The sequence below is a fragment of the Pristiophorus japonicus genome, chromosome 4 (assembly GCF_044704955.1).
Source record: "Pristiophorus japonicus isolate sPriJap1 chromosome 4, sPriJap1.hap1, whole genome shotgun sequence".
NCBI classification, from domain to species: Eukaryota; Metazoa; Chordata; class Chondrichthyes; family Pristiophoridae; genus Pristiophorus; species Pristiophorus japonicus.
Window position 1 is genome coordinate 73,155,600 of NC_091980.1, and position 72,089 is coordinate 73,227,688.

The 72,089-nt window shown below is 42.5% G+C and overlaps 1 protein-coding gene across 1 annotated transcript; it reads left to right on the plus strand.

Moving 5' to 3' along the window:
• Window positions 1–11,850: 11,850 nt before the first annotated feature.
• emx3 (empty spiracles homeobox 3) lies at window positions 11,851–39,790 on the plus strand. Its single transcript, XM_070877243.1, has 3 exons — window positions 11,851–12,202; window positions 29,838–30,022; window positions 39,623–39,790. Exons 1-3 carry the CDS (start codon window positions 11,851–11,853, stop codon window positions 39,788–39,790), a joined length of 705 nt encoding a protein of 234 aa, XP_070733344.1.
• The last annotated feature ends 32,299 nt before the right edge of the window (window positions 39,791–72,089 follow it).

The following is a 72,089-nucleotide window of genomic DNA, read 5'->3' on the forward strand; positions in this document are numbered from 1 at the left end:
TTTGTTTGCTGTACAGTTGAATTGTTTGGATGGGTAACTTTCTTCCTCACCTCCTTTTCTCACCAGTTTTCGTCCTATCCCTATTCCACCATGGGCCCTGACTCCTTGCTGGGGTAGGGCTCCAGGATGGGCCCAAGTGGATGTGTGAGTCTTGACTCGGAATGTCAGCTCAGCAGATCATTTGACCAATGTGGACGTCACAGTCAAGCCTGGTTCTGTGCTCGCCTGCTAACCAAAACAGTCCTACTTCAAGCATTAGAGGTTACTAGAATACAATAGGGAGCGGCCGAATTTCCATGTTTTTGACCCAGTTTAAACATAAAGAAATATGTACAGTTATATCGCACTTTTCCAGAACTCAGGAAGTCCCAAAGTGCTTTATAGGCAATGGAGTACTTTTTGAAATGTAGTCACAGTTATAATGTAGTAAAACACGGCACCCAATCAACTCACAGCAAGATCCCACAAACAGCAATGCGATAATGACCAGATAATCTGGTTTAATGATTTTGGTTGAGGGATAAATATTGATCCTCCTCTTGAAATAGTTTCCTGTGATCTTTACCTAAGTTTAACGTCCAATCTCCGTGCAGCAGTCCCTCAGTACTGCACTGAAGTGTCGGGTTAGATTATGTAATCCCTGGTTGGGATTTGAACCACAACCTTTTGACTCAGAGGCGAGTGTGCTACCACTGAGGTAAGGCTGACATCTAAGCACTTATTTTTCTTCCAGGGCTGAGGTCAGCTAACCCAGCTCAGATCATTGGCCGAGATTGGGTCCTTTTTGGTTTGAGCTGCATGGTTCTGCTACTCGCTGATTGAATGAGTAACGTTAAGAGCCAATGGCACATTTATGCTGCATTTATACGACAATTACTGGTGGCAGACTGATAGCCCTAAGTGGAGGAAGAGCATCCGGGAGGGCGCTGAGCACCTCGAGTCGCAGAGAGCATACAGAAACCAAGAGCAGACAGCGGAAGGAGAGTGCGGCAAACCAGGCTCACCACCCACCCTTTCCTTCAACCACTGTCTGTCCCACCTCTGACAGAGACTGCAATTCCCGTACTGGACTGGACAACCACTTGAAAACTCATTTTTAGAGTGGAAACAAGTCTTCCTCGATTTCGAGGGACTGCCTATGATGATGATGATAGTTACAATACGGATTCCAGCCAGATCGTAGCTCATTTAGACTTGTTAGACAGGAGTTCTAACGAAGGGCCATCGACCTGAAACGTTAACTCTGTTTATCTCTCCACAGATGCTGCTTGACCTGTTGAGTATTTCCAGCATTTTCTGTTTTTATTATAGCCCATTTAGGCTGCCTGGTTGGAACTCCTTCACTTTTCCCAGCAGAGAACTCTCCCATTGTTTAAAATATCATTTTTGTAGGGTGTACTTGTGGGAGAGTCAGCAATCTATAAAGACTTAAATTAACTATGGGAATTCCAAAGAACCCCTAAACATTTTTTGAAACCAGTTTGACACTAGGGTAGCACTCCATACCATGTCAAAGTGAAGCATGGGAAGTTGGGCTAACTCTGATCTCATGTTGTAAATATTAAACAGAAACCACTTTATGGCAAAATTAAAGTTGTAAACGCTCACTGCCACTTCGGCAACCGTACTGGATGGGACTGAGCGTACACATTCTATTGCATGAATTCCACTGGTGCCTGTAGCACTGAAATAGTATCTAAAATAGAAATTGTAGCAAAGTGTACCTTCTGGGGAGTCGGCGAGAGACGAGAGCAGTGTCGAGAGGCAGCGGCCTATAAAGGCTTAGCAGTCGGGTAGTCCGGGGAGTTCGCGAGAGGCGGGAGCAGTGTGAGAGGCAGCGGCCTATAAAGGCTCAGCAGTCGGGCAGTCCGGGGTCGGCGAGAGGCGGGAGCAGTGTGAGAGACAGCGGCCTATAAAGGCTCAGCAGTCGGGCAGTCCGGGGAGTCGGCGAGAGGCGGGAGCAGTGTCGAGAGGCAGCGGCCTATAAAGGCTCAGCAGTCGGGCAGTCCGGGGAGTCGGCGAGAGGCGGGAGCAATGTCGAGAGGCCGGAGCAGGGTCGAGAGGCGGGAGCAGTGTCGAGAGGCAGCGGCCTATAAAGGCTCAGCAGTCGGGCAGTCCGGGGAGTCGGCGAGAGGCGGGAGCAATGTCGAGAGGCCGGAGCAGGGTCGAGAGGCGGGAGCAGTGTCGAGAGGCAGCGGCCTATAAAGGCTCAGCGGTCGGGCAGTCCGGGGAGTCGGCGAGAGGCGGGAGCAGTGTCGAGAGGCCGGAGCAGGGTCGAGAGGCGGGAGCAGTGTCGAGAGGCAGCGGCCTATAAAGGCTCAGCAGTCGGGTAGTCCGGGGTCTGCGAGAGGCGGGAGCAGTGTCGAGAGACAGCGGCCTATAAAGGCTCAGCAGTCGGGCAGTCCGGGGTCGGCGAGAGGCGGGAGCAGTGTCGAGAGGCAGCGGCCTATAAAGGCTCAGCAGTCGGGCAGTCCGGGGTCGGCGAGAGGCGGGAGCAGTGTCGAGAGGCAGCGGCCTATAAAGGCTCAGCAGTCGGGCAGTCCGGGGTCGGCGAGAGACCAGCCGGTGCAGCTGCAGGAAGAGAAAGCAAAAAAGAAGTAGAAAGAAATCGAAAGGTGACGTCACAGCCAAGGGGGTAAGTGATTGGCTGGTGATTGGTAAATAGTTTTTCTTTTTCTTTTCTATATCAGTAAGTAACTTTTTAGCATTGTTGTTGCCAATTTAAGTGCATCTAAGAGTTAAGTCATGGCAGGAGAGCTCGGATACGTGTTATGCTCCTCCTGTACTATGTGGGAACTCAGGGACGCTTTTGGTGTCCCTGACAACTACGTGTGCGGGAAGTGTATTCGCCTGCAGCTCCTAACGGACTGCATTGCGGCACTGGTGCTGCGGGTGGATTCACTTTGGAGCACCCATGATGCTGAGAATGACGTGAATAGCACGTTTAGTGAGTTGGTCTTACCGCAGGTAAAGGGTCCACAGCCAGATAGTGAATGGAAGACCAACAGGAAGAGCAGTGCAAGGAAGGTAGTGCAGGGGTCCCCTGCGGTCATCCCCCTGCAAAACAGATCCACCGCTTTGAGTACTGTTGAGGGGGATGACTCATCAGGGGAGGGCAGCAGCAGCCAAGTTCATGGCACCGTGGCTGGCTCTGCTGCACATGAGGGCAGGAAAAAGAGTGGGAGAGCGATAGTGATAGGGGATTCAATTGTAAGTGGAATAGATAGGCGTTTCTGCGGCCGTAACCAAGACTCCAGCATGGTATGCTGCCTCCCTGGTGCAAGGGTCAAGGATGTCTCGGAGTGGGTGCAGGACATTCTGAAAAGGGAGGGTGAACAGCCAGTTGTCGTGCTGCATATAGGTACCAACAATATAGGTAAAAAACGGGATGAGGTCCTACGAGACGAATTTAGGGAGCTAGGAGTTAAATTAAAAAGTAGGACCTCAAAAGTAGTAATCTCAGGATTGCTACCAGTGCCACATGCTAGTCAGAGTAGGAATTGCAGGATAGCTCAGATGAATACGTGGCTTGAGGAGTGGTGCAGAAGGGAGGGATTCAAATTCCTGGGGCATTGGAACCGGTTCAGGGGGAGGTGGGACCAGTACAAACCGGACGGTCTGCACCTGGGCAGGACCGGAACCAATGTCCTAGGGGGAGTGTTTGCTAGTGCTGTTTGGGAGGAGTTAAACTAATACGGCAGGGGGATGGGAACCTATGCAGGGAGACAGAGGGAAATAAAATGGAGTCAGAAGCAAAAGATAGAAAGGAGAATAGTAATAGTGGAGGGCAGAGAAACCCAAGGCAAAAAACAAAAAGGGCCACATTACAGCAAAATTCTAAAGGAGCAAAGTGTGTTAAAAAGACAAGCCTGAAGGCTCTGTGCCTCAATGCGAGGAGTATTCGGAATAAGGTGGATGAATTAACTGCGCAGATAGCAGTTAACGTATACGATGTGATTGGCATCATGAAGACATGGCTCCAGGGTGACCAAGGCTGGGAACTCAACATCCAAGGGTATTCAGCATTTAGGAAGGATAGACAGAAAGGAAAAGGAGGTGGGGTGGCGGTGCTGGTTAAAGAGGAAATCAATGCAATTGTAAGGAAGGACATTAGCCTGGATGATGTGGAATTGGTATGGGTGGAGCTGCGGAATTCCAAAGGGCAGAAAACGCTAGGGGGACTTGTGTACAGACCACCAAATAGTAGCAGTGAGGTTGGGGACAGCATCAAACAAGAAATAAGGAAAGTGTGCAATAAAGGTACAGCAGTAATCATGGGCGACTTTAATCTACATTTGATTGGGCTAACCTAACTGGTAGCAATGTGGTGGAGGAGGATTTCCTGGAGTGTATTAGGGATGGTTTTCTAGACCAATATGTCAAGGAACCAACCAGAGAGCTGGCCATCCTAGACTGGGTGATGTGTAATGAGAAGGGCCTCCAAGTTGTGTGAGGCCCCTAGGGGAAGAGTGACTATAATATGGTAGAATTCCTTATTAAGATGGAGAGTGACACAGTTAATTCGGAAACTAGGGTCCTGAACTTAAGGAAAGGTAACTTCGACGGTATGAGGCGTGAATTGGCTAGAATAGACTGGCAAAGGATACTTAAAGGGTTGACGGTGGATAAGCAATGGGAAACATTTAAAGATCACATGGATGAACTTCAGCAATTGTACATCCCTGTCTGGAGTAAAAATAAAACTGGGAAGGTGGCTCAACTATGGCTAACAAGGGAAATTAAGGATAGTGTTAAAGCCAAGGAAGAGGCATATAAATTGGCTAGAAAAAGCAACAAACCTGAGGACTGGCAGAAATTTAGAATTCAACAGAGGAGGACTAAGGGTTTAATTAAAAGGGGAAAAATAGAGTACGAGAGAAAGCTTGCAGGGAACATAAAAAGTGACTTCAAAAGCTTCTATAAATATGTGAAGAGAAAAAGATTAGTAAAGACAAACGTAAGTCCCTTGCAGTCGGATTAAGGTGAATTTATAATGGGGAACAAAGAAATGGCAGACCAATTGAAGCAATACTTCGGTTCTATTTTCACGAAGGAAGATAAAAATAACCTTCCGAATGTATTAGGGAATAGTGGGTCTAGTGAGAAGGAGGAACTGAAGGATATCCTTATTAGGCGGGAAATTGTGTTCGGGAAATTCATGGGATTGAAGGCCGATAAATTCCCGGGGCCTGATAGTCTGCATCCCAGAGTACTTAAGGAAGTGACCCTAGAAATAGTGGATGCATAAGTGATCATTTTCCAACAGTCTATCGACTCTGGATCAGTTCCTATGAACTGGAGGGTAGCTAATGTAACACCACTTTTTAAAAAAGGAAGGAGAGAGAAAACGGCTAATTATAGACCGGTTAGTCTGACATCAGTAGTCGGAAAATGTTGGAATCAATCATTAAGGATGAAATAGCAGCGTATTTGGAAAGCAGTGACAGGATCGGACCAAGTCAGCATGGATTTATGAAAGGGATATCATGCTTGACGAATCTTCTGGAATTTTTTGAGGATGTAACTAGCAGAGTGGTCAAGGGAGAACCAGTGGATGTGGTGTATTTGGACTTTCAAAAGGCTTTTGACAAGGTCCCACATAAGAGATTGGTGTGCAAAATCAAAGCGCATGGTATTGGGGGTAATGTACTGGTGTGGATAGAGAACTAGTTGGCAGATAGGAAGCAGAGAGTCGGGATAAACGGGTCCTTTTCAGAATGGCAGGCAGTGACTAGTGGAGTGCCGCAGGGCTCAGTGCTGGGACCCCAGCTCTTTACAATATACATTAACGATTTAGATGAAGGAATAGAGTGTAATATCTCCAAGTTTGCAGATGACACTAAACTGGGTGGTGGTGTGAGCTGTGAGGAGGATGCTTAGAGGCTGCAGGGTGACTTGGACAGGTTAGGTGAGTGGGCAAATGCATGGCAGATGCAGTATAATGTGGATAAATATGAGGTTATCCATTTTGGGGGCAAAAATACGAAGGCAGAATATTATCTGAATGGCAGCAGATTAGGAAAAGGGGACCTGGGTGTCATGGTTCATCAGTCACTGAAAGTGGGCACGCAGGTACAGCAGGCGGTAAAGAAGGCAAATGGTATGTTGGCCTTCATAGCTAGGGGATTTGATTATAGGAGCAGGGAGGTCTTAATGCAGTTGTACAGTGCCTTAGTGAGACCTCACCTGGAATATTGTTTTCAGTTTTGGTTTCCTAGTCTGAGGAAGGACGTTCTTGCTATTGAGGGAGTGCAGCGAAGGTTCACCAGACTGATTCCCGGGATGGCGGGATTGACCTATCAAGAAAGACTGGATCAACTGGGCTTGTATTCACTGGAGTTCAGAAGAATGAGAGGGGACCTCATAGAAACGTTTAAAATTCTGACGGGTTTAGACAGGTTAGATGCAGGAAGAATGTTCCCAATGTTGGGGAAGTCCAGAACCAGGGGACACAGTCTAAGGATAAGGGGTAAGCAATTTAGTACTGAGATGAGGAGAAACTTCTTCATTCAGAGAGTTGTTAACCTGTGGAATTCCCTGCCGCAGAGAGTTGTTGATGCTAGTTCGTTGGATATATTCAAGAGCGGGTTAGATATGACCCTTACGGTTAAGGGGATCAAGCGGTATGGAGAGAAGGCGGGAAATGGATCCTGAAGGAATGATCAGCCATGATCTTATTGACTGGCGGTGCAGGCTCGAATGGCCGAATGGCCTACTCCTGCTCCTATTTTCTATGTTTCTATGTTTCTGTTATATTGTTAAGAGGATTAACAATATAGAATCCCCAACAGGATTCCTTTTAAAGACAGAATCAGCCTGAGGATCCTTTGCGAGGTAAACCAGTTGCAGAATTACATGAACCTGTTTAACTATTTAAATTAATTGCATTATTCAGTTTAAATAGTGAGGATATTGACATCGTACGATAAGTAGTTATTGAACGAATAGTGCCTAAGAAGTAGAATCACAAATCTACGATCATTTTACCCCTTTATGTCAATTTTACTCCTAACAGTTAAAGATTGGGCTTTATATATGACCTCATCAAGCCTTTCACAAACGTTTCAAAGCTCTTCATCTACAATGACTTACTTTGAAGTGCTCTGCCTATTGTTATGTAGCCAAACAGGCCCAATGCTCCCAGTTGCTAACCTATTACACCACCGACTACTTAAATCATTAGAAATACAATTGGAATAAAGATCTTAAACTTAATCAGAATTCAATGTAACAATTTAATTTTAAGATTGACTTTCCTTCAGTTTGAGGTGTTTAGTTCAAAAGGTTTAGATTTATGTGATCTTAAACTTATGTATAAAAATGTTAATCTAAGATGTCCACGCGTATCATCTTGGATTATAACAAGTTATCGGCACAGTTAAGATCGGATAAGAGCGAATTTGCTGTCGTTTGGAATGTGGTTACCCACTCGCAGTGTCGGGGTTATGGTATCAATCAGATGTATTTGTGGAACATTAAATTATACAATCGCGATACTAAACACAGCATGGTGAAAATCTAACATTAAGATATAATTTTATTTTTATTATTGCAAATAACACGATCTGTGTGATGATTGTATACATTTGCAAATAATAGTGCCAACAATTATAATATTTTTCCTACATTACAACAGTGACTACACTCCAAAAGTAATTCATTGGCTGCAAAGCACACTGATACGTCCAGTGGTTGTGAAAGGCACTATATAAATGTAAGTCTTTATTTTATACACTGCAATTAGATAAGATCGACATAGCACCTTCTCACATCATTCTGTGTCACAGTCAATGAATTACTTTTAAGACAATGGGGGGGGGGGGGAATTGCGCATAGCAAGATCCAACAAACAACAAATCGCAAACACAGTTTTCTAAATGTTATTTATCCATTAAATAGAAATTCTTGTATTTCATGTGTGATTTTAAAATTAACCTTTTGAAATTATCTATTTGTTAATTTAATGACACGACACTGGACCCCTGAATCACAGAGAAGCCTTCCAAAGAAAATAATGCTGAGCAAAGCCAGATTAATTATGCGTCACATCATTTTGATTGTGCGTGTGTTGATCCACAAGGGTAAGCCTAACCAGTAACATTAGTACAGTAACCAGCTGCTACCTAAAACTAAACTTCTATTGGCGTCAACATTTCAAATAGTCTGTAGCCCGAGTTAGCCTTTTCTGGCTGCGAAGAATATAATGCTGTTAGGGAGTATCAGCAGTTAAAAGCACATCATCGCACGGTTGATAATGCTGTAGCTGGCAGTTTCTCTTCTGTTATGTCCTTTCAGGATCTGCGAGTGGTGTTTCAGCGACTTGTTGAATCGCTAATTAATCACCGCTCGAAGTGCCCAGCGCCTGTTTTTAACAGCACGCTATGCATTGAAAAGTTGATATACAGTGAGAATATATGTGCGTGTACACTGCACATTGTACTTGACTGTCTGTTTACAGAACACTCCCTAAATAACAAACGGCCTGGTCTTCACTCAGTTCTGTCTGCCCTATGTTAGTGCCTTGTCAATAACTGAACTTTCTGGAGTGTTAAGTCGGTTCCGGATGCCCAGTTTCTGATCGCATTAAACCAAAGACACAAGTTTCCGCGAAAGCAGGCGCACCCGATGCCAGATTTTATTACAATTCTGGTCCCATCATTGGATTATATACTTTTCTCCTGCCGTTGCAGTTTCGAAAACACGTCCTATCTGTTCTTAGAAACGGCTTAAGATCGTGACCTGGGGCGACGGTTGACCCAAAGTGGCAATGATAAAGTAACACTTCAATTTGTTAAAGAACAAAACAAAGAAAGTCACGGACCGCGGTCCAATGCCGAGTTTTGTGAATATTGCTACAAGTCAATAATATGGTAACCTGAACCCAGAGCGTATCATTGAAATGTGCAGTGTCCTAACATGCGGCCTTTACATTTAAACCATCCATTTTCAACCTGACAAACAAAAACACAAGCTACAGTCGACTTCCATTCGAAGTGTAAGCGACGTGACCTTTATGCAAGGACTTTCAGATCGGATACAAATCAAACATGCCGTAATCTCCAGTATGAGTGAATGTAATGCTCAGCGCAAATTCAGATGAGAAATATTCCCTTATCAAGAACCCGTGCAGAGCTCTTTCCACGCACGTGGTGAATTTGGCGATCTATTTATAATCCAATACCTATTCTTACAATCGACTTATTTATATATCACTTTATTACTTTGTTGGACAAACAGTAAACACTACAGTGGACGTTTAGCGCGCAGCACAGGAGAGTACGTACAATTTCAATGGGACAAAGGGTGGAACCTGAGATAAAATGGATTCGCTAAAAAAGGGAGTGCAGTTACCTTTAGTATTTTATTGAGAGGGAAAGTGAAGTTACCTGTAGTAATGTTTCTTTGAGAGGGAAAGTGAAGTTACCTGTAATAATGTTTCACTGTGGGGAAAGTGAAGTTACCTGTAATAATGTTTCACCGTGGGGAAAGTGAAGTTACCTGTAATAATGTTTCACTGTGGGGAAAGTGAAGTTACCTGTAATAATGTTTCACTGTGGGGAAAGCGAAGTTACCTGTAATAATGTTTCACTGTGGGGAAAGTGCAGTTACCTGTAATAATGTTTCACTGTGGGGAAAATGAAGTTACCAGTAATAATGTTTCACTGTGGGGAAAGTAAAGTTACCTGTAATAATGTTTCACTGTGGGGAAAATGAAGTTACCAGTAATAATGTTTCACTGTGGGGAAAGTGAAGTTACCTGTAATAATGTTTCACTGTGGGGAAAGTGAAGTTACCTGTAGTAATGTTTCACTGAGAGGGAACCTGTAGCGGCGTTCCATGGAAAGAAATGGATTCCAGAATTTGCTGTGTATATACATGTCCACAACAAATCAGTCTCCCCACGCCCGTATTCACACTATTGGATTGCACTTTCATCTGAGAGCGAAAAATGACAACAATAACGGATATTGAAAGAATTACTCCTTGTTATTTAATATCTATATTTTCGAATAGAGTTTTAATGAACGCCGTGGGGTTTTTAGGGTGAAAATATCATGATCGAAATGAGACAAGGAAGGGCTTTCAACCTGTCTCTGGTGAGGTGAACAGACGGGCGCCCAACTATGTCTCCGACGATGCTTCGCGTCTGTACAAATACCAGTAAATGCTCCCCCCAGTGTGGGAGCATTGCATATCAAACATCATAATATTTGCTAGGGATTGCAGGCGATAACGAAACCGTCCGCAGGTACTTGCAGTCTCAGGCACGATCCTGTGTGTAAGTGATGACAAGATTAAGAAATGTCTCGTATTAACGATTACAACAACGGATTAAGATCATTAATAGGACATCAATCAGTCAATATTTTTTTTGAAAAGTAAAACGCGATCAGCAAAGCATAATTTTTCGACCAAAACTTATATGAATATGGGAACAGTATAGTTGCACATCACCGAAGCAGTTTGTTAAACTGATCAAGACTGCAGTTGTCCTGTGGTAACGTTAAAATTACAGTATTTAAATTAGGGAGTGACGTGCGCTAACAGGGAAGATTTTCTTGATCTGAATCGCTCTTAATTTCGTTTTGAATCTGCCCAGTGCGGCCTGTCTTTCTCCAGCAGGAGGTGGCAAAGGGTTAATTGAAGTATATATGGCTGGTTTCAATGGCCTTGAAGTACTCGGATCAGCGCTGCTTCACCTGCAGAACAGTTTCCAGCCGAGTAAGATGCTTCGACTCTTTCGGTCTGTCTGTGACTTCGTCTGCGGATACCCTAGTACCTCTCTCTCTCTCGGTTCCCAACAGTTCTATCAAAGTGAGAGTTTCCAAAGGGCTCAAGTTCACGGCACGGCACTGTCCTGGCCTTCAAACCCGAAGCGTACTAATATTATTGGGCAATCTGACTCGGGGAAGCCGCCGGCTGCTGAATACAACGGGCGGGAATAAAGTGCAGTCGGGAGTATTCTCATGATCAGGGGTTCGGGTACATCGGGGCAAGACAGTGAGTCAGCATCCTGGTACCGCTCATAGATAGAAAGATAGATATAAAGAGCTAGCTAGATTAGTAGATAGATATAGATAAACACACATTGGTAGATATGGAGATAGATAGATTGATAGAGAGGTAAGTAGACTGATTCGTAGATAGATATAAAGGTAAATATAGAGATAAGTAATATATATATATCGGAAAGATAAATCGATATAGACGCTGACAGATTAATAGATATAGAGTTGGCAAATATCTAGACGGATTTCAGAGTGCTAGATCTCGTGCGATTCCCGTTTCTTCGTCACATTAGTGACATGTAGAAGTGTCTTGTTGTATAAGTTTTTTTATCATCCTTATTATAAAGCCCCGATGAGACTGGTGAATTCGGTTGGGACTGCAGGAGTTGGTAGTTTTCCAGCGACATTTCATCAGCCTCTGTGTAATGATTCCACACACAGCCAGACCTGCATGTTTTGGCTTCTCGGTCAGTATTCGATTGGAATAGGTTAGACTTATTCTCTTTTCGTATTCTGCGCATGTCCACCACGCCTGTAACCGAGACGAGCAGTAGGGCAGGTAATGGAGCCAATCGGTGAGAAACTGCTGGCAATCAATGGACTGTTTAGTGTCAGCCCCCTTTTAATTAGATCATACGGCTCCAAATCGTTCACACACGTTTTCTAAACCGAATCACACATTGCCAGATACGCATATGGATTGTTTTATGGATTGGAGTCCACATTGGATCTAAGGAATTGTGCCGATTGGGGGAAAAAAGAACCTTATTTCGACCCTGTTTTGGACTTTATCAAACCTTCTTGATCTTTGTCATCAGAGCCAACGCATTTGGCGAAAGCCATGTTCCAGCCTACGGCCAAGAGATGCTTCACCATCGAGGCTCTGGTAGGCAAAGACAACTCGTCCACACTCGGCGATGAACCCCTTCGACCCACAGCTCTGAGATACGCCGATTCGGTGCACGCTTCTCCGTTTGGAAGCGGTTTTCAGAACGCCGGCAGGACTCTGTACAGCAGCCCCGAACTTCTGTTTCCCGAGCCGGTGACCCACACGGCCAGCCCCGCTCTCTCAATGCACCCGGGCAATCCGCATCATCTCCCCGCACAGTCTTTCTTTGCTCCACAGCAGAGGGAAGCGCTGAGTTTTTACCCATGGGTGTTAAGGAACAGATACCTGGGTCACAGGTTTCAAGGTAAATGCGTACAATTCTAAGTAATAACAATTTGTAAATAGCGTGCTGCAGGGCAAAGAAAGGTGTAAAATGTTAAATTGTATCTGATCAAAGCTCTGATAAACTCTGGAATTGGATCCAGTTGCCCCAGCTGCCAGTAAAATCCATCTTGAAAAATTCAAGTTTCATTTTATTTTCAATGTTTTTCTCGTGTTATCACTATTATTTTTACATTGTCTATTAAAACTGTTTGCCATTGTTCTCTCTCCACTGCTTTGTTCTCCCTCATCACTTGCTTCTGGAGTGGTTTCTGCAATCTGTAGTTACATTTTATGTATATTCGGTATGAACAGAATGAGTAGACAAACTCCTAATCTCAGTTACTTACATCCTATAGCTTGTGTGTAGAAGTTATATTTCAAATACTAGTCAAAGATCAGTCTAATAAAATCTACCACTTTTACCAAACGCAAGACTTCCGACATATTTTGTGCATGTTGCTTTTTTGATTATTGTTTCACAAAACATGAATGAGCAGTTAAGTAAGTAAACGATTTAAAGTGAATGACGGAGCATTAGGATATGGAATGTATATTACACGTTCAGTTTGGCTGGAACAGTAAGTGAAACTACGGGTCGGTTCGGATGGATGTTTAGTTAAAAAATAAACACTGAGCGAAAGAGTAAGGAGACAGTTTGAACGGAGATCAGGAGATCGTTTGAAATATATATTAAATTACTCTTTAAGAACCAGAATTTAGCAAGAATTCTAGAAAATTCTAGATTGTTGGGAGAGCTTCCCGGAGAGTTTCTGAACTTTCGGCCGCGTTAAAATGGTCTCAGGGACACAGTGCCGTGTGGCCACAGTCACCGCTCTACCGCCCCCATTCTGGATTCAAACCTAAGTTTGTAAAGATAGCTGTGAAAGTTCTGGTGTTTTCCTCAGAGCTCCGAACCTAGTTTGAAAGTTGCTGGTTTGATCTAAAAGTAACAAAACTCCATACGGCGATCAGCAACATTTAACCTTGAGTGAAAATACAGACCAGGCAGAAAATACAGAAACCAGGCAGGTTTGCAGTGTTGTTTTGTGTAGGGTGCACTTTTTGAAAACTGGCTACATTACAAGCTCTGCATACTGAATTTGTAGAGAAAGTTGTATTTATTTTTAAAACACCATTTGCAGCAAAGTTTATTTTTTAAAATATAAATCGATTTATTTGCCGTAAATTGTAATATGGATGGCGTTAAGTGGTTGGGGAGTAGTAACACTGCTAGCTTAAGGTGCGTTATTACTCCAGGAAAAGGCGCATCCAGTTTGTAGCTTCGAGTCTCTGTAAGTTGTGGGACGCTGTAATTATCTCTTATAACCAATGTACAGCAGTCAGGAGAGGGGAGACATGTTAAATTGTGCCACTGATATTTGTTCCTTTTTGCACTTGAATACAAAGCAGCGCGGCTATAAAACGCTATCATTTAAAAAAGAATCAGACGTGGGTTTAATTGCCCAGTGCCGACTATTGATAGCCTCAATATCTTTACAACCTGCTAAAACAAATCTTAACAACGTTCACTATGGAAGTGTTTCCGGTATAATATTCTGTGTTGCAAATGTTCGCCGTCTTTTTTATCTAATCCCTGTCTAGAATTAAAAACGACTTGGCGCAAAGCACAGTTTTAAAAAACAAGTACATCTCTCCTGGAATATCTGACGAAGCGCATTGCAAAGGCCTTCCCGTAAATGCAGAATATCTGCGCAATGTGCAAACAGCCTATATTTTTCCACCAGCCTGTCAGATTAATTCAATAATTTTTAAAATGACAATACACTGGATTCACGAAATTTGCACACACACATCTGAGCTGCATGATTGTAGCAATGACGTTCAACACAGAAATATTTAATTCCTGGGTAACATGCGCAGTCGTTTAAAAGATTGTCTTGTGATGTTTATATAACAGAATAATTTAAGTTATATTAGAAGTGATACAACATGATCTATGTACTTCACTGGAGCTGTTCTTTTACACTCAGATAATTAACATAAAAAGTATCACGCTTTCAGGACGTGAAAGGCGCTTTATAACTCCAAGTTCTTAATATAATTTACATCCAGATTAAATGGAGTCGAATATAAACAGATTTAAGGGGGAAATTACAGTTAAATCAATGCTACGAACGTAAACGATTCCTTTATATGTGAATAAAGGCAACATTCCAATTAATCATTCTTTGAACTTAAAAAAAGTTTCCCGGAACGATGGTTGTAGTCCAAATTAACACTGCATCGAGGCAATGGTTGTGTCTCAGAGGGAGATAGCGGGACAGGATAAAATTGGACCTTGCAGCTGAATTAGAGATGGGTGGGGGTGAAGGGAGAACGCAGCCGCTTTAGAAAAGGCAAAGATTCATTAACACTTCGTTCGAATAACTACAAATTAATTGTTTAGAGAAGCTCGATTTTGAGATAATTTGAAGAAAGTTTCTTTATGGATCATCCCCCACAAGATACAGTTTATAAGTTTAAAGCGAGGAATACAACTGAACAGAAATAGACGCCGAAATAAAGTATCACTGCTCTAGAGTACTTCAATTGTGCCTTCAACTGCAAATATAAACTCGCGTTAAAACGCTAACTTTATCACAATCACCATACAAAACAACAAAATAACTACTTGTAGGGCCCATACACTGTACAGCAGGGAGACCGTGCACAGCTTATGTGTATCTTGCAGAGCATGTTACAGGCCGTGCAGAGCGTATTATAGAGTGTGCTAACCATAGAGACATGCTATAGATTGTCTATTGCAGATAGTTAATCCGCGAAGCTTGTTATGCATAGCACAAATGTACTCTGCATAATACATTTTAGACTGTGCATAGTAGATAGCTCATGCGGAATACATTACATATTATGCAGAGCGTGTTATGTTTCTAGAATATGTTACATACATCACGTTAGAAATATGTAGAGCTTGCGTAAAGAGCCGGCTATTTGTATATCGCGCACATTACTGACCGGGCACAGCATGATAGATTCATGGAGAGCTTACTCACAACTCAGAGCATGTTAAATACATGCAAAGTACATTACACGTGTGCAGAGAATGTTACAGCGTATGCAGATACTTCGCTAATCGCATCGATCTGTGACATGAGTTATAAACATCATCTATCATGTGTGATCATAGGTGTAGTGCGTGTACTCCACTTACTATGTAAAAGTTAAATGCAGTTTCTTTAACGTATACATCCATTTGAAGTATAATATTAGCCTTATAGTTTCAGAAGTACTTAGGTATTTATGAGATGGAAATAAAAATATGTGCCATCAAAATGTTAATGCTCAGATCCATGACTCTTTCTCACTCGCACACATAATAGGAACAATGCGATGATGCAAAAACATGGATTTAAGTATTTTTTTATTTGATAAGGGGCTGCAGTAATGATGCTCCAAAGCTGAAGGCCCGACAGTACTTGAAGTGAGAAATGTTTATCATTCTGCTGTTTATGATATAACCTGGACCCATTAATTAAATTAGTGCCGTAGCCTCAATACTGCTAATTATTTTTATATACATATTATTTATAGGTAACATTTAGATGCACAAATTATTCTCCAATATCAAACATTATTGCCCGAAACTACATTTTCTAGATACTATATTGAATGTGTTTTAAATGTGTTCTTAATAGTTGCTCCATACTTGCCAATCTAAGGCGTAAGCAAATTAATCAGAAAGCTACAGCTTGGAGGTCATTCTGAGTAATCCTTTAATATGGGTGGTGTAGTCTTGTTTTAAGTAATTAACCCCTATCATTTATACAATTGTTTCACATTTGCAACATATGTACATTGCAGACAATTTATTGAAGGAGAAATGTTCTTAAATTGCCAATGTTTCTTGTACAATAGCTGGTTTAAACAGACTGTTAGAAGTTCCCTCTAGCATCAAAGTTGGACCATACATGGCAGTGTATGTGTCTTGCACAGGTCTCATACCTCCAGGCCACACATGACAGTGCATGGTAACTCTTGCAGGCTTTCTGTCACTAGTAGGCCACAAGTGACAATGCATGGTAACTCTGACTGGCTTTCTGATACTGATAGGGCATGTGTGACCATATAATGTAACCTCTACAGGCTTTCTGCCACTGGTAGGCCGCATATGTCAGCATATGTTAACTCTGTAGAAATCTTTGCAATATTAAACACTGTGCAGAGATGCTATGGTTTAGGTAATTTAAAAACACAATTATAAAGTCATGTTTTCCTACAAATTATGCTTTTCTACAATTTCCTTAAATGTCTATTCTATAGCCCTTTGATTATATGTTTTTTTACTATAAGGTCTGAAAACATGAAAGTCTTTCATAGAAAGATGCTGCAATTGACAATAACATTCACAGAACATTTTATTTTTCTAAAGCCTCACCAATAGCTTTGGACAATTACCTCCACTGTTGCTCCTGTCTGGATCTTTCAAGTTAAAGAAACAGAGTCCAAATCTTGATGATTTAAACAAGTCTAACCTCTTAAAATGAAATTGTGTAATATACTCATCAGCTGAAGATTCAACTTTGTGAATCACATTAGATAACTTTACAGTGTTAATATATTTAATGGAAAACAATAAATGTAGCATTATTTATAACAATTTAAACATATTAGACCATTACACACTTATTCACATTTTTGGGTTTTACAAATAAGGACATAGAATACAAAAACAAAGAGTAATTGATAAATTTGTAGAAGGCAATGGTTAGGTATAGTTAGAGGATTGTGTGCAATTTTGGGTGTTCCTTTATAGAAAGGACATAAAATCATTGAGAGCATACAGCATAGATTCACCAGCGATGACATTGGGACTATTTCTACTGGAGCAGAGAAGGCTATGAGGAAATTTAATAGGGGCTTTTAAAATCATGAAGGGTTTTGATAGAGCGAAGGACTATTTTCTCCAGTTGTGTAGTCAGAGATGAGGGATTATCAATTTAAAATGGCCATAAGAGATTGAGGTGAGAAGTTAGCAAACATTTCTTTATCCAGAGAGTTATTAGACCTTTGTCATATGAAACAGTTGAAGTGGAGACTATTGCATATCTTAACGGGTGAGTAGATACACTTATAAAGCAGAAGAAGACATCCACCATCATCATAGGCAGTCCCTCGGAATCGAGGAAGACTTGCTTCCACTCTTAAAATAAGTTCTTAGGTGGCTGAACAGTCCAATACGAGAACCACAGTCTCTGTCGCAGATGGGACAGATAGTCGTTGAGGGAAGGGGTGGGTGGGACTGGTTTGCCGTACGCTCTTTCCGCTGCCTGCGCTTGATTTCTGCTTGCTCTCAGCGATGAGGCTCGAGGTGCTCAGCACCCTCCCGAATTCACTTCCTCTATTTAGGGCGGTCTTTGGCCAGGGATTCCCAGGTGTCAGTGGGGATGTTGCACTTTATCAGGGAGGCTTTGAGGGTGTCCTTGTAACGTTTCCTCTGCTCATCTTTGGCTCGTTTGTTGTGAAGGAGTTCTGAGTTGAGTGCTTGCTTTGGGAGTCTCGTGTTTGGCATGTGAACAATGTGGCCTGCCCAGTGGAGCTGATCAAGTGTGGTCAGCGCTTCAATGTTGGGGAGGTTGGCTTGGTCGAGGATGCTAATATTGGTGCGTCTGTCCTCCCAGGGGATTTGTAGGATCTTGCGGAGACATTGTTGGTGGTATTTCTCCAGCGACTTGAGGTTTCTACTGTACATGGTCCATGTCTCTGAGCCATACAAGAGGGCGGATATTACTACAGCCCTGTAGATCATGAGCTTGGTGGCAGTTTTGAGGGTCTGGTCTTTAAACACTCTTTTCCTCAGGCAGCCGAAGGTTGCACTGGTGCACTGGAGGCGGTGTTGAATCTCGTCATCAATGTCTGCTCTTGTTGATAAGAGGCTCCTGAGGTATGGGAAATGGTCCATGTTGTCCAGGGCTATGTCATGAATCTTGATGACTGGGGGGGCAGTGCTGTGCGGTGAGGACAGACTGGTGGAGGATTTTTGTGTTACGGATGTTTAGTGTAAGGTCCATGCTTTCGTACGCCTCAGTAAATACGTCGACTATGTCCTGGAGTTCAGCCTCTGAATGTGCGCAGACGCAGGCGTCATCCGCATACTGAAGCTTGACAACAGAAGTTGGGGTGGCCTTGGACCTGGCCTGGAGACAGCGATGGTTGAGGAGGTTCTCACTGGTTCTGTAGATTAGTTCCACTCCAGCGGGGAGCTTGTTGACTGTGAGGTGGAGCATGGCAGCGAGGAAGATTGAGAAGAGGGTTGGGGCAATGACGCAGCCCCGTTTGACCCCGGTCTGGATGTGGATTAGGTCTCTAATGGATCCGTTGGTAAGGATCGCGGCCTGCATGTCATCGTGGAGCAGAGGAAGACACAGAGCTATAGGAAAAGAGCAGGACAGTGGGATTGCTCTGGTATTGAGCCAGCATCGACACAGGTAGCTGAATGGTCTCCTTCTGATATATAAACTTCTATGTTTCCGAGTAAAGGCAATGAAATATTTTATAATAGAATGTGGTTCAGTTAGATGTTTAGCGTTTCCGCCTTTATAATTCTCTTGAAACTAGTTTTTTTTAATAGAAAATGTGCCAGACACTGCCCCCAGGATCCAGAATTTATTTAAGGAATAGTCTTGGGATTGATAGTCCATTTAAGGCATAAGCACTGCTCTCATGATTATTGGTTCAATTAAGGAATAGCCACTCTCCCTGGGATTGAGGGCCCATTTAAAGAATAGCCATTCTTCCTGTGATTGAGGGTCCATTTAAGGAATAGTCCTATCCCCTGAATTAAAAAAGGCACTGTCTGAATTATGGGGAATGTAAGGTAACATTATTGGAGGGAAGGTAATGAGTCTGCTTGTGATGTGTAGTGCTGGTTAACCATACAGTTATGCATTCTGTCTGTAAATAGGAATTACCATGTCAGTTATGTTGCAACAGATTCACTTGATTACCTTAATTGAACAGTCAACTCTCTTAAACAGCAATTTCCTCTGTAATCTATTTAAGTAAGGCACCTGCCTGAATAAAACAGTAGTCACTTTATATAAACTTGAGTATAGTACCGCACCATAATTGCGAATGACCCTAGCATCTGGATTCAACGCAAGCTCATTCCAAAGAACCAGCTTGATAGCCCTAAGCATAGATCTTGTTTTGTCATCCCATCAGGCACACCTTAATGCAAATCAAGAATAAACATTTCAATTTCAAAATATCGGCTTCAAGATCACCTGAGACACTTCTAAATATGCACACTCAAACAAAAAATAAATCCAAGGGAGATTTGTGAAATTTACAGCAAAGAAGGAGGCCATTCTGGCCTATCGTGTCCGCGCCGGCCGATAAAGAGCCGCACAGCCCTTGGTCAACAGCCCTGAAGGTTACATATAAACCCATGAACAATGACGGAAAGACAAAGCGCACCCATCCCAACCAGTCCAACTCACACAACTGTGACACCCCTTATACTGAAACATTCTGCACTCCACCCCAACCAGAGCCATGTGATCTCCTGGGAGAGGCGAAAACCAGATAAAAACCCAGGCCAATTTAGGGAGAAATAAATCTGTGAAAATTTCTCTCCGACCCATCCAAGCGATCGAAACTAGTCCAGGAGATCACCCTGGCCAAATTCAATTCCCTGCAGTACTTATCAGTAATACTGCTTCGGCCAACAAAAGGTCAACCAGTTTAATCCCAATTACCAGCTCTCGGTCCGTAATCCTGCAGGTTACGGCACTTTTAAGTGCCCATCCAACCATCTCTTAAAAGTGGTGAGGGTTTTTGCATCCACCACTCTTCCAGGTAGTGAGTTCCAGATCCCCATCACCCTCTGCGTAAAGAAGTACCCCCTCAAATCCCCTCTAAACCTTCCACCACCCACCTCAAAAAACTATGCCCCCTCATAATAGACCCCTCCACCAATGGAAATAGGCCCTTACTATCCACTATGTCCAGGCCCTTCAATATTTTGTACACCTCAATGAGGTCTCCTCTCAACCTCCTCTGTTCCAATGAGAATAAACCCAACCTATCCAATCTGTCCTCATAACTAAGATTCTCCATTCCAGGCAGCATCCTAGTAAATCTCCTTTGCACCCTCTCTAGTGCAATCACGTCCTTCCTATAATACGGCGATCAGAACTGCACGCAGTACTCCAGCTGTGGCTTAACGAAAGTATTATACAATTTAAGCATAACCTCCCTGCTCTTATATTCTATGCCTCGGCCAATAAAGGCAAGCATTCCGTATGCCTTCTAAACCACCTTTTCTACCTGGCCTGCTACTTTCAGGGATCTGTGGACAAGCACTCCAAGGTCCCTTTGTTCATCTACACTATTAAGTGGCCTACCACTTAATGGGTATACCCTTTCCTTATTAGCCCTCCCAAAGTGCATCACCTCACACATCTCTGAATTAAATTCCATTTGCCATTGCTCTGCCCACCTGACCAGTAGATTGATATCCTCCTGCAGCCCATGACTTTCTTCTTCATTATCAACCACACAGCCAATTTTAGTGTCATCTGCAAACTTCTTAATCATACTCCCTATATTCAAATCTAAATCATTGATATATACCACAAAAAGCAAAGGACCCTGCAGAACCACACTGGAAACATCCTTCCCGTCACAAAAACATCCATCAACCATTACCCTTTGCTTCCTATCTCCAAGCCAATTTTGGATACAACTTGCCACTTTGCCCTGGATCCCATGGGCTTTAACCTTCTTGACCAGTCTACCATGTGGGACCTTATCAAAAACTTTGCTAAAGTCTATATACACTACATCGTATGCACTACCATCATCAACCCTCTTGGTTACCTCCTCGAAAAATTCAATCAGGTTTGTCAAACACGATCTTCCCTTAACAAATCCGCGCTGACTGTCCCTAATTAATCCCTGCCTTTCCAAATGTAGATTTATCCTGTCTTTCAGGATTTTTTCCAATAATTTTCCCACCACTGAGGTTAGGTTGACAGGCCTGTAATTACTCGACCTATCCCTTTCTCCTTTCTTAAACAAGGGTACTACATTAGCAGTCCTCCAATCCTCCGGCACCATGCCCAAATCCAAAGAGGACTGAAAAATGATAGTCAAGGCCTCTGCTATTTCCTCTTTTACTTCGCTTAACAGCTTGGGATTCATTTCATGCATGCAAAATGTAAACTTGGTTTAAATGGCTGCAGAGGCTTTCAGATCCTACTTTTCAATTGGTCATTTATTATTATTAGTGCCTTCAGTGAAACACGCTATTTCTACGCCAATATTTATAAATATATATATATATATTACAGATGAATAGAATAAAGCATTTATTGTTGCAAGAATGTCTGGTGGGTTTTAACAGAGGGATAATTTTCAGAGTATAACATAACAATGAGAAACCTCACTCATCACCAATGCATATTGAAAATGAGGGCACATGCCCTGGATTTTTCAATATGCACTAATGACGGGCGAGGCTCCCTGTCATCCCTGTACATTTGTAAAATTACCACCAGTAAATAATAGTGCCCTCCAAATCAGGAAGATCCCAGGTTCAGTCTGGCTGTTACCTGAACTTAACCAGGTGTTTGTAAAGGCACTAAATACGTTAAGGAAATGAAAAGTATCCAGAGTTTACACTCATGAAGTCTGTGTGATTGGATAGTGGGTGACAACAGAATTGGGTTTGGCTATAATGTCTTCTGTAGTTGAATAGCTTGCAGACTCTTGCTGCCAAAAATCACACTTGAGTAATGACTACTTGGGTGAGGTACTGAAGGGAATGGTATCTTAACAAGGAGTTAACATCTTCAGGAGTGGAGGGAAAAGAAGGGCAGAAAACTGGTGAGAAAAAGAATGATGCACAGCTAACAGGCATGGCATGACAACTGCTGGTTTAGGGTTGGTCCTTCAGTAGATATTTAGATTAAGTCTTCTGGCTTAGTTAGAATTTTAAGAAGACATTTCATCCATTTATATTCAGTAGAAAATAATAATATAGCCCAAGGTTCTGTCACTATCTACGATAGTTGGACTGGACACTAAAGGCCATGTGCTCCTCTCTTCATTAACTTCAGCAAAATTGTAGTAGTGAGTAAAAAGTGTATAATGTAAGTAAAAAGCACTTGTTGGCTATTTGTCTCTTTAGTGTTGCTCTTATCGTTCTGCTGCTCCAAAGTAATATTAACAAATAGTGGAAAATAATTGAGAGAAAATGCTGATTTTTATATGTTAAAGCTTTGATAGTTCCACTAGTAATGAATGCATACAGGGTTCTGCAGTTGTACAGTCAAATTGAGAAATAAGTATTTTACTCAGACTTAGAGTCAGTGAGCTTACTGAAGGGGGAAATGTCAAAGTATCAACAAACAATGGCAGAAGTGAAAGGTAAACAGAGTGTTTTTTTGTCAGACAGCAAAGCTGCATTTGCCATTGGCAGCTGTATTGCGACGGAACAAAATTAAAAAGAGGAGCACAAATAGTATAAGAGACAGGATTCACAGTGAGTACCAACCATTGGAGTGAGCCTATAGCAGTTAGGTGACCACTACGTAAAGAGGCTCAAGCTCATGGGGGAGCCAATGATTGAGATGTGCTACCTGGTCCACAAAGACGTGAGGAACAATCAGCTATCTGAAATTTTCTACTAACACCAGTGAAGGTCATCATGCCCCTCAACAAGCATTCTCAGGAGTCAGCCACTCTGTCTTTTGGACAACTGATGTTTTTTTTTCTATTTCTTTACTGAACCGTTATAGAGTTGTAGACTGCAAGATAAAGTAAAACTGAATTCATTTTATTTAAGTATGCAATGGTATAGTTTATGTGTGCTTGTATTTTATGTATTGTGAACTTCTTCACGCTGGTTGCGCAAATGTCCTAATTTTAAGTAGCTGAAGGGGAAGCACTGGTGTGTGAGGACATAGCCAATGATGAGATATAAGGGATGCAGAGGGCCTTCTATCTGTAATTATCACCAATCCTGAAACACCACCATCAGTGATGGGGCTCTTCTTTGCTGAAGTCGCTGTGATCTCAGTGCTTTCAGAGGCAGTACCTACCATTACTTGTGCAGGACCATATGTTGTGTTTGATATGAGTACCAACAAGTCATTTTAAACTGCTCCTCACATGCATCTCCTGAAGTGCATCTCCTCATGAAGTTTACCACCATGTCTGAAATAGAATAATGGGCATCTATGATATCTTGATATTCCGCTCTATTTGTTGTCTGAAACCTTTCTTCAAAGAAATACTTAAATCCAGCCATTACTTTGTCTTGTACTTTTAACTCCTAAGCCTCTAAAGCAACAGTGGGAACATCCATGAGAGATGCTTTTACTGTGCTTATGGCCTGTATAACTGAGGTCTGTGCATATGTCACATGCTCAGTGACAGTCTGTAGTGCAGCCAATTGTTGTTCCATGACATCACTCTTGGGAAATGGCATATCTGTATGTTGCACTCGCTCACACTATCCAGACCACCTTCCAATGTAGTATGCAAGGAGGTACAGGACTTCTCAATATGGCCGGTGCTGCATCAGTCTGTTTTGTAAGGTGTCTCACTAAAACCTGATTCCCCACACAGCTCCGGAGGGGTGCTCAACAAGTTAGACCGTTGTTCTAGATCAGCTGACCAGCCACCCCACTGCTATCCTTTCCTCACCAATGCCTATTGACTCATCCTGTGTTTCCTCTTCCGTCATTAGTTATGAGCAGTGTGTATATATTTGTGCTGGTGCCTACTTCATGTAAGGTCATGATGTTTGCTATTGGGTAGGAGTATTCAGGTGTGACTGGAGAACACCTGGGTTCTTCTTGCTGTGTGAAAACAACAGATGGTACATTTTGAGTAAATAAGCACATTTGTCCATTTTGGTACTACGTTAACATTAATTATAGTATCAGGAGTTTGTACATAATCATTGTGTCTGGAGATGTTACTATTGTGCAAATCAAAGAATATCCAAATAATATGGTACATACTGTAAGTTCTGTGCTCTCCTATTTCCACAGACCCATCATTTTCCAAACTCTTCCTCCTCAACAGATGTACAGTATCTTGTTCCAGGGAATGAGCTATTTTGTATCCACAGCAACAACAACAACTTGTATTTATATAGCACCTTTAATGCAGTAAAACATCCCAAGTTGCTTCACAGGAGTGTCATAAGACAAAACAAATAAATTTGACACCTAAGAAGAAATTACGGCAACTGACCAAAAGCTTGGTCAAAGAGTTACAATTTAAGGAGCGTCTTAAAGGAGGAAAGAGTGGTAGAGAGGTGGAGAGGTTTAGGGAGGGAATTTCGGAGCTTAGGGCCCAGGCAGCTGAAGGCACGGCCACCAATGGTTGAGTAGTGATAATCAGGGATGCTCGAGGGCAGAAATTGAGGAGTGCAGACATCTCTGGGGGTTGTGAGGCTGAAGGAGATTAAAGAGATAGGGAGGTGAGGCACTGGAGGGACTTGTAAACAAGGATGAGAATTTTGAAATCGAGGTATTGCTTAACCGGGAGCCAATGTAGGTCAGCGAGCACAGGGGTGATGGGTAAGTGGGACTTGGTGCAAGTTAGAACATGGGCTGCCGAGTTTTGGATGACTTCAAGTTTATGTAGGGTAGAATGTAGGAGGCCAGCCAGGAATGAATTGCAGTAGACAAGTCTAGAAATAACAAAGAATGGATGAGGTATTCAGGTGTCCACCACTTGCTCCATGCTGCAACTTCTGTTTTTATGCATGTTTAAACATAAAGGCAGCAAGCAATAGGACAGGATGGAAATTCATGGAATAGAATCATAGAAATATATGGCAGAAAGGGGCCATTTTACCCATCATGTCTATGCCGGCTGAAAAAGGGCTATCCAACATAATCCCACTTTACAGCTTTTGGTCTGTAGCCTTGTAGGTTATGGCACTTCAAGTGCACATCTGAGTACTTTTTAAATGTGCTGAGGGTTTCTGCTTCTACCACCCTTTCAGGCAATGAGTTCCAGTTCCCCCATCGTCCTCTGGGTAAAAAAAGTTCTCCTCGCTTCCCCTCTAATCCTTCTACCCATTACTTTAAATCTATGCCCCCTGGTTATTGATCTCTCTGCTAGGGGAAATAGGTCCTTCCTATCCACTAGAGCCCCCATTACTTTATACACCTCATTCAAGTCTCCCCTCAGCCTCCTCTGTTCCAAAGAAAACAACCCCAACCTATCCAATCTTCCCTCATAGCTAAAATTCTCCAGTCCTGGCAATATCCTTTTAAATCTCCTCTGTACCCACTCTAGTGCCTCTTGTAGTATATTCTCTCTCCCATCATGATACGTATATTGCAATTTTCAAAGTATTGCTATTTTATTTAATTCCTATATCCTTGCTAATGTTTTTCTGTGTCAGTGAAGCACTTTCCTTATATTTTAATGACCTTAACTTTTCTTTATGTCTACCTAGGTCTAGTACTGTTACTTTACAGTAGTACTCATAACTTTGTGTTCTTTCTTCAATCTTATAACTTCATTTGAACCTCACGCAGGAACTCAGTGTCACTTTCATTGTTTCACTCACACACTGCCACCCTTTTCCCCTTTCATATTCGGGAGTCATCCCCTTCCCCCACCAAAATATGAGCTTGCGTTTCTCCCTAACATCGTTTGCTAGGATTCCAGAATCTGGTTGATAAAATGGGATGTTCTCAAATGTCCTTGTGTCATTTTCTTCGAAAACTGCATTGCACAACTGGTTTTATGGATGCACTTATTTGTACTGCAAAAATGACCAACATGCTCTACCTTTTGTTTCTGATTGGTCCCCTCGGAGAATAAGTTTCACAGGAATTTGTAACTGGAACTGCCCAGCCTAAGGTCTCATTGACTTTGCAAACTGTAACTCAATCCACTTTGACTTTCTGAAATGACAGAGGACAGAGCTTCCCAGAAGCCAGCCAAAGTCCCTTACTCCAATCCAAGTACATCTCTCCCCCAGCCAAAGTGCCTTACCCCAGTCCAAGTGCATGCCTCCCCCAGCCAAAGTGCCTTACCCCAGTCCAAGTGCATGCCTCCCCCAGCCAAAATGCCTTATCCCAGTCCAAGTACATCCCTCCCTCAGCCAAAGTGCCTTGTCCCAGCATAACCCTCCACCCCCTCCCCCCACCCCACCTCCACCACCACCACCATAGATGGGGCAGGCATTGTACGGAATGTTAACAGAGGTTTATTGGATATGAAGTGAATAGTCGTGACTTCTGGATATCATCCACTCCAATGGGGATTAGAAGAACGTGATCCATCTTCCCCCCACCCATGTCTCTCTCTCCCCCACCCCTCAGCCTCTCTCTCTCCCCCCCCCAGCCTCTCCCTCAGTCGTCCACCCCCCCCCACCATATCCTCTCTCTCGCTATCGGGCTCATGCCGATCACTCTTGGCCCACCACACCCCCACCGCCAGTGCCCCCCGCTGCCAATGCCCCCCCCCCCGCCACTCTCGGGCGCAGGACCACCGCCATCGGGCCCAAGACCACTGCCACCATCTGGCTCAGGACCGCCGCCATTGGCACCCCCCCCCACCGCTGCTCTCGTCCCCCTCCCCCCCAATCAGCATCAGGCTCAGGCGTGCCGCCATCGTCCCCCGCACCCCCGCCCCCCCCCCCCCCCCCACCGCCATCGAGCCCAGGCCGGCTGTGGGGGAGAGAGTAGGAGCCTCAGGTCCTGGTTTTCGGCAGCACGTGCATGGAATGATTGGGGGTGGGGGAGCTTACCGGGGACGTGGCTTATCATCTGTTGGTCAAAAAAGTGGAGTGGAGGGTGGGGGGGATGGTCAGACGCCTGTCCGTCAAAAAAAGTGCAGTACAAATAGTTACATCGTTTAACGAATGGTCATTCTGGTTAAACGGCTGTAAAACTGGTTGAGAAGATTTGAAAGCTCATTGTTGCTGATGGCCACCATTGGTTATAATTGTCGTATTGCCATTGGCCAAACGACAGTCTCAGGAATGATCAGAAACACGCCCTTCCACGATTTCGTTAGCAGGTCATAAATTATTAAGAAATCGCATGTCTTGCGTCTAATTCTCAAAAGCAAAGATGTTCCTGAGATGCGGATGAATTCCTGACGTATTTCTATGTTATGAACGGTATTTGGCCCCACCTGCTATTCGCAGAAGTTGTTCTTGGCTGTTTAAGTAGACAGGGGTGGCTTGGGAAGCAAACCTAAACATCTAACGTGATTGAAGTTTGCACACGGTGCATGCATATACTGCTCGTGTGATCTTCTGTACACGCTTTCCGAGTCTCTCGGCGGACGTTTGAAAACTAAACTGTGCCAAGCAAAACTCAATTTAAAAAAAGGACTGGATGGATACGTATGTAGTTGGATAATATACATATATGGATTCGTGTATAGATTAATAAATGTATAGATGATAGACCTATCACAGATACAAGGACATAAATGCAAAAGGAAAAGGCGGACGAACACAAAAGCAGATGCCATGGTATCCATATTCACCATAAAATAAAAAAGTTATTTAAAACAATATATACACCTGAACTTCGTTTTTCTTCTGCGAAGCTTCGGCCTCTGACTTCCGAAATAACAAAAGGAAACCAGAGCCAGGGACTGCCCAGGTTTACCGACAAGGGTTTCCCACTCAGAGCCGCGCTCTGCTTCTTTTCACTCAACAAAACTTAGCAATCGCTCTGCTGGTTTTGTATCAGATTCCGTCACAGAACCTCAGCAGCAGCCTAGCGAAAATTGCCGTTAACATTTTTTGGAGAACAGTAATAGTTTAACTGGCTATACAAATTAGTGGGTGGCTGAGCGATCTCGGATTGCACAATCTGTGTCCCCATTGTGTACTTACTGTGCGGGAGAAAGGATGATAGTTTCCTTCATTGGCAGATATAGTTTCAACACAAAGATAAAGTCAATCCATCAGAATACAAACCATCGATTTTCACACTTCGTGTTTTTGTTATTGAGCATGGTAAATTCTGCCGCTTCTTCTACCCTTAAACCATGTTTCTATAGATGAAGTCCTTACTACTAGGGGAATCAAGGGGTATGGTGAGAAAGCAGGAATGGGGTACTGAAGTTGCATGTTCAGCCATGAACTCATTGAATGGCGGTGCAGGCTAGAAGGGCCGAATGGCCTACTCCTGCACCTATTTTCTATGTTTCTAAACCCCAACACCAACCCTTAAACCAAGCCCCAACACTTATCCTTAAACGAAACCCTAACCCAACCCTTAAACCAAACCCGAATACCAACCCTTATACCAAACCCCAACACCAACCCTTAAACCAAGCCCCAAACATACCCTTAAACCAAACCCTAATCCAACCCTTAAACAAGCCCTCCCTCTAAACCAAATCCTAACCTTATCCCTAACCCCAACTCTTAAACCAAGCCCGAGCATCAAATCTTAAACCAAGCCAAATCCTTAAACAAAACTCAAACCCTAACCCCAAATCTAAACCTAAAAAAAAAGTTTCTTCTAACCCTAAATCAAAACCTTACAAACTCTAAACAAGGCAACAGTTTCTGCTCATCCTAACTCCAAAACAAGGCTATATATTTTTTTAACCTTCACCATAATCTCAATGCAGTCCTTTGGTTTCTGGTAGCTCTAACCGAGGTAACTGTAAACTCAAAAACGGGGACGCAATTTGTACTAATCCTAAACCTAGCCTTAACCATATTCTCTAAACAAAAGATTGCGGTTTTAATTAAGTTAAGGCTCAAAATAAGATTGCAGTTTCTGTTAATCCTAACTCTGGTAGTGATGTTGTTGATTAAATGGGAACTGTGCCAATACCAGTGTTCTTTTTCTTTTCCTTTTAAGGTGTGAATTTTGTTGGCACATTGCAGTGTAATAGTGTTTAATTACACTGCGCATATCTAATATATAACACTTTATACTCGTACAGCAACGACTCAGATATTAATAACTGTACATTTAATATTCATTCTTATTTAATGCTAATTGCTTTGTTGCAAAAATAATGTTGGTTGGACCCGTTTCGTTTCCGTCTCATCCACATGATAGCTAAATATGTTGCCACATAAATAAACTTAATAGCTTAAAGTTCATATTTAAGTTGATATCAGGTATATGGTGCTGATAGTTATATCAGTGTTGCCGGTAAGATTTCAATGAAGGGTAATAGTAGCCGCATGAAAGTTCGGTACTATGGCCACTTAACACTGTGAAAAAGACTCAACGATGTAATTATAGATATTGTCCTTTCATAGATAGTTTGTATCTGGAGAGAGCATTTTGAACTATACAACACTAGGTCGGTGTATTGCTGTCAACAGGCCTGTCATTAATGATGGTTGTGGAGCAATTTGAGGTGATAAATTAAAAGTATCACGCGTATTGGCACAGAAATAAAACATATTGGCTAAAGTGCGATTTTTGCTAGTGTACTGCTTCCAATATGTTAAAGTGTAGTAACAGCAGTGTATGTGTAATTACATTTACTTGTGAGTATAGAACACACACTATACAGTCTAGATGATATTCTCTACGCAAAACAAAAATCTCATGCTCGAGTAATTGAGTACTAATCGGAAATGAATTCCTCCTAACAAATTTACCCTTGTTATTTTCTGATTGTAGGTAGTGAGGGGGGAGCGGAGGGTTTGCTCCTTCACGGGCCCTTCACCAGGAAACCTAAGCGGATTCGAACAGCCTTCTCCCCGTCCCAGCTCCTGAGATTAGAGAGAGCCTTCGAGAAAAATCACTATGTGGTGGGAGCCGAGAGAAAACAATTAGCAAACAGTTTGTGTCTTACAGAAACCCAGGTAAGAATGTGGAACGAGATAGATAGAGGCGAAGGTAGATATCTGAATCTGGTAAAAGAAACATGGGGTGAGGAAGGGAGAAGAATGTTTTCATGCATACATTTGTTATGATTTAGAGTGCATGGTCTGAACGGGTGGTGCAAGCATATTCAACAGTAATTTTCAAAGGGGAATTGGATACATACTTGAAAAGGAAAAATGTGCAGCGCTATGGGAAAAGAGCGGGAGAGTGGGACTAATTGGATAGCTCTTTCAAAGAGCCGACAGGGGCACGAAGGGCCGATTGGCCTCCTGTGCTGTATGATTCTTTCCCGACAAAAACACCCCCAAATAGGATTTTTATGTTGTATTTGTATGAGGTGAGACAGTGGCTGTATGATTGAGTTACAGTTCCATCATACTTCTCCGTTTTCGCAAATAACAATCCTTCATTCCGTGTGGCAAGACAGATTGCTCTGGACCGCCGTTTCACTAATCAAATAGTCGTACATTAAGCAGAATAAGAAAGTGTCCAAAAAATTCAAAGACACTTTGATTTATCAAGCGCCTCACTGCTAAATCAAGGGAAGTTGGGAAGTTTCCGATAATATTCAGAACATTTCTGTTCGGTGAAATGATCAGAAGAGAAGGGAGGAGGAAATATAGAACTAACCCAACATGCACAGAGCCGTCTTTCAATCCGACGGTAATTTGTCAAAAATGCCAGGCAACCAGTTTATTGTACCAGTGCATCGCATGTACCCAGAAAAAAAGTGCTAGAAACACTTTTTATTCCCTGTCATAAAGACACATCGATTTTAAACGAGGGCGAGGAAGGTGTACCGTGTTTAATCGTGGAGACGGTGTTGTCGTTATAAACAAGAACGACAAATGGCATGGAGGTGGTAATAAATGGAACATTCTGTCGACATGTACGAGTGTCGCTGTAGCGTGGATTTCTTGTGATTATTGTGCCATTCCCATACTCGGTCTGGTGTAAAATGGAAACTATCACATTTTATTAATGTAAGATGTCACATGCTCCAAAATAAGAACACTGTAACAACAAAAATGAACAAGCAGGAACTATTGCCTTCTTGTTAAGGACTAAACATTAGAACACGAAACCTGATCGGAATATTATGAAGATTATACAGTTAGATCTGGATCCCAAGAATTGTACAATGCTGAGAAAAACAATGTCAGCATTTGTCAGTTGGCTTGGCGTTTGGACAGACTGCATATGAACAAATACATGTGTTGGAACGTGCTCCTCAGCCTGTTTAAACAGCGATTCTGCAACAAGGTCTGAATCAAAACCGTAGTGTGATAAAATTATCCAAAAGGAGGATAAGTTACAAAAGGCGCTAATGTGTAAATATATGAGGTACGGCAGTATTTGAGTGAAGCGGTGGAGGGGGGAGGGCTGGCAATATTCAGTGTGCTGAGTACTGTAAATATGAATAATCAGGAGTTATGTTTGTATCCAGACTATGCGATAAAATACTTAGTTCATAGTGGAAGTGGATGGGAACGTGTTTTTATTGGAATTTAATACAGCAATTGATTGTGCCCTGGAATTGTGCATAATACAATGCGGTGTGACCCATTTGGATTTTGTTTAATCAAAAATGCCGTGGTCCTTTGCGAGAAATTTGGGATCCCATATAAAACTTTGGTTGAACAATTGAAATAGATAATCTTTTTCCTTACGACCTACAATTCTACAGTAACAAATTGGTCGAATCGCATGTTACTTTAGTAGTGCACTTTGGTATTGCAATAAAATTGAATGATGTAAAATTTGCAGTACTATAGACTGTTTTAACACTGCTGTAGTCCCAAAGCAGTTAGTACCATGCAGATCAACTTGGGCAAGGAACCTGATCCTGCAGTTGCTTGATTCTGGCTGTAATTTTAATAGGGACGTTCCACACACAATGAAGTATCAATAGACCCAGCGCCAACTACATGGAAACCATTATATATTTATACAGGTACTTCAGTATTTAGAAAGGCAATATGAATGTGTTATTCGTGCTCTGTTTAATTATTCATCCATTATCTTTTGTTGTTAAATAGAACAATACATACTCACAGCAAATTACTCCCACCCTCTACAGGTATGTAGCACCAACAATAATGAGGTTTAAAGTTATCTAAGTGAATGAGCGTTTAAGTCAGTAGAGCAATTGATCTCATGCATCATTTTAGAGCGTTTCCGTATCCGCACTATCACTAACACAATGAATACATGAGACGCAGGGCTCGTCCGATGAAACGTTTCCGGATAAGTATTCAGCTGCAACTATCAAGGATGGGACAGGTTAGGCAAGAAGATAGTGTAGAAGGGGGATACCCTCCCACGTCTGTCGGCGATCTTATTTATATTGCGATCAAGCCCTTTAGTTACGGTGTGTACACACGTTCAGCTTTTGACAACAGCTTTTAGAATTAAGGTCCCAGGAACTGAGCCAAGCTGAAACTCCAGCCGCCTTGTGAAGAAGGTTTGAGCGGGTTGCAACCGCCCCTTATCGACGAACAGAACAATCCAGAAACAGGAAGAAAAAATAAAATTAAAGGCAAAGTTATAGGCAAATATTAACCAATTCCCAACTTGCTTTAAAAAAGAAATGAAAAATCATTGCGGAATTCCGGTTCGACCACAGTGCCAAGGATGTCTAATTGAAAAAAAAATCAAAAAGTTACAAGTGTGCTGGTTGGGAGGGATGTGCTGTATAGAAAGAGTTTAGGAAAACAATATAAATTAAGTGGAACACGAATTGGTTCTTTTTGAAGTTAATTTAACGCCATCCAAATGGATATTGTCAGTATAGAGAGGTTTACGATAAGCCATTCTCTCACATAGAAAGGCAAACATGTTCATATGAACACCGGCAGAAAAAGACACACACACACAGGTACAGAAATACACTGACACACACATACAGATCCAGACACGCACTGGTACATAAATACACAAGACACACACATGCAGATCCATAGACACACAGACACAGATACAGAAATACACAGATACAGACATACAGATCCATAGACACACAGACACAGATACACAAATACACAGATACACACATACAGATCCATAGACACACAGACACAGATACAGAAATACACAGATACACACATACAGATCCATAGACACACAGACAAAGGTTCAGAAATACACCGACACACACGTAACAGATCCATAGACACATACACAGTCACAGGCACAGAAATGCACTGACATACATACAGATCCATAGATACAAAGACACACGCAGACACAGGTACAGAAAAAGAGAGACACATGCACATAAACAGACATATTCACACACAAAGACACACAAGCACACGCGCATACAAACACACTCTCTGCGTAATCTACTTTGAGATTGGAGCTGTTTATTTTAGTTTGTTCTCGGCGGTTTCAATGTTAGGTTACAGAAGCTGCTCGATCACTCACCGAATCTTCAAATCGGATCTGAATAATTCAGTTTAAGAGGAGTCTATTGTGCAATGTACAAGTTAAAAACATATTTTCGTTTTAATACATTCACACAAAATATCAGTGTGCATTGGAAGCAGGTGTATAGTGATCCTTTAGCTACAGTACACGAATTCAGATTATTAAATTTGGACAGTGAACCCCGGGTTAGTACTTGATGAAATCATCGCCCATGACTATTCTTCTTTATAGACTTTAATTATACCATATTTATTCTGGTTAGATCCATTTGTTCTCACTTGCATTATACGAGGATGTATCCTGAATCACTTCATAATCATCCTACGTTGGACTAGAAAAAGGAGAAAATGGTTTTCTGTTCACTTTCATTATAAGGAATTCTAACTCAGATGCCCAAACCCCTTTCAATGTAACGCTAACTCCTGCTTTCCAGTGTTTAGTACGAATCAAACACGTATCTGCCAGTCGAGTGTTACAAATCTAATCATTGGCCCATTAGTACTTTCGTATCATTTATTTTTGTTAATTAACTGTATAATAATTTCCTCTAGAATTAGTGCCAGGGAAAATGAATCGTACTGAATTAAAAACTGTTGATTTGAATAGGAGGGAGAGAAAATCCGATCTCACAGGTATTTCACGAGTAATTTGCCCAGGTGTAAGGAAAAAACCTATTACCCAAAAATGAAACCACTCCTATCCTGTCACAGATTTTATTTTTGGAATCCAGACAATCTAGAATCACTGTGTATGCACTAAATATCCGCCGTTATTAGAATATTATAAGTGAAACAACAGCAGATTCAAACATGCATTAACGGTAATAAAATTGAGTGCAGGGCAGTTACTCGAAATCTGATGATAGAAGATACCGTGTTCTTGGTGAAAATTATTCACTTTCTGCCGTGGTTAGTTCCAAAGATTTTGGAGTTCTTTTTAATGAATTAAGCCCACAATGTTTAATATTGTTCGGGCGTATTAAAACGGCAATGGTTACATGTCTGGTCTGGTCAAGTATTTACTGAACAGATCTCCTATAATCCCCTTTAAATGGACTGTTGCCATGTGCAGCGGCACTTTCAAACTCGGACTCCGTTCTATTTGAGAACTATAAATATGCAAAAAAAACACCCACAACAGTCTGCCCTATGGCCAGTATTGTACTGACTCTCTAATCTAGGTTTCTGTCTAAGCGCAGTCAATCATTTTATTTTTGTTAACTTCTCACCGATCAACCGAACAGGGCCAATAGGACAACACTTCAGCAAGAAAATATCTCACATAGACTTTCACCCTTTCGGTGTGTGTGCGGTATGTGTAAGTAATACCGTATCAAGATGGATGTGAGCTCATTAGTTTTAAAGAATACTATCTTAATGCTGTCTTTCAACATTAGTTCCATGTCATGCTGTCTATAGCAGTACATACTTCATATATAGTACAGACATATTTCACCCGCCGGGTAATATGCCGCAAAGAACTGGGGCATCGAGCTGTAGTTGGATGTTAGACCAACCAGGGGAGTTACGGTCCTCGAAAGGCAGTTTTCTTGGGACAAACCTGGGTTTCCTGTCTCCGATTGTTTTTTTGGTTTAAATCAGATTTTCTGGGGCAAGTCATTTTTTAAAAAACAATAAGCGATTCTGTCTGGAACATTCAGAAGTGATGAACGGATACAATAAACGTAGATAGAACTGTTTACACTGGATATTAATTTACCCTCACTTTACACTGTGCGTGTACCCCAAGGGAATAGAAGAGTCCACTCGCCACAGTGTACCACTCGCCTCAGAGACTGTGCCAAGGGCACCGCCAACCCGGACTCTGCTCACCCTACTGCCTGCTGACACATTCACACCGCCTATTCCAGAGATGTGCAATTTCAGATACACACAAGCAAAATGAACCGCCGAGGCGGCTTCGATTTGCTTAATTCTGGGGCTGGGAGGCTGATCCAAGTTTTAGCAACAACAACAAAAAAGTTATGGAGTTGTGCCTGGGTGCTGGGGACTGAAAGAGCTCTTCGGTGTAGTGTGTGAAATAAAGATCTATTCTGCAATGAAAGTAAGACGGGGTTGTGGCTAATCCCCTTCACTATTCACTCGATTTAATGGTAATGTGCCCTTCTTCAAATAAAACGCCGCGGTCCCCGACAGTTCAATTTCTTTAGAACACGGGCACTGCGGAGGGGGAGAAGACCATGTGAATGAATAGGATAAAGCAGAGTTAAAAGGCACAGAGGTGGGAGAATGCATTTTTGGTTGGGTTCGTTAGAAAATGGTCCGAGAAATTCCGTGTATCATAAAACAGTATTTCATAGAAAAGAAGATTGAAAGTTGATCAAATAAATTTGGAGGATCCCAGTAAAATCGCCTGCTCTAGTCCGAATACACGTGTTGGATTTTCTGTTTAAGAAAATAAATAAACTGGCCTGTATTCATCTGGTTGTCATGTTGAATAATCCTCGGTGCAGTATTTTCTGTGATTATCATAATTGGGTGTTGATGCCCCGGATTCTATGTGCAAATGAAGCAGGAAATATGTCTGTTTGCTATTAATTAAAATGTACTTGCGGGTCTGAGTGAGCTGTTTGTACAGAAGATAAATTGTATTTCTGTTTCAGAAAACTCGAGAGTTTAGCAAGACTCCGTTTATTATAGTTATGATTATCACTTTCAGTTTCCGAGAGAAGGGGAGAAACAGTACATTTCCTTTGCAGAATTTAAACAGACCGAAATCTGGAGATTATATTAGACACAAAGAAGGACCAGTCATTTCTCACTTAATTCAAGCTGAAATGATACTTGGATTATTTTTTGAATGTGGCGTCAGAGCGGAATTTAGAGCGAAAGTAATGTGTTAGCAGCAATGAGACCATTCTGACGGGAATATGCAACGTTCTGAGAGAAAGACGGGAGGGGATGGAGGCTGTTAGTTTTTAGCTGTCGTTTACTTAATATTGTGTTGATCATGAAAGTGTCTCAGACTGGTCAACAATGAAGCGATCGTCAGTTTTCCAAGGAAAGTTATACCTAAAACCCATCTTCTGTAAACAGCATGTAAAAATCATCAAACTAATCTTTGTACTCATGCCAATGGAGACATTCGTTCTGTACCTTAATCTAGGTTATTTCTTATAGAAAGGTATTACTGCAGGCACGATGCATTTCTAAATATATATACGCCAGCAATTTCCGCGAGGGGTTTTTCAGTTTACGGCGTTTCTCTGGAGTTTCCGCCGAAGTTACGTTGGAAGCAGTAAATGAATTATTTTCAGTGTACTGGGCATTGAAAAAGGAATTGTACAAACATTTTTGTACCGAGTAGGATCTGATCTGTGTCGAATATTGTTTACAATAGAAGTGATTATCTGGTTAACACATTGCTGTTTGTGGGAGTTTGCTGTGCGCATATTGGCTGCCGCATTTCCTACATTACAACTGACTACAAAAAGTGCTTCATTGGCTGCGAGCCGTCCGGTGGTCGCGAAAGGCGCTATATAAATGTAAGTCTTTGTTTTGAATGAGAAACAATTTGATGTATTTGATATTCTGTACCACCAGAAGCAATGAGAATGGACGTGGTACATTGCGATCTTTACAATGATAATAGAAGTGAATGGAAAACGTGTTGGAACATTAGGATTACAATCAGTTCACGACTGGTGTTACAGTAAACTGCCTAATTTGAATTTATTCTCTAGTGCTTGACTAAACCCATTTAATTAACTGAGTTATTTAGCTCCATATTTATAAGGAAAACGAACAATACAGGGGCAATAGCAACGTTGATGTTCCAGAATAGATTGTAGTATGTAATGCAATTAATCTTAAAACGGAGTTAGTAGCTGGATATTTGAATAAAATCTAAGGAAATTGAGGTGCCACCAGAAACATAAGCAAAAATAATTAGAGATTGGTTAGATAAGTGGTGGTAGTGGGCGACTGGAGAATGACAAATGCACTGCTCTATTTTAAAAAGAGCTGGGGAAGGGGTAATTTGGGTTGCTATAGATCGGTTAGTTTCACACCAGTACGAGTGAAATTCTAGAATCAGTAATCAAGGACAAGTTAGTGGAAGAATTAAGGAGATATAAACTGATTGGTAAGCGTTGAAATGGATTTACAAAATGAACTCATGCCAGAGCAAGGTAATATACATTTTGATAAATTAACAAAATATATAGTTAAGGGAAAGAATGTACATCGATATACTTGGGTTTTTAGTAAAGATTTTTATATGGTCTCTTAGAAAACGAGTTCAGAAAATGAGCACACATGGTATTAGCAGCAATGGGTTGAGATGAATTGATGGATACAGGAAACGGTATGCGAATTGAAAGCATTCTGGATGTAAGGGTATGACAAGTGGAATCCCTCAAGCATGATTGTTCCTTCCAGTACTTCATTTTTATAAATGATTTGGAAAAATATGTCATAGTAGGTCAATCGACACCTGTGGAGAAAGCAACCGAGTTGACATTTTGGGTGCAGGCACTTCTTCACAATTGACGAATAAACATATTAAAAACAATCAGAAAAAGAGAAGAATACATATATATAAGAAAAACCGAGCATTCCAGAGGGGAATGATGAGTGGAATTATGTAGCACATCATCTCAGTCAAATAATGGACAAACACAGGAAGACATTAAAGAAAGAAAAAAATGGATTATAAATAGTCAAGGGAGGGAGAGGCCTAAGGAAAAGAGAGATGGAATACTAGGGGTCAAGAATTACATTGAAGGAGGGTTGATAATGAGGACAGAACTAAGGTCTGAAGTCAGTGCTTAGTCCAGAGGACTGTAGGTTAACTAAGACAAAGATAAGACGTTGTTCTTGAAGTTTGCTAGTAGATAGATCCATCAATACATCAAGCAAATGTCTGGCAGCTATCAAAAAAGCGAATGAGGTGTTAGGTTGTGTCAGCTGTGGTTCAGTCGGTAGCGCCCTCGCCTCTGTGTTTAAAGTCGCACTCCGGGGACATAAGAACAAAAGTTTATTAGGCTGATGCTCCAGTGCAGTACTGAGAGAATGCCGCACTGTCAGAAGTGCTGTCTCTCTTGGGTGGACGTAAAGTGATACTATGGCACTATTTCGAAGAAGAGTGGTGTCCTAGCCAATATTTATCCTTCAATCAACATCACTAAAACAGATTATCTGATCATTATCAGATTGCTGTTTGTGGGACCTTGTGCGCAAATTGGCTGCTGCGTTTCTTACATTGCAGCAGTGACAACACTTCAAATAGTGCTTCATTGGCTGTAAAGCGCTTTGGGACGTCCAGTGATTGTGAAAGGCACAATAACTTCAAGTCTTTCTTTTATTATAAAAAAATATAACTTGAGTGTAGCCCAAAGGGGGAATAATCCTGTCACTATATAAAGCATTGACCAGGCCACACTTGGAGTATTGTGTGCAATTCTGAACCCCAGATGTAGATGAGCTAGAAAAAGCAGGCAGCAAAGTCACTTACATACTAAAAGAACTAGAGAACGAAACACGAGGAGAGGCTTGGGGAACAGGGACTCTTGGTTGGGGAGAAGACGGAGAGGGAAAGGGTGTGATTAAGGTTTTCAAGTTACTAAGACTCAGGTGTGTGGAGAAGGTGTCTGGACTGTTGGTATTAGTAGGCGATTGTAGGAGACTTGCGTATAAGTTGAGAAAAAGTAGGCCTAGGGCTAAGGAAATAATTGCTTTACTGAGAGGGCGGTTAGTTTCTGGAATAATTCACCAGAGATGGTTGTGGGGCAAGTAGCTTAGAACTCTTCAAAGTAAAACTGGACAAGTATCTTGAAGAGAAGCACATCGTAGGTTACAACTGCCAGGATAGTGGGAAGGTGGGGCTGGAGATTGTGCTTAGGCCTTTCCACTTCTGCCCTCTTCAGATTTTCCTCCCATTAAAGTTACCGGATGGAACGCCGTGGGCAGTTGAGACTAGAAACAAGCAAACCCAGTCTGTGAACGGGTTTAGGCAATCATAACCAACGCGGTTGTTTATCCGCACATACAGTTCCACCCCATAGACATTTTTGAGACGCGGGCCTCCATGACACTATTCCTGGGTTATCCAAATTTCGTGTAATATTTACTTGGATACATAATAAAATAAAATGGAAAATCTCACACATCTTCGTGTTTCTCTCGCAGGTAAAAGTGTGGTTTCAGAACAGAAGGACCAAATACAAGCGACAGAAACTAGAAGAGGAGAGCCCCGACACACAGCAAAAACGGAAAGGGACACAGCACGTTAACAGGTGGAGAATGGCCACCAGGCAGACCAGCCCAGAGGACATTGATGTGATTTCAGAAGATTAGAGGAAGTTTGGATGTTTAAAAACGATACAAACTTTTCAGTATAATTCGTGCAATGGTCATGCCGAGCAGCCGGACACATGGACTGAGATCATTAAACATATATATATATCATCACGTTTTATTATACTGGCCCATTGTGGAATTATCGAACCCACTTCTGATCAAGATACAGAACACAAGATGGACTAAACAAAATTTCAACCGTGTGATTATACTTTAATTAAAGAGAATGTTTGTTTCAAAAAAGGTTCGACTGCATCAATTTGAAGACGAATGGTCCTAGCTTGAAATGACCTTGAGATTAGGAGGCCAATCATGGAAGGAGTCCGCCTCGCCGCTCGCTATACTGAGAATTTAATTCTTTTAAGACGGATTTGATTAAAGGTGACTAGTATCATCCAGTGTGACGGCAGATAGAGCTACGGGGATGGTGTTTTTTCACGTTTTAGGTCGGAGGATTAAAACAAACTCAAGTGCCCGCAAGGCCCGGGCAGCTTTGCGCGCTGCCTGAACACACGGGAATGTATGCGAGTGAGAAAGGCTCATTTGCAAGTTTCTACGGGTTTTTAAACAGAGAAAAGGACGGTCTGTAGGAGTTTAGCGCCGAGGACCTCGTGTATGTGAATGACACTGTGCTCCCTGTTTCTTGATGTACCTGTTGATGTCTTATCTCGCCCCTCCCCATAGATCTGTTTTATAATGGTCTTCATTGTCGATTGTAAATATATGTGTGTCACGAATGGCGTGTCTGTACTACAGAATAATAAGGAAATATTTTTTCCACAATAAAATATATTAAAAAAGACCTTGCTTTCTAAAGGCTAGGTATTGCAAACAAGTTTTTTCAATATCCACACAAAGTACAGTAGGCTGGTGCTGCCGTCCGATGCTGTCACTACAGACTCTGTTTGGCATTAGACCATTCCTCTCCTCTGGGAATAGGCGGGATTGCAATGATCATAAAACTGCCGCGATTTTACTTCCCCCATGAAGTTGCAGAGACACTACTCACACACAGACTCACAGCCATACAAACAGACGACACACGGACTCACACACCACACACACACAAACAGATCACAGACATACACATTACACACAGATTCACACATAGAAACATACACCGCACACAGACACAGTCACACACAAACATAATCACAAACACGATCATACACCACTCACAAAAAGACTCCCAGACATAAACACCACAGACACACACAGACTCACACATAAACAGACTCACAGACATACACATTGCACACAGACTCACACATAAAATAATACACCACATACAAACACACTCACAAACATACACACAAACACGATCACACACCACACACAGACTCACAGACATACACATCACACACAGACACACAAACACACACAGACTCACAGGAACACATACACATGCACAGACTCAGAAATCCACACAAACACTATCACAGAATCACACAGACTCAGAAACAGAAACACACACAGACTCACAGAAACAGACACACACACAGACTCACAGAAACATACAGACACACTCACAAACATACACACAAACACGATTACACACCACAAACACATAGACTCACAGAAACACAGGCAAACATACAGGCACACTTACACCAACATACACACAAACACGATCACAAAAACACACACAGACACACACACAATAAATGTGATCATGAAAATGACAAATCTCATGGTTGTAGATCATTTTAGGAAACCTCCAACATCTACAGTGGTCACACTGCAGCAGATTCAAAATACAACAGATAATTATCTTAGAATCAGTGTGATGAATACAATCCAACTCTAATCCACTAACAGAAAGGGTCTGCAGTCTGGTAACTCACGAGTTGTGGATTATAATTAATACACATAAAAAAGAGCAACACTATTATTGTAGATGGCCAGATAATTACAGAGAAGAAAGGCCATTCATCCCATCTTATTTCATTCATCGAAAATATGCCTAAAGTCCTCCATTGCAGCATTCAATTGATTTTTAAATGACTACAGAGTTTTGGCCTCCAACAACAACGTGCATTTATATAGCATCTTTAATGTAGTAAAACACCCCAGAGTTCAATCAGACAATAATTGACAGGAAGCCAAAGAAGGAGGCAGTAAGACAAAGAGGTTGGTTTGAACCAACGTCTTAAGGGAGAGATGTGGAAAGACAAAGCAGTTTGGAGAGGGAATTCCAGAACTTAGGGCCTAGGTAGCTGAAGGAACACAGGGTTCTCTGAGGGTGGTAGGGCAGAGGAGATTACAGAGATAGGGAGTGGCGAGGACACGGAGGGATTTGTACACTACCCTAAGCAGGCGTCACTTCCATGTGTTGAGAAGAATTTTCTGTTAGTGCTAAATTTGCCTTTTGCTGGTTTGAACTTGTGACCGCTTATTCTTCTCTTGCAATTTAAAGTAACATTTTAGATTTACCTTTCCCATACCATTTACTATCATATTATCTCTATAAGACCACCTCCCAGATGCAATTTTTGAAGGCTGCAAAGCCCAAGTTTTCAGTCTTCTTATGACCCAGATCTCTAACACCAGGATAAATCTTGTTGTTCTTCTTTGCACCAACTCCAGGACTTAAATGTCTCCCTTGTGTTTCGATGACCAGAACTGTACATCGTACTCAAAGTGGGGACTGATGAGAACATTGTACAGTTTGATGATGACATCCTCTGACAAGATTACAATTCTATTGGCTTTGTTGATTGCTGCATTTAGTATGAAAATGAAAGAACCCAACCTCCTACACACTAATGCACACGACGCATTCATACATATAAATATCCATAGAAACATGCGGATAAACGCATGCACAATGAACACAGGGATGCAGCCAGATGCAATCATATACTACAGACAATGCCATACCAAAGTTACTGTAGCCAGTGCAAAGCCTAAGTGGTTTGAGAATGCCACTGGACTACCACTAAGCAAAACAATTTTGGCAGTGAATGGATACAAAGGCAACAGTATAACTAGTGAGTGAGGCCCTGATCACCCAGAAGACAGGTGGTGTGAGTTCATTTCCAGAAGACAGTCTCACGTCACATTGGGCTTATTGGTAACTGTTTTAACTTAGTATGGAATCTTTTTAATGTTTATAGACAGTGGACTCTCCCACACCCACTTTTCATAGCAGTAAGAATTAGTTACCCACAGGAGAAAGCGTTGCAAACACATGTGGGGGCAGAAGTTCTTTGTCACTGAGCTTGGTACATTCTGCAGCCGGTGGCACGTTTTGTGCCTGCCTGCTGCCTATCACACTACACAAAAACAAATATCTGTAGCCTGGCAGCACCAACACTAGCTCCTGGAAGTGGTCACACACATTCGATTCAGCCGATTTCACACTTGAATTGCACTGCACAGTTTGTGCTGATGGGAAACCAAAAGCACTTTGCATTGGTGCAAGCTGTACACTATAAATTACTTGCAAGGAGTGAGACAGAAACAACAGATAGGAAAGAGAAGTTTACTTTACATATGTTAATTTGAGTTTTTCTTCAGAATATTTCCACTTGCTTATTTTACAGTTTACATATAAAAAAACTATGGCTTTCAGTAGAGAAGAATGATAACTACAATATGATGCCTGGTTGTTTGACTAACAGTCTGACTCACAAAACAATTAGTGAAAAGTGGTATCACATTGGTAATTTCAATGTATAAAATTATACACAAATCAAATAATTGTTGAGAAATATCTTCAATTAACATGTAAACTCTTGTTTTATTCCATACAAATTATTGGCTGAAGGAAGAAGATAATAAAATATTTCTCCTTTACACATTTCAATCTAAGTGCACCGTGATTATTGCTTTCCTCCTACTTTACAGACCTTTCATAAGAAATAATTTGTTTTCTTCTTTTATGGTTGCTTTACTGCTAATTGTATAACCCCCTACCCCAGCTTAAGTATGTTGGCTTTTACTGTCTACCTTTTTTTTTAAAATCAGGCAACAAATTACTGTTGGCAATATTGATGGAAAACACTTATCATATTTGAGTAACATTTCGTTGTCAGCTATTTCAAAGCAGGTGTTCACCTGTTTATTTTACATGGGTTATTGTCTCTGCTAAAATATTGGACAAAGGAATATCATAGGAATTAATCAGGCATTCATCCACTAATATTGCGAACAATAATTTCTAGGCATAATTACCTCATTTTTTTCTCTGCACAACTTTTCATTTCTCTTTAGCTCTTTAGTACATTCTTCTGTACCTACACAAACCTTTCCATATGTTATTTTTCAGGTTAAATTTTCAAGTACCTCCCTTTGCTTCTTATTGTACTAGCCTTTAGTAATTCTTGCAGTTTGGCTTCAGTGGGGAGCCCAAATATCTTCTATCTTTGATTGGACTTCAGGAGACTTTACTGAGCAACATGACATCCTTAAAGCTCTGTCACAAGCGCCTTGGGATGTTTTACTACATTAAAGGCACAATACAAATGCAATTTGTATTTGTCTTATTTTTGTTTGGTAACTTCTCAGTTATTTTGTCTCCTCCATTCTCCCCTCATGATATCTGTCTTTCACTCTTCCTTTAACCCATTACAAGTCTGTACAATGCTATCAGCTTCAGGCTCACGCTGTAAGTCTTTGCTGTCTTCCTTTCATTAACCTGCACCTCTCTCTTCATTAATTGCAGTCAACTTCCATATCTTTCCCTGAATTTGTTCCCCCTGTATTAAGCCTCTTTCTCTTGTATGCTCTCCGATACACCCAAAGGGTCACTACAGTCCTAAAAGAGATTCTACCAGTATCTTAATAGTCCAGGCATGCTCCAGCTGCTGTCAGGTCCCAACATCTGTCAGATATAGTTAACTACTGGAAATCAAGGGGAATTACATCTGCAAATAACTAAATGCAGTTATAATTGATGCTCAATGATAACTGTGGGTCTAAACACATTAATCATTGCCTGTGTTATACACATGCATTTTACTGGCAACCATTTCTCATTAGGATGGTAACATTGTTTATGTATAATATACCCATTTTTAATTTCAATTTCCACAACACTTAATTATAACATTCAAACCCTGTGAGTGCAGAAGTTAGAGATTATTTCCTGCATATTCTGCTCCTTGTATGGCCTCCAGCCAGAGCTATACATCATTGAACATTTCTGTTCAGATTCCAAGAGACTCCTCTGCTAATGCTGAAAATGTGTAGTTGCTGTTATTCTGTGGGTCGAATTACAAGAGCTCCGCCAGGAAAACTGGCTCAGAATAGCAAAGCTTTTCAATTATTTCATGGCAGACCTTCATATCCCAGTTTGATAAATTGAAAGAAATGCACGACTAGAAAGAAGTCAAGCGATTTGGGAATCTACTTAACCAGGGTCTTGGTTTTTGTGAACACTCCACTTCAGAACCTCATTAGGTATTGTGTGCGTGACATTGTGTGGTTATGGCAGCCACAACTCTATCATAAAAGAAAAAGAAAGACTGGCACCTTTATATAGCACCTTTCACAACCTTGATATCCCAATGTGCTTTACAACTAATGAAGTACTTTTGAAGTGTAGTCACTGTTGTAATGTAGGAAACACAGCAGTCAATTTACACACAGCAAGGTCCCATAAACAACAATGAAATACATTACCAGATCACCTGTTTCAGGTGTTGGTTTAGGGATAAATATTGGCCAGGACACCAGGAGAACTTCCCTGCTTATCTTCAAAATTATGCCATGGGAGTTTTACCATCCACCTGATGGGGCAGACGGGGCCTCGGTTTAATGTCTTATCCAGAAGATGGCACCTCCGACAGGGCAGCGCTCCCTCAGTACTGCACTGGAGTGTCAGCCAAGATTATATATTCAAGTCTCTGGAGTCAAGTCTCTTTTATGCCGACATGAGAGGGTAGATGAGGCTTCAACTTAGTATTTCCTCTGAAAGATGGCACTGGAGTGTCAACCAATATTGTGTGGTCATGTCTTGGATTGGGACTTGAACCCACTACTTTCTGACTTAAGAGGTGAATGCTACCATGGAGCAAAGACTGACACTTTAATCAGGAAGCAACAAAAGAATATACAGCAGTAATTATCACCAACTATCTGATTGTGTTTTCTTACTTTTTAAACAATGTTGGCCTGGAATTTGCGGTTGTAATGATGGTGAAACTGTCAGCCTTTGCCGTCATTACTGGATAAAACTGACAATAACTTCTGGCATCTGCACATATGCAGTTAAACATGGAAGTTGATGTTGCTGTCAGTGATAACCTGCCCATCCACAGGGTGCACTGTTGTAGTCTTTGCAGATACAATCAACACAGAATCAGAGATTTGATGTGAACTTCAACTTTCTTAGAGGCATAGGGGACAAAATTGCCCAACGCTGGAAAGGGGGCACTCCCACCCATTTCTTGTGCTTTCACCACTGTGGTAGATGAGGTGGTCTCTTGAGTGAAATTCTGCTCTTTGGCTTTTATTTTTTCGGTGGACCGGAAGTCTCTCATAATGAGGGCGGTAGTGTGGAGGTGAGCACACTTGAGGGGCTGAAGTTGGGGGAGGGTGTAGTAGCCGCCGCTGTCAGTCATCAGAGTAGCGCTGATGATGTCAACATGGCGCTGTGTCACCATGGCTCTTCCCTTCACTTAAAGGGGAGAGCTTGCGCGATTTTTAAAGTTCGGTATACTGGACCACCAGGGAGGGTTTTGGCCAGGCCAGTAGCCTGGCACCCAAGCCTGTTGGTGGCCTGGCCGAACCCGGGGGCATAATTGTTGGGCTGACATGCCAGTCGGCTGACAAAAAAATCATGGCGGCAGCTGGAGTGCATCCTCCCCTTTAATGGGAGCTGCACCACCATTTTAGAAGGCCACAGCCTCACTGGACCATCTCAAAAAAGCAGGTTTTGGCATCGCCTGGTGGGAGGAAGATTTTCTCAGTGGAATTTCGCGATGGAGGGTGGGGGGGATCTTCAGCGGTGCGCACTCTGATGACGCACATAGGACGGCTCGGCAGCAGCAGAGTGGTGGGGTGTGGGGGGGAAAGCGGGTCACCACCGGGATACAGGAACAGAATTTTGATAATGGCGGCCATTACATTAATGGCGGTGGTAACAGGCCTTAAAGAAAGAGGCAATTTCCGTCCCATAGTGTACAAAAGCAAGGAAGTTATGATGAACCTTTATAAAACACTGGCTTGGCCTCAACTGGAGTATTGTGTCCAATTCTGGGCACCGCACTTTAGGAAGGATGTGAATGCCTTAGAGATGGTGCAGAAAAGATTTATAAGATTGGTTCCAGGGATGAGAGCCATCAGTTAGGTGGATAGACTGGAGAAACTGGGGTTGTTCTTATAGCAGAGACGGTTGAGAGGAAATTAAAAAGAGGTGTTCAAAATTATCAGGGTTCTAGACAGAGTAGATAGAGAGAAACTGTTCCCATTGGCGGAAGGATGGAAATCAGTGGACACAGACTTAAGGTGATTGACAGAAGAATCAAAGGCAACATGTGGAAGAACATTTTAACACAGCGAGTGGTTAGGATCGGGAATGCACTGCCTGAAAGGATGATGGAGGCAGATTCAATTGTGGTTTTCAATAGGGAATTGGTTAAGTACATTAAGGAAAAAAATTGCAGGGCTACGGGGAAAGGGCAGGAGAGTGGAACTAGCAGAGAGCTGGCACAGGCTCGACGGGCCAAATGGCCTCCTTATGTGCTGTAACCATTCTATGATGCTATGCACTAGTCTCTACAAAAAACATTGATAAAGTTTAAGTCTTGTTGAAGGTGTAACTGAGATTTTAATGGCATATTAAGTCATAATTACTGCTGAATAACCTTTCTGGCCCTGAAAAATGAATTTTATAAGTGTGGAGTGTCATTCCCTCCATTCCATGATAAAAATTCCATGGAATTTTAAAATAAAAAATAACTTTTGTTTTATTTTTTTGAAAGTTTATTTATGATATTTCAGCTTCTATCTTAATCCCATGTGTAAGCCACATTCTTTATTGCACTCTCTGTAAAATGATTAAAATGTGAATGATAATCAGTACTTTTTACTTCCTGGTTCGCTGTCGAAAAGAATTCTTCAATCTGATTAGCTGCTCAGCCTGCTTGATGACTTTACTGTTCCAAGACACCACAGATCCTGTATTGATGGTGCCAGATTGAAACTGACCTCAGAATAGGGGAAATCAATGCCACAGAAAGAAAGACTTGCATTTATATAAGCGCCTTTCACGGATGTGGAAAACTGCAAATGTAACGCCCCTATTTAAAAAAGGAGGCAGAAAAAAAGCAGGAAACTTTGGACCAGTTAGCCTAACATCTGTGGTTGGGAAAATGTTGGAGTCCAATATTAAAGAAGCAGTAGCAAGACATTTGGAAAAGCAAAATTCGGTCAGGCAGAGTCAGCATGGATTTATGAAGGGGAAGTCATGTTTGACAAATTTTCCAGAGGTCTTTGAGGATGTAACGAACAGGGTTGATAAAGGGGAACCAGTGGATGTGGTGTATTTGGACTTCCAGAAGGCATTTGACAAGGTGCCACATAAAAGGTTACTGGACAAGATAAAAGTTCACGGGGTTGGGGGTAATATATTAGCATGGATAGAGGATTGGCTAACTAACAGAGAACAGAGAGTCAGGATAAATGGTTCATTCTCTGGTTGGCAATCAGTAACTAATGGGGTGCCACAGGGATCCCAACTATTTACAATCCATATTAACAACTTGGAAGACGGGACTGAGTGTAACATAGCCAAGTTTGCTGATGATACAAAGATGGGAGGAAAAGCAATATGTGAGGAGGACACAAAACATCTGCAAAAGGATATAGACAGGCTAAGTGAGTGGGCAAAAATTTGGCAGATGGAGTATAATATTGGAAAATGTGAGGTCATGCACTTTGACAGAAAAAAATCAAAGAGCAAGTTATTATTTAAATGGAGAAAGATTGCAAAGTGCTGCAGTACAGCAGGACCTGGGGGTACTTGTGCATGAAACACAAAAGGATAGTATGTAGGTACAGCAAGTGATCAGGAATGCCAATGGTATCTTGGCCTTTATTGCAAAGGAGATAGAGTATAAAAGGAGGGAAATTTTGCTCCAGCTATACAAGGTATTGGTGAGGCCACACCTGAAATACTGTGTGCAGTTTTGGTTTCCATATTTACAAAAGGATATACTTGCTTTGGAGGCATTTCAGAGAAGGTTCACTAGGTTGATTCCGGGGATGGGGGGATTGACTTATGAGGAAAGGTTGAGTAGGTTGGGCCTCTACTCATTGGAATTCAGAAGAATGAGAAGTGATCTTATCGAAACGTATAAGATTATGAGGGGGCTTGACAGGGTGGATGCGGAGAGGATGTTTCCACTGATGGGGGAGACTAGAACTAGAGAGCATGATCTTAGAATAAGGCCCCCCCCCATTTAAAACAGAGATGAAGAGAAATTTCTTCTCTCAGAGGGTTGTAAATCTGTGGAATTCACTGCCTCAGAGAGCTGTGAATGCTGGGACATTGAATAAATTTAAGGCAGAATAGACAGTTTCTTAAATGATAAGGAGATAAGAGGTTATGGGGAGCGGGCGGGGAAGTGGAGCTGAGTCCATGATCAGATCAGTCATGATCTTATTGAGCAGGCTTGAGGGGCCTATTGGCGTACTCCTGTTCCTATTTCTTATGTCTCAATACACTTTACAGGCAATGAAATGCTTTTGAAGTGTAGTCACTGTTGTAATGTAGGAAATGCGGCAGCCAATGTACACACAGCAAGCTCCCACAAACATCAATGTGATAACGACCAGATAACCTGTTTTTGTTATGTTGATTGAGGGATAAATATTGGCCAGGACACTGGGGATAACTCCCCTGCTCTTCTTCAAAATTGTGCCATGGGATCTTTTACGTCCACCTGAAAAGGCAGACGGGGCCTCGGTTTAATGTCTCATCTGAAAGAGCCAGCTAAGTCTTTTTGGATACCTTTCCTGCAGGTCAGCAGTGAGCGTGTCCCTTCGCAACTGACTGCAAAATAACGGCCAATGGATTCTATTAAATGTTTAACTGCACCTGGAGCCAGATTGCCAAGCTGACTCCAGTAACTTATACAGTAACTTATACAGTAAGTTATACAGTAACTTTCACAGTCAAAACCACTTTGCATTGAAAGTGACACTATAACTGCGCCCTAAATTGCTCATCATACACAACAGTTTTAAAAGTTGCAGCTACTTAGATTTTATGTTTGCATCAGCTTTTTTTCAATTGATATAATTAGTTTTCTTTAATTAATACTTAGAATGTAATGAGAAAAATCAGTCGTTTCCTAGACAACATTAGCACTTTGATGCAGAGTGTTGTTCATATAATACTTTATAAGCATTACTATGTGTACTTTGCAAATATGTGTTAATTATATGTACTATATAAATGTCTCTGCACATGTGCGTCCATGGGGTCTGTATTTATGTCTCACTGTATTTATGCATATATATGATGAGCTCTGTTCTGGAACATTAGTTGTAGCAGGTTATTATATCCAGATCAGATGACTGATACTTTACAATTAACAATACATTTTAGAAACAGCACAAAATTTAGGTTCTGTAAAACACCAAATGGAAACATTTCTAAAACCAAACTATTCTGTCAGCGGGCTTAATAAATGTCCAAGATTCCATCACGTAGTCGTAACAAAGTCACTACTAAATACTGGACCCATCCAATCGATTGTTTTATTGGTTGGCGCTGTGAACTGTAGCCTCGAGTCTCGTCGCCGAGAGCATGCAGAAAACAAGTGCAGGCAGTGGAAGGAGCGTGTGACAAACCAGACACCCCATCCACCCTTTCCTTTAATGATTGTCTGACAGAGACTGTAGTTCCCATATTGGACTGTACAGTCACCTGAGAACTCACTTTTAGAGTGGAAGCAAGTCTTCCTCGATTTTGAGGGACTGCTTATGACTGGTAATATTTGACAAATCAATATATGTAATTACTTACTGAATATTGTGAGAGACACAGAAGTTGTGGATTGAAAATATTCCATTAATTATAATCAATATTTAACATATCAAAGAAAGAAAGCCATGCATTTATATAGCGCTTTTCACGACATCCCAAATCGCTTTACAGCCAATGAAATATTTTTGAAGTGCAGACACTGTTGTAATGTAGGAGATGCAACAGCCAATTTTCCCACAAACAGCAATGTAATAATGACCAGATAATCTTTTTTTTTATTGATGTTGATTGAGGGATAAATATTGGCAAGGACACCAGGGAGAACACCCCTGGTCTTATTCAAAACAGTGCTTTGGGCTCTTTTACTCCACCTGAGGGCCTCGGTTTAACGTCACATCTGAAAGACAGCATCTCTGACAGTGCAGCACTCCCTCAGTACTGCCCTGAAGTGTCAGTCTGGTGAGGAAAACTTGTGTGCAAGTGACTTCCACCACTTTCGTGCTGAGAAATTCCCACCCTCCAGTTCTCTCGCTTTTTTTGGCCACTTCCGCTATCTGTCTGTTGAAACCATGCTCTGCTCATTTCCATAGCCCCATCCAATGGCACAGTCGATCCAAGTTGTCATCCAAGCGCTGGCGTAGATTTACGCCCGGATACAATAGCCCCCGTCACCTGATTTTGATGTATCTGAGTGAACACTAAATCCAAACTTCTTTGGTTGGATTTCTGTAGTGTGCTTTTGAGTTTTCTAGTGATTTTTTTTGTGACTTTTTATTACTGACAGCTGCATTATACATTACTACAGTGCTGTTAGTCTCATGTCTCACTGCATACAAAATTTTTCTGGGACCCCCAAACCATCCCCCCCCTCTATGTGTTCAAAATGACTGAGCAGCAGTAAAAGCTATCCAATAGGCATAACTCTGTACTCCCTTATAATGGAGGAGGAAGAGGAGCAGCAGAGGCAAGAGGCTACGAGAGTGAGACATCATAGCAGAAGGCAATAGTTATCTTGTTGTTGCCCTCGCAGAGAATGTACAAGCAATGCAGGTCATACCAAAAGCTTTCTGAGGAACAGTGTGTCAGGAGACTGGGCTTCTCCAAGAAAGCCATAGGTTATCTGTGTAACATTTTGGAAGAAGCCCTCAAGCCACAGTCAACTGCCCACAGAGCATTATCTATACAGATAAGGATCACAATTGCTTTGAATTTTTACAGCTCTGAATCCTTCCATTCAGCCACATGAGAATCTGTGACGTCTTCATCATCATAGGCGGTCCCTCGTATCGAGGATGACTTGCTTCCACGCCAAAAAGAAATGAGTTTGCAGGTGTTTCAATGAAGGTCCTAATATTCCAGATCCCGAACTACATCCTGAAGGGTGGAAGATGCCTGTGCATCAATTAGGGAGCTGTAAGGGTCTGCAATCATCAGATTACAGATGCCCTTTTCTGAAGGGCACCTGCCTTCATCAACTATGGTGGAACCCATGCAGAGCAGAGAGACAGAGACATTCAATTCTACAGGCTCGCTGGCTTCCCTAGGGTTCAGGGGGCTATTGATTGCATCCTAAAAGTAGTTCTGAAAGAGCCAAATCATAATTCACTGTCATACATCAACAAGAAGGTGTTCTACTCGCTGAATGTGCAGATTGTCTGAGATGCCCAGCAATGTATAGTGCTCGCCAATGCACAGCATGCGGGAAGCTGCTGTGACACAATCATCCTATGACATTCAACCACCACATAGCTATTCGGGGAGGAGAGCTGAATCGATGAATAGATCCTGGGGGACAAAGTTTACCCCGCATTGCCATAGCTGATGAACCCATTCCTTGTGACCTGCAATAAAGGGCAGGAGGGCAGGAAAAAGAGTGGAAGAGCGATAGTGATAGAGGATTCGATTGTAAGGGAAATAGATAGGCGTTTCTGCGGCCGCAACTGAGACTCCAGGATGGTATGTTGCCTCCCTGGTGCAAGGGTCAAGGATGTCTCGGAGCGAGTGCAGGACATTCTGAAAAGGGAGGGTGAACAGCCAGTTGTCGTGGTGCACATTGGTACCAACGATATAGGTAAAAAAAGGGATGAGGTCCTACAAGACGAATTTAAGGAGCTAGGAGCTAAATTAAAGCGTAGGACCTCAAAAGTAGTAATCTCGGGATTGCTACCAGTGCCACGTGCTAGTCAGAGTAGGAATCGCAGAATAGCTCAGATGAATACATGACTTGAGCAGTGGTGCAGTAGGGAAGGATTCAAATTCCTGGGGCATTGGAACCGGTTCTGGGGGAGGTGGGACCAGTACAAACCGGACGGTCTGCACCTGGGCAGGACCAGAACCAATGTCCTAGGGGAAGTGTTTGCTAGTGCTGTTGGGGAGGAGTTAAACTAATATGGCAGTGGGATGGGAACCAATGCAGGGAGACAGAGGGAAACAAAAAGGAGACAAAAGCAAAAGACAGAAAGGAGATGAGTAAAAGTGGAGGGCAGAGAAACCCAAGGCATAAACAAAAAGGGCCACTGAATATTAAGGGGCGGCAGGAGGGGTCAAAACTAAAAATCATGGTTTAAAAACTAGGATTAAAACACTCTACCTAAACGCACGCAGCCTTCGAAATAAAGTAAATGAGTTGACGGCACAAATCATTACAAATGGGTACGATTTGGTGACCATTACAGAAACATGGTTGCAGGGTGGCCAAGACTGGGAATTAAACATACAGGGGTATCTGACGATTCGGAAAGATAGACAAGAAGGAAAAGGAGGTGGGGTAGCTCTGTTAATAAAGGATGATATCAGGGCAGTTGTGAGAGATGATATTGGCTCGAATGAACAAAATGTTGAATCATTGTGGGTGGAGATTAGAGATAGTAAGGGGAAAAAGTCACTGGTGGGTGTAGTTTATAGGCCCCCAAATAATAACTTCACGGTGGGGCAGGCAATAATCAAGGGAATAATAGAGGCATGTGAAAAAGGAACGGCAGTAGTCATGGGGGATTTTAACCTACATATCGATTGGTTAAATCAAATCGCACGGGGTAGCCTGGAGGAGGAATTCATAGAATGCATACGGGATTGTTTCTTAGAACAGTATGTTACAGAACCTACAAGGGAGCAAGCTATCTTAGATCTGGTCCTGTGTAATGAGACAGGAATAGTAAACGATCTCCTAGTAAAAGATCCTCTCGGAATGAGTGATCACAGTATGGTTGAATTTGTAATACAGATTGAGGGTGAGGAAGTTGTGTCAGAAATGAGCGTACAATGCTTAAACAAAGGGGACTACAATGGGATGAGTGCAGAGTTGGCTAAAGTAGACTGGAAACACAGACTAAACGGTGGCACAACTGAGGAACAGTGGAGGAATTTTAAGGAGCTCTTTCATAGTGCTCAACAAAAATATATTCCAGTGAAAAAGAAGGGCGGTAAGAGAAGGGATAACCAGCCGTGGATAACCAAGGAAATAAAGGAGAGTATCAAATTAAAGACCAATGCGTATAAGGTGGCCAAGGTTAGTGGGAAACTAGAAGATTGGGAAAATTTTAAACAACAGCAAAGAATGACTAAAAAAGCAATAAAGAAAGGAAAGATAGATTACGAAGGTAAACTTGCGCAAAACATAAAAACAGATAGTAAAAGCTTTTACAGATATATAAAACGGAAAAGAGTGACTAAAGTAAATGTTGGTTCCTTAGAAGATGAGAAGGGGGATTTAATAATGGGAAATGTGGAAATGGCTGAGACCTTAAACAATTATTTTGCTTCGGTCTTCACAGTGGAAGATACAAAAACCATGCCAAAAATTGCTGGTCACAGGAATGTGGGAAGGGAGGACCTTGAGACAATCATTATCACTAGGGGGGGTAGTGCTGGACAGGCTAATGGGAATCAAGGTAGACAAGTCCCCTGGTCCTGATGAAATGCATCCCAGGGTATTAAAAGAGATGGCGGAAGTTATAACAGATGCATTCGTTATAATCTACCAAAATTCTCTGGACTCTGGGAAGGTACCAGCGGATTGGAAAGCAGCTAATGTAATGCCTCTGTTTAAAAAAGGGGGCAGACAAAAGGCAGGTAACTTTCGGCCGGTTAGTTTAACATCTGTAGTGGGGAAAATGCTTGAAGCTATCATTAAGGAAGAAATAGCAGGACATCTAGATAGGAATAGTGCAATCAAGCAGATGCAGCATGGATTCATGAAGGGGAAATCATGTTTAACTAATTTACTGGAATTCTTTGAGGATATAACGAGCATGGTGGATAGAGGTGTACCGATGGATGTGGTGTATTTAGATTTCCAAAAGGCATTCGATAAGGTGCCACACAAAAGGTTACTGCAGAAGATAGAGGTACGCGGAGTCAGAGGAAATGTATTAGCATGGATAGAGAATTGGCTGGCGAACAGAAAGCAGAGAGTCGGGATAAATGGGTCCTTTACGGGTTGGAAATCGGTGGTTAGTGGTGTACCACAGGGATCGGTGCTGGGACCACAACTGTCTACAATATACATAGATGACCTGGAAGAGGGGACAGAGTGTAGTGTAACAACATTTGCAGATGACACAAAGATTAGTGGGAAAGCGGGTTGTGCAGAGGACACAGAGACGCTGCAAAGAGATTTGGATAGGTTAAGCGAATGGGCTAAGGTTTGGCAAATAGAATACAATGTCGGAAAGTGTGAGGTCATCCACCTTGGGAAAAAAAACAGTAAAAGGGAATATTATTTGAATGGGGAGAAATTACAACATGCTGAGGTGCAGAGGGACCTGGGGGTCCTTGTGCATGAATCCCAAAAAGTTAGTTTGCAGGTGCAGCAGGTAATCAGGAAGGCGAATGGAATGTTGGCCTTCATTGCGAGAGGGATGGAGTACATAGAAACATAGAAACATAGAAAATAGGTGCAGGAGCAGGCCATTCAGCCCTTCTAGCCTGCACCGCCATTCAATGAGTTCATGGCTGAACATGAAACTTCAGTACCCCCTTCCTGCTTTCTCGCCATAACCCTTGATCCCCCGAGTAGTAAGGACTTCATCTAACTCCCTTTTGAATATATTTAGTGAATTGGCCTCAACTACTTTCTGTGGTAGAGAATTCCACAGGTTCACCACTCTCTGGGTGAAGAAGTTTCTCCTCATCTCGGTCCTAAATGGCTTACCCCTTATCCTCAGACTGTGACCCCTGGTTCTGGACTTCCCCAACATTGGGAACATTCTTTCTGCATCTAACCTGTCTAAACCCGTCAGAATTTTAAACGTTTCTAGGAGGTCCTGCTGCAACTGTATAGGGTATTGGTGAGGCCGCACCTGGAGTACTGCGTGCAGTTTTGGTCACCTTACTTAAGGAAGGATATACTAGCTTTGGAGGGGGTACAGAGACGATTCACTAGACTGATTCCGGAGATGAGGGGGTTACCTTATGATGATAGATTGAGTAGACTGGGTCTTTACTCGTTGGAGTTCAGAAGGATGAGGGGTGATCTTATAGAAACATTTAAAATAATGAAAGGGATAGACAAGATAGAGGCAGAGAGGTTGTTTCCACTGGTCGTGGAGACTAGAACTAGGGGACACAGCCTCAAAATACGGGGCAGCCAATTTAAAACCGAGTTGAGAAGGAATTTCTTCTCCCAGAGGGTTGTGAATCTGTGGAATGTCTGCCCAAGGAAGCAGTTGAGGCTAGCTCATTGAATGTATTCAAGTCACAGATAGATAGATTTTTAACCAATAAGGGAATTAAGGGTTACGGGGAGCGGGCGGGTAAGTGGAGCTGAGTCCACGGCCAGATCAGCCATGATCTTGTTGAATGGCGGAGCAGGCTCGAGGGGCTAGATGGCTTACTCCTGTTCCTAATTCTTATGTTCTTATGTTCTTATGAAATAGAAGAGCATTGTAATCGAGCCTATACAGTGACCAGGTGGGTGTGGGTGAAGATCTTAGGGCTTGTAAAAGGCCAACTCAGATGGCTGGACAAGTCATGGGGTGTCTTGCATTATGTGCCAGAAAGGGTGGCAAGAATAATTGTGGCCTGCTGCACACTTCGCAGTTTTGCCTTTTCAGTCTGGACATTCTTGGTGAGGAAGCAATTGCACCAGAAGATTCTGAACTGCATGCTCATGGATGATGTCTGCTCAGATGTGTCATTTGAAGCTGCCAGAATTGTCATCAATAGAGGTCTGATTGCCTCCATTGACACAACACAGCTTGTTGTCCTTCACCCCCCTGCCTCCTTGTTAATAAATATTGTCTGATACCAACACCCAGAAAGGACATGACAAACACATCAACTGGCACGTTTTACTATGTTAAAGGTTCTATATATTTACAAATTGTTGTTGTTGTTCTTCTTCTTCTTTGCCTTACTATGACTATGCTACAAGTGTCATCACCTGAGTGAATGTCTGCACCCTTTCCTGCATAACTGTGATCTCCATGATTAACAAGCCAGAGATTAAGTGCACATTCAACTTTAATATGAAACACAAAATACAAACAAACCTCCATGAATAACAAAACTCACAAATAAATGCACAATTCAACATTACGTTAATGGAAAAATACAAATTAGTCTCCATAGAACAGAATAAATGCGCATTGAACCGTAATACAGAAATGGTCAAAAACCGACATCAATAACTCAACAGAGTAAGTGCACAGTCAAGCATCATACAGTTCTGGCAATGTACAAAGCAACCTCCAAGAATAACTATGAGCAAAGCAAGTGCACTTTGAACTTGACATACAAGCAGTCAAGCTTCCTAACACCGTGCATCTACCTAGACGTGCCTTTCTATCACCTGTTCTAGTGCTGCGTCTAAGTGTCCTGAAGGTCAGGAAGGTGGAAAGTGATGGGCTCTTGCTGGACTGAGGTGGCGCTTGACTCACAACACCTGGCTCCTGGAATGGAACTGCTGCTGGCTGCATCTCGGGAGGGAGCTCCTGAGCAGCCTACTAGATTTCACTAGCATGATGCTCTCAGAGGGAAGGCCAGAGTCCTGGCATGTGCTGCTTGTCTTGAGAGATGACATTAACAAGCACTTGGACTGCCGCCCTTCCACTTGGCCCTGGATCTGCGGCTGCAGTCATCAGCTGGATGATCGTTATGATGGCAGACACTAAATCCTGGAAGCCCTGAGTCACTGAATTAACCAGGACTGGAAGACATAATTAAAAGTGCCCTCCATAATGTCCTCTAATGCTACCACAGCTTCAGTTTATGTTTCCATGAAGGTGGAGGTGGTGACTGATCATTGGCTGCACCTTACATGGGGATCTCCTGCAGACCTGAATGCAGCTGCCACTTGCAGTAACATTTCCTGCAGAGCAGACAAAACCTCTATGGTGTTCCTGCAAATTAGAGCTTATGGGCTAGATTTTACACATTTGGGCTTATCGTCCACAAATGGGCGTTATTTCCCGTGTGGGCAGTAACAATGGGTTTTCAGATTGCCGGCTTGTCGCCCATTCTCAAAGCACCTAGTCTCCATTTTTAAAATTGTGCGTTACCGCGAGCAATATGAAATGGGGGGTAGCGTTAAATCTCGCTGACCTTCTTCCGTAAAGTGTCGCTGTCCTCAGCAATGGCATGGCAACGCTTGATTACCACGATTCAGGAGGTCAAGGGTCATCATGACATGCGCAGAAGAGGAGACAGAGAGAGAGGGAGCTGAGAGGGACTGAAGGCGTGTGTGGGTGTGGTGTGGCTGCTTTGGGAGGAAGGAGGGAGAGTTTAGAGCTTTACAGCAAATAGGGAAACAAAAATTAGCTGTGCCCAACCACATATTTGCCTGACTTTGGCCTATAATGGAGGGCGAGGAGGAGGCATCACAGCACGCTGTGGAGATTGACACTGGAGAGAGCAGTGAGGTGGGAGAGGAGCACATTGGAGGGCGCAAAATTGCGAGGACGTTCTCGGACGAGGCAAATGCCTCCCTCCGGCAGGAGGTCGAGTTAAACTGGGGTGATTTGACACAGGGAGGGCATGGGAAGCCCACCCCAAAGGCCTAATAGAAGATATGGACTGAGATAGCAGAGGTCGTATTGTCGGCGACCAACGAGGTGCGTGTAGGCAACCAATGCCGCAAACGATGGAACGACCTTGTGGGATCTGCAAGCGTAAGTATTACATTGATTTACATGTACTTATGTATTTGTATAATTTGATTTTTAACAGTCATGAGTGACTATCATCAGATATGAGATCTTTCAGTTTTACCGGGAATGTTTTACTCAAAGCCTGAGGTCATGGTGCACGTTTTCAGGTAAAGAATGATAATTATCATAACAAGCATGATTACATCTGTCAGTTATGTGTTGTATCAGGTTAGGTTATGTGACCCTAGCACCCCCTTCTCCTCTAATAACCTCATTTGTGTTTTGCAGCTCAGCCAGCAGCACAGTCCCAGGCAAGACCACAGAGGCCAGAAGGTGGGGGCGCGGGGCCCGACTCTCTGGACGATCCTACATCTGCTGAGGAACTCCGATTCTCGCCCGTCAATCTGCTGGGTCTGTTTTCTACGGACGAGAGCGTGGACTTCGAGGAACCTGCATCGCCACGCTCCAGAAGCCATTGCACCCCAAGGCCATCTAGTGGTCCTCCGGTCATTCCCGCCTCTACTCTGGAGGTACCGGCCCCAAGCACCTCGCCACAGGGCACCCCATTTGTTCCCAGTTTGGCGCCAACCCCGCGGAGGCCTCGTGGACATGGCAGGTCTGGTCCACGAGTGCCACATGAGAGCGGAGAGATGGTATAGTTGTCCAGGAGGACTGTAGACATCGGTGACCAGCTCATCGAAGCATTGGGGGGCATATCCCGACAGCTGGCCATCATGACTGAGTACATTCCACGGATGGCAGAGGCCCTAGATGTGATAGCCAGGAACACTGCTGGCACAGGCCTCCCAGTGGTCAGAGCGCGTTACTCCACCCCTAGGTTCCACCACTGCAAATGACAGATGAGAGCAAGGACCAAAATCCTGCTTCTGCATCAGAGAATGTTGCCCCCTCGGCACCCCCCACTCCTGTACCCGTGCAACCACCGCATCTGCCTTCATCCCCCCCAATGAGGCACCGTCTGAGGAGCTCCTCGGCCAGGCACCGTGGAGCGAGGAGGGGAAGGGGTAGAGGTGGGGAGAAGAAGGAGAAGGGGGAAAGAAAGTGAGATGTATGTCCGCAGGTGATGGCTGTGTTATATCCCCATCTGGGTGTATGCAATTTGTTGTAATGTATGGGGGGATGCGACCATCCTCCTGCTTTCCATTTGTATTCTGTGTTGCTGGACATGTTGAACATTTGATTGATGTCAATGGTGGAAAAAGTGGGGTGTGGGCGGGGATTGGGTGTTTTTGCCTGTGATACTTATGGTTTCAGGCCAATGTTAGTATAATTCTTTTTTTATTGAACATAACCTTGTTGCGCATTGTCTCAGATAGCTGGACCATTACACACTGGTGATTCCTTAACATGAAAGAGTTAAATACAACTTAACTTTAATCAACGTAAACTTTAACTGTCACCAAGATAATGGGCACCATTGATGCCTGAGCTGCACACACACATCGGTGTTTCAGCATTGTCACTCACAGCAACGTTCTTTCAGGCAAATCTTTCAAATATCAGTTCCTCATGTAAGAGTCTTGCAGCTATGTAGCCACCAAGGTCCCTTTCCTGCGGTCTGGAGGGGGTCGTGGGCATGGTTGCATAGCCAGACTGATTGTCTGGCCCTAGGTCAGCATCCAGCCACTCGTTGTCCTCTATCTCTCTCTCCTGAGTTGGAGCATCAGTCCCTTCTGGCAATTCTTGGCCCCTCCTGATAGCCAGATTGTGCAGCATGGAACACACGACCACGAATTTACCTACTTGCTCAGGATTGTATTGTAGCTCCCCTCCTGAGTGGTCCAGACATCTGAAGCACTGCTTGAGCACAATTATTGTTTTGTGGACCACATTGCATGTGTCGCTGTGGCTCTGGTTGTATCGCTTCTCGGCCTCGGTGTGGGTGTCACGCAGGGGGATCATCAGCCAGGTGGCTAGGCCAAATCGGTTATCACTAAGCAACCAGCATTGTCCTTGTGGCTGACTCTTAAAGATGTCAGAGATAGCGCTCTCACGCAAGATGTGAACCTCATCGAAGATGCCCGGACATTTGGCATTCACTGCCACAATGATCTAGTTGTGGTCGACAACTAGTTGGACCTTCAGGGAGTGAAATCCTTTCCTGTTACGAAAAGGCTCTGGGTCCTGAGAAGATGGCTGCATGGCGATGTGAGTGCACTGTGTAGCTCCCTGCATGCTGGGGAACTTAGCGATGAGGTAGAATGCTCCAGCCCTGTCAGTCTGAACCTCCGTGGTCATGGGGAAGCTGATAAAGTCCATCCTTCTCGCGTACAGGGCCTCCGTGACCTGTCTAATGCAGCGATGGGTTGCATGGTGAGACAGAGGGCAAATCTCGACTGCGGAGGTTCGAAAGGAACCGGACGCGTAGAAAGACAGTGCCGCGGTACCTTGACCTCGACTGACACCTACATCCTGATGGCAGGCTGCATATGTGGCCTGATGAGCTCACATATTTCACTGATCACCACCTTGTGCAAGCGCAGTCTCTGAAGGCAGGTGTGGTCCGACACGTCGAGGTAAGACCTCTTTTCCCTGTACATGCGGGGTGTGTATGGTCTGGCCCTCCTCCTCATTCTTGAACATATTAAAGTGGGGACATAACGATGTGCATCACACATTGAGCCATCTGCACTCTGCAGCATCTGCGTATTAATCAATGCAGGCTGAGAAATGGCTGGCCCCATTGCAATGAAAGTATAATAGCGATTGATCAGAAGCAATAATTTCCTCACTAAAATACACCTAGAGTAAACCCCTGATAGTCCAGAGTCTGAAAATATGTCTGTTGAAATGGTCACTTCATCTGAGAAGAACTCAAGAGTCAATGCAAACTCCCCCGAAGTTGAAGTAGTCTTTTGAATGAAGTGTCCTGTGATTTAAAAATGGTAGCCACACCGCTGGCTTTAGTTCAGAACAGTTCCACTTTTTCTGGGCGGTTTTTTGGGCGAGCGATATTGTGGGTGATATGTGTGCGAGGTGGTGAAAGTGATGGTGGGTGATCTCCTGGGCGGTAGTTTCGCCAAATGTGCTCTTTAGGACAAAAAAAATGGGCGGGCGGTATCATTGACTTTTGCTGTTAATTCCGTGTGGAAAGTAACGCTGGCCGATATTACGCGCGTTGATTTTCCAATTCTGATGATTCCGCCCCAAAAAAGTGGACGGGCGGTATTATTTTTTCCCGGTGTTACGCACATGGGAAAAGTAACGCTCAGCGATAAGTTTCCTAAAAATGCCCGTCAGTTTCCATTTTGAGTCTAAATGGGCAATATATGGGCGTTATACGTCATTTCAGAGGTAAAATGGACGTTAAGTGGGCGTTAAGCATGCAAAAAACGAGGAAAATCTAGCCCCATAGACTCTGCAGCCACACCTGTGAGTAGCCAAAATCACGGGCGATCATCCCCAGGGTACTCACATACCCCTCATGTTGCTGGTACATGCAACTTTTGAGCCACGTACTCATGAAGTCTGGATCCCAGATCTCTGAAGTCCTTGGTCGTCTTACACATCCACTCGCCACTCTTACGGGTCCTCCATGCTTTGTGTCTCACTCGGTGAGCTTTCCTGACTCTGGCTGACTAGCTTCCTCAAGTACCAATTTCTGCGCTGGTGCCTGGAACAGGTGAAATGAGTGACGCAGATGTTAAGTAGGAGAGACTTGGGGATGGCATGCTCTGGAGAAGGACGGAATTATAGGGCCCTGGTGTTTTGTTTCCCCCCCATCACCCTCTTTATCTGGGCCTTCCTCAATTGCTTTCTGCTGCTGTGCCGGATTTCCAATGTTTTCTATTGCAAAGTAAGTCTTCCTTTAAATAATTTATCCCATGAGCCTTAATATTTAAAAATCTTACACATGGAGCTTATCAAATGCTTTCTGAAAATCAATGTATAATATAACCTCCACACTACCTGCATCCATAAATTACTTATCTCCTCGAGGAATTTCTGTGGACATCTGAGTCATCTTGCTGCTTTTGTGTCCATGCTGTCTGTGCCTTGTGGCCTCTGTGTTCTTTAAATGAACAGTGATAGCAAACTAAAAAATATCCCAGAGTATTTTCGGTACTGTGGATGTTAAACTAACTAATCAGTGATTCCTAGCCTCATGTTGCAGTCCTTTTCTGAATATCAGTATAACATATGCTGACCTCTAGTCATCAGGTAAAGCTCATCTATTGATGACATTTCTAGAACTTTTAAGACTATTTAGCAGAGTCTCAGAAAGTCCTTTCTAATTTTCTGACAGAGTGTATGCCTTCTGGCCCAGTTACCTTCTGTACATTTAAGGCATGGTTTATTATCTGTGGATATTACTGAGGAAAGTCACTGGGTCTGTCATTTGTCTGCAAACTTCATTTCTGAAAACTAAAGTACAGTTAATATTGCTGCCATTTCAACTCAACAACTTTCCAAAAGGGCATATCTATACATTACATTCTGCTAACCCCACAGAGTGCAGACAAATATGTTCAAACCTCTTGTGATTCTGTCCACCTTTCTATTACTTTCCTATTTCTAACACTCATTTGGGCTGTCCTTTTATGACTACCAGTCTTGACCACTTTTTATTTTTTTATACCTTAAAACATTGCTGCTTTGAGTGGAAGATTTGTGCTGCGCACTATAGAAACATAGAAACATAGAAAATAGGTGCAGGAGTAGGCCATTCGGCCCTTCGAGCCTGCACTGCCATTCAATAAGATCATGGCTGATCATTCCCTCAGTACCCCTTTCCTGCTTTCTCTCCATACCCCTTGATCTCTTTAGCCGTAAGGGCCATATCTAACTCCCTCTTGAATATATCCAATGAACTGGCATCAACAACTCTCTGTGGCAGGGAATTCCACAGGTTAACAACTCTCTGAGTGAAGAAGTTTCTCCTCATCTCAGTCCTAAATGGCCTACCCCTTATCCTTAGACTATGTCCCCTGGTTCTGGACTTCCCCAACATCGGGAACATTCTTCCCGCATCTAACCTGTCCAGTCCCGTCAGAATCTTATATGTTTCTATGAGATCCCCTCTCATCCTTCTAAACTCCAGTGAATAAAGGCCCAGTTGATGCAGCCTCTCCTCATATGTCAGTCCAGCCATCCCTGGAATCAGTCTGGTAACAAAAACATAAGCCCCATTTACAAAGAAAAAGTGTACAATTTTGTTACACATAACACACAGAAGATGCTCCCCCCCCCCACCTCAATGTTATTTTTGAGCTCCCTATTTAATCACGGTGGGATTGATCTTGTTATATTTCTCACTTTTCTCATAGAGATATCTGTTGCAGCAAGTGCCTTTCTATGCTGACTTCAATTATTAGCAGCTATTGGTTACCTCTATTGAATGAATTGTTATCTCACCTCTTTATTCTGCTTCTCTCTGGGATATTGAAATTCCTATGATTATTGATTATGATTTCCCACTCATCTCATTTAGTTACCTAAACAGCTCTCTGTTGCAAATTATTACTTTCTTATGTTATATGTATGCTTACAATAATGGTTACATCATCTGTCATCAGTAATGCCACAGATTAAGACTATTGTGCATGCATTCCAAAATGTATTCCAGGTGAAACCCTGTATGTAAATATACCACTTCAACTATTAAAAGCTTTTATCAAATAGTTGCTATTTGACACTTAAATCCAATCTGTGATGGATGATTAAAATATACTTATTGCAAGGTAGAACAAGGGTATAACACATCGCTGCGCATAAAACTGAAATATTTAGGTCTGTGTACAAGACTTTCCATACAATCTGAATAGAATTGCTTTGGGAAGGTTCTGAATGGAGGCATATCCCAAGCTGGAGTGAAGGAAGATTGGATGTTAATTCATCTTCCACTATTTTTATAGTTTGTTTACCAGCTGACTCTAGAGTGACATGAGTAGAGACCCATCCTTCATCTTTTTGTCTGGGGACTGATGTCAATGACAAAGGGAATTTAATATTCAAAATCAAAAACTGAAACAAAATCCAATATTAAATAAGTATTAAAAATAAGGCAACAGTGCAGAAGATTGCAAACGTAATAAAAATATGGTGGGTTTTTAGTGTACAGACCCAAACTAAGAACTCAGTCGGATCAGCAGTGGTCAGGGCTCTTGGGACTTGTGCTTTGATTGAGGTTGAGATGTTTTAATATTCTGATGCTGATGTAGTTGAGGGAAGATTTGGAATCTACTGACCTGATTCTCACATTGACCCCCAATTGCTCAGCCTGGGAGAACTCAAGATGGTAAATCAGATTCAACAGGGATATTTCACTTGGCATCAGTATGAGTAAGTACAGTGACCATCCTTTCTTGTAGCATCACCTTCCCTTCTAAAATAGACTTTCACAGGTTTCTGTGTTAAATCTCCGTATGCACAGTGATTTACAAAGTGTCACCACATTTTCTTTTCTTGTCCTGTCACCTTTATACTTTTCCTAATCATACATGGTCAACCTTGCTTAACAAGTACTCTGTTGGGATGAATTCAGGTCGATGGTGTACAGATTTAAATTGAACCAAATTACCTGTAATGTTACTCTATGCAAAAACTGTTCAAAAATGAAGAGCAAATTATCCATTTACATCATTGTAAGCAAGCAGTGTTAATATGCAATTTGGGACATTAAAATCTCAGTCTTATGTAAAGGTGTCATGATTTTCCATATCAGAAAGTAGTGGGAACCAGGACCAAAGTTGGGAGTTAGATAGGAGAGAGTGGGGAGCTTGGACTGAAATTGGAATTCATGAGAGGAGCAGCAAGAGTTGAGCTGAAGTCAGGAGTTAGGAGGTTGTAACAGAGGATGCCAAGTGAGACGAGAATTCCTCCCGAGTTCACTTTAGATTTGGGGAGCTGATAATCCATTCTTACTTTTTGGGTTTCAAATCAGTTTTAAACCTGTCCGCTGCGAAGGTCACATAGTTCGCATGCCAGACACGAGACTCCCAAAGCAAGCGCTCTACTCGGAACTCCTTCACGGCAAATGAGCCAAAGGCGGGCAGAGGAAACGTTACAAGGACACCCTCAAAGCCTCCCTGATAAAGTGCGACATTCCCACTGACACCTGGGAGTCCTTGGCCGTAGACCGCCCTAAGTGGAGGAAGTGCATTCGGGAGGGCGCTGAGCTCCTCAAGTATCGTCGCCGAGAGCATGCAGAAGTCAAGCGCAGGCAGCTGAAGGAGCGTGCGTCAAACCAGGCTCCCTGCCCAACCTTTTCCTCAACAACTATCTGTCCCACCTTTGACAGAAACTGTGGTTCTCGTATCAGACTGCACAGCCACCTAAGAACTCATGCTAAGAGTGGAAGCAAGTCTTCCTCAATCCCGAGGGTCTGCCTATGATGATGATGATGAAACCTGTTGACATCATTATATCATTATATATGGTGATGTCATGAGTGTACGTACACATGACAATTTATAATGTTTGCAAACGATGGAACATTTCATACATTATTTCTAGGAACTTCCAAATGGAAACTTAATTTAAAATCATGAAGCCATCTTACCCACTTTGCTGACGGAATACTCATGTTCCACTGTGCACCTTTCCATCTGAACTGCAGAAGACCATGTCTACACAGCAGTCTGGGATCTGCAGTTCAGATGTGAAACCCTCTGCTGCTCCAATGCAATCCTCTCTGACATTACTTACGTCAGTCTCTGTTTACACACCAGCTTCAGCTTCACAGTGAAGTGGAGACCATTTTGCTGCAATGTAAAATTTGTGTGTAAATATATGGAGAAATGTCATTTAAATATCACAGCACTGGAGAAAAGAAGCCTTTAAGAACTCTCAATTAACAGGCATGCATGAGTATGAGAGAGTTCTGGAGCATTTTGCCATCATAACCATCCTAACTCGATTAGTAACCAGAATAAAATGTTATCATCAGAGTTATGTTAACTAAGAAAGGTTAAATAAATGTATTTTCTGTTTACTTTTGCAGTCTGTTACCCATTCTATACATGACCGGTGATTTAAGTTGAATTTGGGAAAGAAGATACAGTCAACCCCAAATTTTACAAACTTCTAATATTAGAAATATAACAAATTCTGAATGTAGAAAATTGCCATTTCTGACACAGAGAGTTGACTGAACATTGACCAGTTTAATGTTGTGGCTTCCTGCTGACTCCAAACTGGATCATTAGAACTTATTCACATCGGTCCCTGAGAAGCCTTCAGATTGAAGAGGTTTGCATCCCACTAGTCTGGGCTGCATTCAAACCCATGTCCATGAGGTGCAAGGATAAACATAACATTTTGCAGCTGTTTGCATGTAGTGAAATTTTCAGACGGCAAGACATCAACATTCCTCATTTCCTAGATACTCCAGACTATGGCAACCTTGATGTGTCACTGCTCATTTGGCTCTGAGTGAAACAGGGTTCTTACACACTAGTTTTATTCCGTTTTCCAAAAATAACTTCTCTTTATCCTTTATCTCGCTTTCCATTTCAATGGAATTAGCAAGTCCCCACTACTATGATTTCTTTACTCTACACCAGCCCTTGCTGCTGTGGATGCTGGAGTGGGGGCAGGTAGGACAACTTTAGGTTGTGGTAAAAGCACTTAACTGGAATAAAATCCAACTGAGTCTAGGTTTTGAAAATGTGATAAATATTGGAATTAGCATTTCAAACTCAAATAGAATTTAAAAAAAATCACTGTCTTCTGTCTCTCTCACTCCCCCTTTTGCATTCTCTGTTTTAGTGAGTTATGCCAGTCACCATCATTAGTACTGCAATCCCTGGCTGTTCCAGGTGGTGGGCTCCTCTCCAAAGCAGCCAATGTGATGATAAAGGCATCTGAAAAAATTATAAGGCTTTTAATAGAATCATTTTTGATTTTAATAGTATTTCCTGCTAACGAGAAGCTTTTTTTAATTAATACCCATTATCTACTTACACAATAATGAAAGGAAATATGCATACATATTCTGGATACCACAAAATATGATCTATTTTGGCAGGAGATAATGTTGACTATTAAAACAGACATGCATGTGCTAAACCCTAGCAAGGCACACCCTTGACTTTATTACTGGCAATAGATTGGGGGCTTGTATTTGTAGCTATTCTATTTATTACAGGGTTAAAATGTGTTTCTCTTGTCATCTGTGACTCTCTTGAGAGCATAGCAGCAGCTCTCAAGTAAAACATTAAGAGGTTCTGAAGCTGAGAAAGCAAGTTGATATATGTTTGGCATTGAGTGTTCAGTTACTCAGACCCCTTCTCTCCTCTTGAGTACCCCTGGCATGGTCTCTATTGTGTGAATCCCACTGACTTACAGGAACAGGTAGGAAAGCATAGTTTCTTGTGTAAATAAGAACAGGAATTGGAGACTACTTATACCTTTTAATTAAAGAGTATAGAAGATGACAGGATTGATTGGTTCAGAACATAACGTGTCAGACTATCTAGTACTGGATGAGCAGACATTTCCTCCAACTAAAGATCGGGAAATCCGAAGCCTTTGTTTTTGGTCCTCGCCACAAACTCCGTACCCTAGCCACCGACTCCAACCCTCTCCCTGGCAACTGTCTGAAGTTGAACCAGACTATTTGAAACCTTGTTGTATTTGACCCTGAGATGAACTTCTGACCACACACCCATGCTATTATTAAGACTGTCTCCATAACATTGCCCGCCTCAGCACCTGCCTCAGCTCATCTGCTGCTGAAACCCTCATTCATGCCTTTGTTACCTCTAGACTTGACTATTCCAATTCACTCGAACAGCCTCCCATCTTAACCCTCCAAACTTAAGCTCATCCAAAATTCTGCTGCCCGTATCCTAACTTGCACTAAATCCCGTTCACCCATCACCTCTGTGCTCACTGATCTACATTGAGTTCAGGTTGAGCAACGCCTCGATTAAAAAATTCTCATTCTAGTTTTCAAATTCCTCCATGACCTTGCCCCTCCCTAATCTATAACCTCCTCTGAGATATCTGTGCTCCTCCAATTCTGGCCTCTTTTGCATCCCTGATTTTAATCGCTCCATCATCGGCAGCCATGCATTCAGCTGCCAAGGGCCTCTCTGGAATTCCCTCCCTAAACCTCTCTGCCTCTTTAGTTCTCTTTCCTTCTTTAAATTCCTCTTTAAAACTTACCTCTTTGACCAATTTGCCCTAATATCTCCTTCTGTGGCTTGGTGTCAAATCTTGTTTGATAACGCTCCTGTGAAGCACCTTGGGATATTTTACTATGGTAAAAGCGTTATATAAATGCAAGTTGTTGTTGTTGTCTGTTGTCAGTTATGAAGTAGCCATTGTCGACTTCTACTGCCTGATCTATGTGTTTCATTCACACATGTGGGTGAGATTTTCTTAAACATTACAAAATTAAAAAGACAACATTGCGGGGACATGGATTGGTTCTTGTCCATTTTGTGGCTGCTTACATCTTATAATTGATAGATCAAATAGATCTGGTTTAGCACATAACACAGAATTTGCCATTATTTAAGCCTGGCAAAGAAGCAACACACTATGAAATACTGCCCTTTATGGATTATTTTTGTAACCTCACAGAGGCAAATTATCCAATTATTGGGCCTAAATTTGCCCAGGATTTGCTCCCTTTTTTTTTGGAGCAACTTGATTTTTCTGGAGTATCTTAAAAATCCCCATTCTACACATTCAGTTTGTGCCAGTGTAAGTGAGTTAGTTAGGATTTTTTTTAGTTTCGTTTTTTTTTCCAAAAGGTGGGTGTTACCACCACCTACGCCGTTTTTGCCATTTAACCAACTTTGCACAGCTAATAGTTGCTCCAAGCTAACTTAGGCCAGCGTCTGTGGCCATACAGAAAACCCTTGCAGAGAGTTAAGAAATCAGTGCAGGTAGGTACTTAATGACTTGACTAAAGAATGTGAATAGGATCAAACAGCTATACAGGACATATGACAAACTTCGCAAAGTTAATTTACTACGCAACAGAAGCATTCATGATGCTTAAACTACAAAAATAAAAGAAGTAAAGAGACAAAACATATTTACATAATTTTTTCAAAATATCCAAATAAAAAATAGAAATACGTCCTGCTCGTAATTCTTATGTTCTTATGTAAGAAAGTATTTTCATCAACAAGGTTAAGGAAAGTCTTGAGTAAGCTCATTAAAATTACTGGCTACATAGTTATCACCACCCCCCCCCATCAAAACTCCCCCCCCCCACGTATCAAAATTTGCCCCCCCATCAAAATCCCCCCCCCTTCAAAACTCCCCCCCCGCATCAAAACTTACCCATCAAACTCTCCCCCCCCCATCAAAACTCCCCCCCATCAAAATTCCCCCCTCCCCAAACTCCCCACCCCACCATCAAAACTCCCCCCCCCACCCTCGATCAAAACTCTCTTCCCCCCGGATCAAAACTCTTCTCCCCTCATCAAAAATCTCCTCCTCGCCGCCTCCCGCCCCATCAAAACTCTCCTCACCAAACAAAGCATAACCATCAATAATAAATAAAAAATAAAACTTAAGTCCTACCTTGGCCCGGGAAGTCAGCGGGCCAGCTGGCTGGTGCGGGAGGCCACTCTGCCGGGGATAGTTGCGGGACTCTGTATGACGTGCAGCAGCCCAGCGCGTGTCGTGAGGTCACTCGGCCTGGGATAGGGGCGGGACATCAGGTCCCATGCTGCAGAGGAGCTACTGCGCATGCGTGAAACCTCCAGTGTGCATGCGTTGAGCTCCCGGCACTCTTTTAAGTGCAGGGCCCTAGCTCTGCCCCCTAATTGAATTGCCACACCGCGCCAAGCCATGGGAGAGGCCACAGAATGGCCAGAATGCGGGGACAACTTTTTGGCACCGTTTTTATCCTAGGAAGTCGGCGCATCTCATGTGAGTATGCCGAAAAAAACAGGTAGGCCAAATTTGGGCCCATTGTCACTAAGGAATAACTACTTTGTGGTGAAAGCTCATGTTTGATGGGAATGGGATTGGTACTGGAAAAACCTGTTCCACCTAGGACCATTAATCTCGGTCACCTAGTCTGGACTGGATTTGAACTCAGTCACAAATATAAAATAATTGTCTTCTAACACACTGAGTTATTACAAATGCTTATGCCGGATTTGCTCATATCCTGTGAACAAATTAAAAAAATTCTTTGTGCACTTAATCATCACTCCATGCACAGTTAGTAGTGCAGTCTTCTGTAGTAGATATAGGAATTTTAGTTCTCTGTAAAAGTCTCAAATTCAATTACAACCCTGGTCTAACACTATCTTGTAAAACACTCCTCTTTGCCTCAGTTATGTGAAATAAAGCCACATAGCAAAGTTTGGTAACCATAACAGCAACAGATAGTGAGAAACCGGAAAACAAAAAGGAATAATGGATAGAACTATCTGAGAAACCCAGTAAATCAAAAATAGAACTCTGATGATTAAACTAATGGGAAAGCTCAGAAATTGCTCTTTTAAACAACATACAACTCACAATATAAAAGAAAGGGATGTGACTGGTGCTCGGTGCCAAGTGAGGTCTTCTGGAATCTAGGTTTGAATTCAATACAATCTGCTTTAGTCCAAAGCTCTTCTCGAAAAATTGCAAAGCTCCTCAAATAAAATGTCAGAAATCTATAGTGAATGTAGTACTGCTATAAAGCTGCAACCAATTGGGCTCTAGTTGGCACTAAATCATCATCATCATCATCATGGGCAGGCCCTCGAAGTGAGTTTCTTCCACGCCAAAAAGGGATGAGTTCACAGGTGTTTCAATGTACCAGATCCTGAACTAATATTCCAGATCCCGAACTACATCTTGAAGGGTGGAAGATGCCTGTGCGTGGATTTTATTAACGTGTGGTGGTCGTTGCACGCCAGCCACGCCATGGCTTGACAGAGCTAGGTCTTGGTCCAGTGGCAAGGATTAACCAAGACGACTGGAGACCAGCTCTGCTGCACGGACCTAGCACGCACACATATCGCAGTGTGGGCTGGTCCCTGCTGCCCCTGTGCCCTCGCCTCTTCTGAGCCCCAAACTTGCGCCACTCCTGGGCTTCGGTCACTTCCCTCTACAAACTCTTGCCGTTCCTTCGCCCCTCCTGCTGCGCCTGCCCGCACTGCAATCAGCGACCTGACTTTGCAGCCGTCGCCTTCCTGCAGCAGCACGTGCTGCTCCCTGCTGTGATATGCCGCCACACGCTGCTCCCTCCAATGGCCTCGGCCTGCTGATGGTCTTGCAGGCCGGGTCCGTGCCGATTTCCGGGCCGGGCTGCCGCACGCTGCTCGCAGCAGGGATTTCGTCTTCA

Excerpts from the sequence above, each read along its gene's own strand:
- emx3 (XM_070877243.1), top strand. The coding sequence starts at position 11,851 with ATGTTCCAGCCTACGGCCAAGAGATGCTTCACCATCGAGGCTCTGGTA. Across the intron at positions 12,203-29,837 it reads CCTGGGTCACAGGTTTCAAG|GTAGTGAGGGGGGAGCGGAG; the intron begins GTAAATGCGTAC and ends TTCTGATTGTAG. Across the intron at positions 30,023-39,622 it reads TGTGTCTTACAGAAACCCAG|GTAAAAGTGTGGTTTCAGAA; the intron begins GTAAGAATGTGG and ends TTTCTCTCGCAG.